Source organism: Vigna radiata, chromosome 6, assembly GCF_000741045.1.
Source record: "Vigna radiata var. radiata cultivar VC1973A chromosome 6, Vradiata_ver6, whole genome shotgun sequence".
NCBI classification, from domain to species: Eukaryota; Viridiplantae; Streptophyta; class Magnoliopsida; order Fabales; family Fabaceae; genus Vigna; species Vigna radiata.
The window spans coordinates 5,473,936-5,546,024 of record NC_028356.1 but is presented as its reverse complement, the minus strand read 5'-3'; the positions used below and the strand labels follow the sequence as shown (position 1 = coordinate 5,546,024).

At 32.9% G+C, this 72,089-nt stretch overlaps 7 protein-coding genes across 7 annotated transcripts; 3 read left to right on the top strand and 4 right to left on the bottom strand.

Moving 5' to 3' along the window:
* Positions 1-8,739: 8,739 nt before the first annotated feature.
* Positions 8,740-10,296, bottom strand: LOC106764805 (probable aquaporin PIP-type 7a). Its single transcript, XM_014649205.2, has 4 exons — positions 9,892-10,296; positions 9,498-9,796; positions 9,266-9,406; positions 8,740-9,152 (listed from the first exon to the last, which is right to left on the bottom strand). The coding sequence occupies exons 1-4, from the start codon at positions 10,226-10,228 to the stop codon at positions 9,060-9,062; spliced, it is 870 nt and encodes a 289-aa protein (XP_014504691.1). The 5' UTR covers positions 10,229-10,296; the 3' UTR covers positions 8,740-9,059.
* An 8,046-nt stretch (positions 10,297-18,342) lies between these two features.
* On the top strand, positions 18,343-22,783 carry LOC106764016. The gene is made up of 2 exons (XM_014648213.2): positions 18,343-18,454; positions 21,790-22,783. Exon 2 carries the CDS (start codon positions 21,889-21,891, stop codon positions 22,489-22,491), a length of 603 nt encoding a protein of 200 aa, XP_014503699.1. The 5' UTR covers positions 18,343-18,454; positions 21,790-21,888; the 3' UTR covers positions 22,492-22,783.
* An 8,513-nt stretch (positions 22,784-31,296) lies between these two features.
* Positions 31,297-35,845, top strand: LOC106765199 (glycosyltransferase family 64 protein C4). Its single transcript, XM_014649731.2, has 5 exons — positions 31,297-32,067; positions 32,954-33,350; positions 34,011-34,174; positions 34,287-34,357; positions 35,438-35,845. The coding sequence occupies exons 1-5, from the start codon at positions 31,865-31,867 to the stop codon at positions 35,596-35,598; spliced, it is 996 nt and encodes a 331-aa protein (XP_014505217.1). The 5' UTR covers positions 31,297-31,864; the 3' UTR covers positions 35,599-35,845.
* Positions 35,846-36,142: 297 nt separating this feature from the next.
* LOC106762985 lies at positions 36,143-38,544 on the bottom strand. Its single transcript, XM_014647130.2, has 2 exons — positions 36,932-38,544; positions 36,143-36,584 (listed from the first exon to the last, which is right to left on the bottom strand). Exons 1-2 carry the CDS (start codon positions 38,116-38,118, stop codon positions 36,335-36,337), a joined length of 1,437 nt encoding a protein of 478 aa, XP_014502616.1. The 5' UTR covers positions 38,119-38,544; the 3' UTR covers positions 36,143-36,334.
* Positions 38,545-40,353: 1,809 nt separating this feature from the next.
* LOC106765357 (nematode resistance protein-like HSPRO2) lies at positions 40,354-42,036 on the bottom strand. Its single transcript, XM_014649939.2, has one exon. It carries the CDS (start codon positions 41,901-41,903, stop codon positions 40,539-40,541), a length of 1,365 nt encoding a protein of 454 aa, XP_014505425.1. The 5' UTR covers positions 41,904-42,036; the 3' UTR covers positions 40,354-40,538.
* Positions 42,037-53,671: 11,635 nt separating this feature from the next.
* On the bottom strand, positions 53,672-55,871 carry LOC106762978 (60S acidic ribosomal protein P0). The gene is made up of 5 exons (XM_014647122.2): positions 55,419-55,871; positions 55,219-55,287; positions 54,722-54,820; positions 54,066-54,458; positions 53,672-53,988 (listed from the first exon to the last, which is right to left on the bottom strand). Exons 1-5 carry the CDS (start codon positions 55,674-55,676, stop codon positions 53,845-53,847), a joined length of 963 nt encoding a protein of 320 aa, XP_014502608.1. The 5' UTR covers positions 55,677-55,871; the 3' UTR covers positions 53,672-53,844.
* A 7,614-nt stretch (positions 55,872-63,485) lies between these two features.
* On the top strand, positions 63,486-71,373 carry LOC106765226 (syntaxin-31). Its single transcript, XM_014649767.2, has 5 exons — positions 63,486-64,051; positions 67,451-67,599; positions 68,974-69,012; positions 70,382-70,579; positions 70,760-71,373. Exons 1-5 carry the CDS (start codon positions 63,587-63,589, stop codon positions 70,917-70,919), a joined length of 1,011 nt encoding a protein of 336 aa, XP_014505253.1. The 5' UTR covers positions 63,486-63,586; the 3' UTR covers positions 70,920-71,373.
* The last annotated feature ends 716 nt before the right edge of the window (positions 71,374-72,089 follow it).

Sequence of the window (72,089 nt, the reverse complement as noted above, 5' to 3'; positions counted from 1 at the left end):
AAACTTGTGAAGCCCTCAAACCATGCTATGTAAGCAAGTGTTCCATCTTAAGTTGCAACAGGACAATATTGATTATAAACATTAAGTTGGTATAGTTGGTTAATTAATTTTGTACCTCTTTATTAAAAAAATTTGTATTGAAAGGCGTTCAATATTATGTTATATTGTTCTTATATTATAATGAACCACATGGCTAATGATATTTATTTATTGGAGATGGTAATGTATGACTGGGTACCACATGACCGAAGATCCATAATTAATAGCATTTGATTTTCTGGACAAAAGTGGTACCATTGCCTAAATAAGTGGGTACACGGGGTAAGGTTTTTGTACATAAGGGTACTCTTTCAAAATGAAGGTAATGTAGGAGTGCGTAATTTAATTATTCAACCTTTCTTTACAATTGGAAGAAAATTGGAACATATATCCAAACAATTTNTTTACAATTGGAAGAAAATTGGAACATATATCCAAACAATTTATGATGAACCAAGTGAGCAAAGATCCATAATTAATAGGTTTTCAATTGCTGGAAACCAAGTGGTACCATAAGTTAAATAATTGGATATTTCTTGTGAGAGTTTTGTACGTATGAGAAGTGTGTCAAAATGATTGTAATGTAGGAGTGCGTAAATTTGTTTAGAACCTTTATTTACAGTTGNTTGAAATTTGGAACCTATATCCATACAATTTATGATGAACCACGTCAACAAAGATACATAATTATTAGAATTGTAATTGGTTTAATCGAAGTGGTACCATTGGATAAATATGTGGGTACATGAGGTCAGATTTGTGTACATAAGGGTACTCTTTCAGAATTAGGGTAATGCAGGAGTGTGTAATGTTATTTTCAACCTTTATTTACAATTGCAAGAAATTTGGAACCTATATGTCCACAATTTATGATGAACCACCTCACCAAAGATCCATAGGATTTCAATTGCTCGATTAGAAGTGCTACCATTAGTTAATTAAGTGGATAATTGTAGTGAGATTTTAGTACGCATGAGAAGTGTGTCAAAATGATGGTAATGTAGGATGTATGATGAACCACGTGACCACAAGATCCATTAATAATACAATTATAATTGATGGAAAAAATGTGGTACCATAGGCTTAGTAATTGGGTACTTCAGGTAAGGATTTCGTACACTGCATTTTGTACAATTGAAGAACTAAAACATGTCCACATTTGTTGTTTAACTTATATATTAGAAGAAAAATTCCACTTACATCCACAAATTAAACATAAAATTCCACTAACCCCTTCAGTAAGGTTCTTAATCCACAGTCCACAACAAAAACAAAACTAACTGTAGCATTCAATCTAGTTCAGTTTACTTCCTTCATGCAACATTTTGTGAAAGTTGTAAACAAACACCAAATGACAATATGACCAAAATATTTACAAGATGCCTAGATTTTTCAAGACTTGCTTCCTTCGGACGTTGGCATCATCCAAAATCCATTGACATACATATTGCTCCCTTATATACTGGAGTTCATCCTGCAAAAAGAAAAAAGGAACAACATTTGAATAAGATGCAACATTTACATCAAAGGTCCTAAAGAATCAAATTTTTTCAACTTACATTTGTATAAGTGGGCATTGTGTTTCTATCGTATTTCTGAATTCCATCCCACAACTCCATCATTTTTAAAACAATTATTCCACAATCATATCTACAACAAATCAAAATAACTAAGTAATGATGTTTATCAAAACAAGATAACAATAAAATATTATATTAACAACAATGTAAATAACATACTTACATGTTTGGTTGACTTGGAGTTTGCAAGTGTTGTACCTGGAATGACAGTTTGTTATGTTGGGAAAAATTCAACAAATTTCCAAAAAGCAATGACAAATTTTCTGCCTGCAAAACAACATAGTCCACATTTAAATTATATTTTACAAAGTACACATTAAATACTACACATACACATAGAATGGCTAAGTCAATTTTTTTGCGTTCTTTTCTGTTATGCCCAAGAGAGTCCAGTGCAAACAATTGCAGTGATGAAATCTTCACAACGTAGCACCACCAATGGCCGTCATTAATAATTGGGAGAAACAACTACAAAAAATAAAACTAGTGAATAAATGTAGAAATAATCATTAACAAATCCTCAATATACATCTTATCAAATATAATTGCACTAACAAATTCGCCATTAACAATGTCATCAAAGCCAACAATATCAGACTGGAAGTAAGTTGAGTAGTCATTCAATGTCCAAAGTTTTCGATTAGCCTTTCTCTTTTTTGTTTCATTAACAACATGGGTCCTTTTGCTTCTTTTTTTAATTTCAATTCCCTACTCACCCGAAATATGTTTCACTGTTAAATGCTTTTTCAACATTTATTCCCAACAACTTCAATCAAACCCCAACATTCACGAAACAGAGAAGACAAAAAACATGAAAACAAAATTTTTGCACATTAAGCACATGCCTCAAAAAACATTAAGCACAACTCAAAAAACCAACTCCACAAACTCAAAATGGAACCGAACCAACTCAACAGGATTAGGGTTTAGGGGATTGACCGTCGAGCAAATGGAACCGAAGCTTCCCGGCGGTGATGCGGACGGTGTCNGACCACCGGAGTGCGNCGGCAGTCTTTCCGGTGAGCANGAGATGGTCAGCCGGCGGGGTTCGAAATGGGTCAGAGGTTGGTGACGAAATGGGAGGGGTTCNAAAATGGNTCAGAGGTTGGTGACGAAATGGGAGGGGTTCGAAAATGGGATTCCCAAATTTGAAACGAAACCCTTCTGAAATTCAAATTTCAGATTGAAATTCAATTTCCTCTCTCTGCCACGCGTCAAGATCTGAAGCAATCTTCAAAAAGTAACAAATTTCTCTCTCTTTGCCACGTGGACCAATGATTGTGTGACACCTGTACCGTGTCTAAATGTTGTTTAAATCTGTTGTCTACATATCATTTTCCTATTTTTTCTGTTCATTCCATTTGAAACTTTCCTTTTCCAGTTGTGAGTGTTTTACTGTAACTTGGAGTGGTGCTTCGGAGTGGTGTGGTGGTGCATTCCTGGTGCGGTTGGAATGCTTCGTGGTGGTGCTTGGGGTGCTTCTTCTTGCTGTTGTTGGTAGTTGCATTGGATTGGTTGGTGGGAGATTATTGTTGCATTGCTTCAAACAAGGTTAGGATTTTAAGTGTTAATCTGCTTTCATGAAATACACAACATATAATTCGAAAATGAGTTTATTGACTATTGTAATCCGATGTGTGCCAGATCGTATATGGACATCTGATGGAGCATTTTTCAACTTTCCAATTTTGATAAATATTTAATGGGTTAAATATGTTTTTAGTCCCTATACTTTGAGGCGATTTTGATTTTAGTCCCTCTTTCAAACTATAGTACAATTTAGTCCTTCAACTTTAGAAAACTCTGGTTTTAGTCCTTTTTACCAAATTTTTTAAACTTTATTTGTTGTTTCAAGCACGTTACATTATAGCATTTGGATTGTTTACACTGTTTGACACATTTTTGCTCCAATGTTAACTGAGAAACGCGTTTGAAACAGTAAATAAAGTTAAAAAATTTTGGTAAAAAGGACTAAAACCAAAGTTTTCTAAAGTTGAAGGACTAAATTGTACTATAGTTTGAAAGAGGGACTAAAACTAAAATCGCCCCAAAATATAGGGACTAAAAACATATTTAATCCATATTTAATATATAGGTTTAAATTATATTCATTGTATATTTAATTATTATTATATTAATTTATAATTATTTATAAATTTATAATGTAAATATATAATTTTTAATTAATATAAATTTAATTGTATAAATATATTAAAATTAATAAAAGTAATTTAAAATAAATAAAAAAATTGATTTTGTGCCCATCGGCTGTGGATATCCAATGCCATGATTCTCGGATATCCACATCCGATTTATATTTAATATTTTACATAAAAATTTTATTACATTATATTACTTTTATAATTAATTTATTAGTTTATAGTTATGTTTAAAATTATAAATTATTTTTTATGAATTTAGAATTTAATTAGATAATATATAATTTTTAAAAAATAATTTTTATGAATTTTTGAAATTTAATATAAATATTTTAGAAAAATTAAAGTTGTGAAGATTATAAATTCGAGAATGGTATTGTCCGATGTCAATGCGTTTGCTTTTTTTTTCTCTTTTTCCATTAACGTTTACTGCAAAAGTATTGATTTATAAATGCTCCAGCATAAAGAACTTTTCATAACGTCTTTAGTAAATTCTTATGTTTAGTGGTTGAGTTATTTGTTTTAAAATATTCGAGAATCACTTACAACTGTTGTTGCTGCTATAATAAAAAGAATATCTTTGACCAAACTTAATATTTTGATTTTTAAAATATTAAAAGCATTTTAATTACAGGGTAATATGAGAATTTTTTAAAAGTTTGGAGGTGTAGGATGAAGTGCTTGAAGATATAGAATAAAACACCCCTTGCTGCAAGAATATTTTCGATGTCATGTATGGGTCTTGTCTGTGGTGATAGTCCCACCTTTAGTAATTGGAGCAGGGGAGTTGTTTCTTCCACCTTCCCATTTTCTCCTTTCACCTCCTCAACTTTTTCTAATTTTTTTTCATTTATAAAAATATCTTTTTGTTTTACCTTTTTAACCTTCTTACATTTTTATTTTTAACGTTATTTACCAAATCTTAAATATTCATTTTTATTCTGCTCACAGCTTAAACCCCCCCCCCCTCCCCCCGGTCCAAAACATCCATTTGTTCCTCTTACTTTTGTCACTTTGTTCTTTCTTCTTCCTTCCTCTCACTCTAATAATACTCCTACACCTTCTTATTATTACTTTTTATTCTAAAAATATTCTACTTTAATTTAATTTTTATGATTTAATTTTATTTACTTTCTTTTAAAATCCTAAATTTTCCTAAACCCCTACACCTCCACCCTACATCATTAGAAGAAAAGTGAATTGAAAAAGTATCCTGAATCATTGAAAGAAAAATGAATTAAAAAACTGTGATAGACACACCTCCCTGCATCTTTAATGGTTATACAAAAGAAGATGAAGAAAGCGTCAATAAAATATAGACATTATACATTCCAAATTCTCCATTTCAGGATCGTTCTTTCTTCGAGACTCTTGTTTTCTCTTTCCTCATTCCAGATTCTTTCTCTACTTTGCTCTTTCTTATTGTTTGCTTTTTCTGAATAACTAAAAATTAAAAATAATAGTAAAAGAACAACAACAAAAATGAATTCCTTTAAAGGCAATCCATCAAATTGACTTCTAAACGAAATGAGAATTCATTTAAGATTAATTGAAAATGGACTGCATAGCCTGCAAACATATTATAAAAATGGGAATCCATTTTCATACTGTGCATTTTAAGATGTTGACATCCATTTTATTTTAAACGGATGTTGGCATCCGGTAACGGAAGTCTATGTTCGTTTAAAGGTGTAAAGGTTTTCACGTTGTATGTGGGAGTGAGCGCGAATGAATATAAATCCTAAAAATGAAAAAGGATAAATTAGAAATAAAAGAATAGAGTAAAAGGTAAATGAGGAAGGGGGAGGTGGAGGGAGAAAATGAGGAGGTGTAGGGAGTAACGCCCTTGAAGCAGATATCTTTGGGCTAGTATTTACTGGGCTGATTTGCTGTCAATATTATCTATTGGGCTATTTTTTCTTGCAAACCACAACTTTTTGACACCTCCTTTTTATTTCAGAGCAAACTTTTCAAAGTCTTTTTTTATCCAGAAAATCTCGTCTTAAATGAATAGAAGGGCACAAAAATTTACAAGATGTGCATAGAAAAAAAAAAAAACCCCATATAGCTGAAATTCCTTTTTCTGATTAAATGAAAATCCCGTAACATTTTAATAGTTAATTCACGAAGATGTACTGAGCATTTAAATCAAAGGAAACAAATTTATCCTAATAATTTTATAATTTTTGAACTTGAAAATAACATACCATATTGACACATACTAATATCATACTTTTATTTTATTTAAATCTTAAATAGTATTATGGGTGTTATTTAATAACAATAACATATAATAAAACCACATAAAAACAAATGTATAGAAAAACACCTTTACCATAATCTCCAATAAGATTAAAATTTTTATCTTGAATAAGAATTTTTGTTTTATAGAACAAGACAGTGTCATATGATCTTATTAAAAACAAAAATCACTATCATTTGTTCATCACATGTGATCATCACTATCATGTTCTTAAAATAAATTAAGAGTAATATATATTCAAATAAACATTTTTGAAACCAAGTTGCGAATAAGTTTCAACACTAGCAGCATAGTGGTTATACCTTATTCGTTCTTTAAACAAAGCTTTCAATTATAATAATTGATCAGCTCATTGGAATGTAAAAATCAACCACTTTCTATATATAATATATAAAAACAAGTTGTTAGTACTTCTTCCAATTTTTAGGTTATGCTAAAAAAATGTCAATTGAGCATCTTGGTTACTTTAGTGGTTAAATTCATTCTTACCTTAACCTTTTGGAATACACATAAACAGAGTAATGAAAGCAGGTAGATTAACTATAAATACTAAAGAGTTATTTTTAATGGATATTTGTAAAAAAAATAAGTATTTAATTAACCGTTAATGACGAATATAAATATTACAGTATTTGTCGATACAACAAATAATTATTAATAAAATTTGAGTTTTTTAATTTAAGTTTAACTTACCAAATTAAAACTATTAGTTAGTGAAAAAAATATTAATCATGATAAATTTACTTAAATAATTTACATGTTAAATTATTAATAAAAAATAAAAGGTAAAATATTTATTTTTAATTTGTTTATATTTAATTATGTCTGTTTGATTCTAGACGACCAATCATCCATTTAAAAGATCTAATTCTATTATCGATCACCATTTGAACGATTAATCTAAGTGGATTTTTTTTGGTAGACTATTTTGAATCAATCACTTTAGCCCGATTTTCCTTTATTAACCACTTTAGATCGATCACATTTGATTCTTCATTTTTGGGTCATTTTTTTATACAAATAACCTATTGCTGACTATTCTAAATAAATGCGTGATTGACTATTTGTATAATCATCAATTTAATATAATAATAATCACAAATCAATCTGTTAATATTAATTAAAATATAATTGAATTATCATTAATTAGAATATAATTAAATCATAATTAAGACGAAGATAAAAATATATATATAACTATTATAAAACTCTCAAATATAACTTTAAAACATATGATAAATTGGTTTTCTAATGATTTTAACATTAAAATACTTTTCTACATATACTGACTAAAGGACTCAATTTAACTACCCGTTTGAGTACATAGTTCGACTAACACATCCCAAAACATTTGTTTTATATTTTAAACTATTTAATTATTAAAATAGGTAAATTTTGTTTTAAAAAATATAAATACAAAGGTATATGTGCTGTAGAGACCAGACGATTGAATTATACTGCTAGCCCGATCGGATAACAAGCCAGAAAAGTCAGACAAAAAGGCATTCAAGGAGCAGGTCCCTATCTGATCGACCAATAATCGACGTCAACAAAAGCTCAATCGCCAAAGACAAGAACCTATCACGAATCGGTCGGTCAGGAAGAAAGAAATACTAAGGCTGAATTAAGGTAAAACGAGATTAGAAGTATTGGGCCAGTAATTGGGTCGTGATTAAGACTTTGCTAACCATAGACCCACGATGAAAACTATAAATAGAAGTCAAAGATAAAATGTAGTCGATTACATTGAATACACATTTATTCTTAGTATTTTACTTTCTCTTTTTATCTTTACTCTTTGATCATCCATTGACTTAAACGTCAGAATACAGGTATTCGACTGGACGTGATTAAAAAAAGTTTTAAACGAATAAAGAAAGAAACGAAAGACATGACTAGGAGGAGCCTACAAATGTGATCGGACGTCCGAAAGAATTTGTATAAGTGGAATTTGACGATAGCACAACTATAATATGTAGTATATATGAGGTAAAACTTATACAAAGAAAAAACAATGGAAGGAATTGGGTAGGTAAAATGTTAGATAAGAGTCATATCATTGATAAAAGTGGGCGGAGGGCAAAATGAATTGAGTACCAAGAGTTTGGAATTATTTCCCGCCATTATATTTAATCCTACAGTCTTATTTGGATTACTAAATGAATGTTTGAAGTAGCAAAACTGGATCTCTGCTAAAGTGAAAAACACCAAGTTAAACTTAAAAAAAAAAAAAACCACAAATAAACAAAAAACAATGATACACGTGTCAAATTATTAACACTTTCTTCTAAGTTCTCTTCACGCGTGCCACGTTTTGTTCCATGGAAGTAACCAGAAGAAAATACCGTGCCGTTGGAAAGATGAAGCTTATCCTAAGTTTATTTAATAAGGAAAAAGAATATGTACATTATTATTTTTTTTTCTCTGTGCTATGATCAGAAATCATTATTCAATAGACAACACTACCAAATGAGCATTATTGACGAGGAAAGTGGTCCCAGCTTAGGCAATAGACAGCATCACCCACCCACACCTACTTGCCAACCCCACTCTTTTCTTAACTTCACTCCATGCATTTCTTTTATCCCTAGCTACTCATAACGCCCACTGCCATCGATAAAGAAACCCAACCTTCACGTACATTTCAGGGAAGAGGACAAAAATTACAGACTATGCTCTACGCAAAATAAAAATAATATTATAAAACATGCATAAATGACTCTGCTGTTATTTTTCATTTTGCATAATAATACACAATCACAGCCGTACATCACACATGAGCTGGGCCTCTTCCAACTTAAAAGCTGAGGATAACTCTGGCCCATTACGCGACACATGCACCACCTAATAATCATAAGTTTACATCTTTACATACAAAATACAACACTTTAAATTAAAAGAAGAAATAAAAAAAGGATAAAACAGATCATTTGATAAATGAAACCGAAAACCCCACAAACATTGCTTGATTTTTTTTTCCCCCAACTTGATTGGTTAACCATGAACCGTTTGATTCGATCACTTCGACTTGAAGGGAATGGCGCGGATTACGACCTGGTGGTAGAGGGCAGCGAGAGCCGCACCGATGAATGGTCCCACCCAGAAGATCCACTGCACAAAAAAGACAATCATTTAGCGTCAGAGATCGGACGGTCCAGATTGGTTTTCCAGAAAACCCTAGAATTGGCCGAATAGAAAAGAAAGAATGAAATTAAATAGCTCACGTGATCGTCCCAGCCAAGGTCTTTGTTGAAGATGATGGCAGCGCCGAGACTACGAGCAGGGTTGATACCGGTTCCGGTGATCGGGATGGTGGCCAAGTGAACCAAGAACACGGCGAACCCAATTGGTAAAGGTGCCAGAATCTAGTTATGTATTCAACCAAAACCACACAATTAGTTCCACCAAACTTGTGTACTTCTATTAATTAAGAGGAAGAAAGAGGGAGACGCTTACGGGGACGTGAGAGTCTCTGGCGCTACGTTTGGCATCGGTGGCTGAGAAAACGGTGTAAACAAGGACAAAGGTGCCAACGATTTCAGCACCGAGTCCGTCACCTTTTGTGTAACCTGGGTTAACAAAGTTGGCACCACCGTTCAATGCACCGTATCTGGTTTTTCCCTCGAAACCCTTCACCACTCCGGCTCCAGCGATAGCACCCAACACTTGCATCACGATGTAGAACAACGCTCTGGTCAACGACAATTTCCTTGCCAAGAACAGCCCAAAGGTAACCGCAGGGTTTATGTGACCCCCTGCACCACAAACACAAACAAGCAACGTTGTTTATCTTAAACAACTGAAAAAAACATAAAATTCCTAGAGTTGATGAGGAAAAAAAAAAGTGAACCTGAGATTCCGGCGGTGCAGTAAACGAGGGCGAAGATCATGCCACCGAAGGCCCAAGCGATTCCTTGAATACCAACGGATTGGCACTTGGTGGGAGACCTAAGGACACCGAAGACTGTTAAGATGGTGATGTAGAGAAACAGAAAAGTCGCTACAAACTCTGCTATCCCTGCTCTGTAGAACGACCATGACGTAAGCTCTGAGGGCTCAAAAAGCGGCGCTGGCGGTGGCTCCTGGTAGTCCTTGCCGTCGTCTTGGCTCTGCGCCGCCGTACCAATCGGTTGTCTCTCTGGGAACTTGTTCGCTCCCAACGAAACATCCTGCTCCTTCCCCTCCATGTTTTTTTTTTCTGTTCTTGCCTCGGATTCCTGTGAGTTGTGAGCGAGTGAGTGTGATCGGCTAAGGAGGAAGGTGCGGATTTATAATCCTAATGAGTTAGAGTTAATAGAACCGAGGGTGAGGGTAGTGGGAGTGGGTCCCGCAAGCGTAATATGTTGAATTTTTTATTGTTTTGTTTGATAGAGACCAATGATTGATGGGGTTTGTCCTAGCTGGCGTGATTCCAACCACTGCTAGAAAGACCGACCATGTTCCGCGCAGCACTGGAACGTGGACGTGGATTACTGTGGTTTGAAATAACGGAACTTGGAAAAAAGTTAACAGAAGAAGGGTAAAAGGTTTCGTTTTGACGGATACAATTGCAGGGACCGAATTCTACGTGGTCCTTCACTGCGCTCGCTCATGGGCGGTGCTGTTGTCGAGACTCGACAAATAATCACGTTGAACTCGCGCCTGCAAAAGACACGTGTCACCACGTCATGCATTGGCACGGTGCATTCGAGAATTTGAAACCGACACGCAAATACTCCCCCTACTGTTGGTTCGCTGTTACTGCTGTCAGGTGTCTACAGTTTCTTTCTCTTTTTGTTTCGAGTTTTACTTTGTTAGGATTTGGCTCCATTGAACCACACGTAAACCTACACATCAAATAACCATGCAAGCAATTATACTTTTCAGTTTTCATTATTTTTAATGTATAATTTACTGCCTCAGGTATTATCTTCTCTCTTAAATAAATAAATAAATAACAGTACATAATTAAGACACCGACTGGTATTTTAAGAAAGAAAATTTACGGTTTGTTTTTACCTTTAAAATACAATTTAATATAATAATATGAATTCAAGTTTTCTATATATGCATTGATTATTGTGGAATATTAATTCTAAACCAAGAAACAAGTACACACAACAATTAATGTAATAAATAGGAAGATGCCGTTGCTATTAGAAACAAATGTTTGGTTGTTCGTGTTCGCAAATCCATCTCATCATTTCGATAAATAAATAGTTGTTTATATAGTAGTAATTACCAACGTTATTATGAAAACACGAAATCCACTTCAGACGATATGGTAGGGAGTTGCAGGGAAATTAGAAATATTCATCAATGATTAGATGAACAGGGTTTTTCAGAAAACAAAAAGAATAGAACGATAATGATGAACACAGAAGGTTTTTTGTCCGTAAATTATTATATACAAACATTTCTTCCTTTTCCATTTCTAAAACATGGTCGGCACATGGATGTCAGTGATTAACTTATCTCACGTCCATTATTAAATAATGTTAATTCTACATTAAAATTATAATTGAGCCCTTTAACATATTTTGTTTCTTTCTCGTGGATGAGACAATGATGATATATATATATATATATATATATATATATATATATATATATATATATATATATATATATATATATATATATATATATATGTTAATATAGGACATGTCATTAACAGTAGCTTTCAATTTTTTTGGTGGATAATAATAAGAATTGCAGCTTTTCCTCTGGTAATACGTAGAGATATACAAAAGTCGTGAAAATAAAGAATTTGAATATGGTTGGAGCGTTGTTGTTTATAAGTATTAGTTAGCTAATATGCATTAGTTTAGTGGGTTGATTAGTGTGAGTGACTTGTAAGGATAAGATTAATAAAAGGAAGGGTTGTTGATGATATTGAGTTTTGAATTGTGAGCAAAAACATAGGAATCTTTTGGAAAATTTATTAGTGGGTGATTCTACTCTGGCAAAAGGCACAAGGTTAGGGATGCATCAGCTCCAGGCAGATTTCGGGTGGCAGGGTCCTACCTCTTCTTTATATTTTTTGTCTCGTGGCTTCTAATTGAGAAACACACACAAAATAGCTAGGCATTTTCTGAACCCCTTTTAGCAATTTGCATTATGCTTTCTGTTTGAGTGAGGGATCACAACTCCACTTAGATTCTTCACTTCCCTATCAAATTTTGGTTTCTCTGTCTATTTTGTTTTCAGAAAATTTATGAACACAATGAAATATCTCTATTTGTTCCAATAAATAAAACATCATTCATATACGGAGAAAAATAAAACATTAAACTAAATAAAAGCATCTTAAAAAAAAATATCAAACTTGTTTCGGTGGGATAGGTTTGAGGGTAGGTTGACCTTTCTTCTATGCTCCCTTTGAGTTGTTTTAATCTTTTCTGAAAACACAATCCTCCGATGGGAAGTGTACCTGTAAAAGACATTCTGACGCTCAAGTCATATATGTTGTATATAAAGGTCTATATTTTATTTAGGATGGCTCAAACTTATTTTATCTTGAAGGTGAATAATATATTTTTTAAGGTTTGTGGCAGCGAAACACATAGATTAATCATTAAATCAGAAAATCAAATTCAATAATACTTGTTAGTTGTCCATTAATACTTTCTTGTGCAATATGACCTGTCAATCACTTATAAATAGTGTATATTCACATTTAATATGACCATTAAACATATTAATTGGTCATTAATGATTTTTACTTTTCCGTGTTTATCTGATCACAGTTATTTGTTTTGATTCCAGATTCTTCTTGGCCGATCTATCATCAAGATATAATACGAAACTATTAGGTGATTATATATTATCTTAATTATATAAAGTTTGATATCAAGTTACATGCCAAAGTAAGAGCAAGTATTTACTTGGATTTTAAGGGGTACAAGTACAGTATTTTCTTAATGTCTACATATAAATTGTTTATATTTAGATGTTTGTACAACAATACGAAATCTTATACAGGCATAATTTGTGGTCCTTATAACTTCATTATTTTAGTTATGTGATACCTAACACTTATTCAATTATATTAGAAAATAGCAAGCCGCCAATTAATATAATTATCAATTTAATTGTAATTACAACTTTCAATTTTCTCTAACCCAAGATGGGGAAAAACAAAACCTGGGAACCTATCGTAGCTAGGGATATAATTAATATACAATAAATAGAAAGATTTACCATAATATATATTTTAAATTTGAAACCTTAGAAACTTCTCGTATAAAGTGGTTCTTGTGTCACTGTTTTGACAATAATTTATTGTTCTCGAAATGATGGCTTTCTGTGGTCACCATTAGCAGTCCTTTTCATGTTAAGAGAAACAGACCATATATTTGAATAAATGTGTGGATAAAACTTTACAAAGTGGGTGATTATTTCTCTTGCGAAGCATTGTTTTTTCTAATATTATTCTTATCCTCAAAGTACAGCCACTAATGACACAATACCATATGTTAAATTATATAATAAATTAATCATTCGAGACCGTCTGCCAAATTAGGGCCACAGGTTTGTGTTGATAAGCCACAGACTCAAATGTCATGCCATAATTTTTTAATATGCTTATGGAACTAATTTGCATTTCAAGTTTACAAAATTGCTGATAAAGAAAAAATAAATTAATGGTTCTTTCTTGTTAATTACACTTTTGTTCAGGTCTATCTATTTGGAGGGAAGGATTAGGTTCATTAATACTGCCATAATTAATTGTTTCAATCATTATACCTTTAAGTGAAAGCAAAAGAAAAAGAATTTCCTTGCAGTCGTCAGCATATTATTATTTTCTTGTTACTTCAGCAATAGATATTCTACATTTTGCATTAACATTTTTCCTAGCCTTGATCATTTAGTGCTTCGTTTACCCGTTATTTGAGGGTTACTCTTTTGCTTGAAAAATACTTAAAACTTGTCTTTTCTTGAAATTTATTTATTTATTAAAGTGTTGAAATTTTCATCGACTAGAGATAAAACCAATTCATAATATAGAAATTGTTATAAATTTCATTTTATAAATCTATTTTGTAAAAATTGAATTAGCTTTAAAACTCACTTCTAATATGATATTAGGACCACCGTTAAAACATGTCTATTATTCTATAGAAATATTAAAATTACATAATTAGGATTAGGATTGATAGAACATTATGGCATTAGTCTTTCTTAATATATTAATGCTAAAAGGCTAAAGTCTCCTATGGAAAATCAACTAGTCCAATGATAACTACGAGATATTCATGAAGACACTTTTATGGGATAAAAACAATATAAATATATTCAAAAGGCAATCTCTAAACTTCAACATTATTTGTTTTGTTTACCATTTGAGTTATAATATTTCATGTAACGTATGAGATATAAAAGAAAGTTAGATGATATATTTTTTAGTCATTATTAATACAATCGTATCGTTGCTATTATCCACATTAATGTGTATGCTTATCTTAAAGGAAAGTTATTATTAATACTATCGTTTTTATTAATCATTTAAACTAAATTATTTAATGACAAGTAATTTACAAACATTTAATATAAAATTATAAATTTAAATAGTTTAATTATCATAAAATATACATAATATGATTATAAAAATCTAATAAATTATGATTTTTCGTGAATTATAAAAACCTAATCAAGATATATTTTTTTTTCTTGCTCTAATTAGTTCACCGAAGTATTAAATCTAGCAATTACACCCTCAAAAGAATTAATCGCATTTCTTGCTCTAATTAGTTCACTTGAATTACATAATACAATTTGTTATTATTAAAAGGATAAAATGGAAAAAAGAAAAAGAAAGGTTCGAAAGTGTAGAAAAAGAAAATATTAGAGGACATTTCATCTGCACCTCCAAAGAGTTCAACATGCATTTCCAAATTTTTTTAAAAAATTCTCATTAAGCTCTGTAATTAAAATGTTAATAAATTAGAGGACATTCATGAAAATTAAAGATATAGAGTGAAATGGTTGGAAACACAGGATGAAACACCCAACCTTAAGCACTTAGTACTAAAAGGGTCAAATTAGAAAGAAAAGTAAAATTGGAAGCACCCAACTTCTTAACATGTTATTCTCGTATTACGCTTTTAGTTCAAGGCTCAATATGAAATAATACTGTTTACCTAACCAAATAAAAGGCTTTTATTTCTGCACCCCACAACTTCTTTGCATATCCCACTATATTTCTTGAAATGACTATTTTACCATATTTTAGAAACTTTCTGAAATTTTTAAAAGAAAATATTTGAAATAGAATTTCTGAAATCAGATTTTCATATCAGAATTTCTGGAATAAGATGAAATACATTATGGAAAAGGATTTTCTATAATGTAGTTTGGTTCACGTAAAATCAATGAGGTTTAACTTTGATTTTTATATAAAAAAATATCTTCCATTCCTTCAAATTTCAAAAAAATTGCTTTTAGTTTTTGTTATATTTTATATTTCTCCTAATTTATATTCCCTCATATTTTAAATCATTCTTTAAATAGCTGATATTGAATTTAAGATAGAGAAGTATAATTTATTTTAGAAATTTGTAATAGTCTTTTTAAAGTATAGCATGTTAAGATTATAGCATAAAACTATTATGTTACATAAGATCATAAGTTTAATTTGAATATTATAATACGTAATCTAAGATAAATTTTACTTAAAATAATGTAACGGTGGTTAATTAGCATGATTTAATTATTCCATTTAAAAACTAAAAATATCATGTCGGAACCCAACCAATGAAAAATAAATAAAAATAAAAATAAACATAAATAAACTAATAATCTCTCTTTTACTTGGGTGTTACTTCCTCCGTCACTCCAAGTGTTCCTGCATCTTCCTAAGTATTTCTGCACTTCTTCACTATTTTCCTTTATTCCAAAAATATTCTATACCTTCTCACTATTTTCTTTTATTACAAAAATACGGTAAATCTCCTCATGATTCTTAACCATCTTTCTCTTTATCTCTTCACATTAATAGAGCATTCATATGGCTCAGATTTAAACATGTGAAGAATAACTTGAATAAAGTATTTAATTTATTAGATAAATAATATAAAAATATTATTAAATACTTAAAATATAAAAGAAAAGTTATTTGTTAAAGATTTGAAATTTATTTAGTTCTTTTGACATTATAAAATTAGTATATAATAATAATAATATATTANTATTATTTACTATTAATATTATTATGTTTATTATTTTGTATTTGCATCTAACTTTTAAGTTTATAAAATGGAAATGGTAGAAGCATTGATATTGAATTTTCCTTTCAATTTTATATTTTGCAATATATCACAAGTTCAAATCTAAGCCATGTGGATGCTCCATTAATGAAGAGAGAGAAAAAGAAAGATTGTTGAGAATTATGTGGAAGTGATAAATGTTTCATTAATGCAAAGAAAGAAAAAGAAAGATTACTAAGGATAACAAGAAAGTGTAGGATATTTTTAGAATAAAAGAAAACAATGAGAGATGTATAATATTTTTGGAATAAAAGAAAATAATGGGGAGGTGATGAGCACTTGGGGTGATGGAGGGAACAACACCCCTTTTACTTTCACACGTCGGACCCAACAATTTGTGACTGAGACAAAGGCACACAAGGACAAGGCCCAAAAGATCAATATGTTATAACATTAAACTTTCACTTTCACATGTCAGACCCAATCCATGTTTGGATAGAAACAAAGTCTCACATCGAATAAATGAAGGGTCGGACATGAGTTTATATACACAATACATACCTCCATTAATAAGAGATTTTTTAGAGTAGTACTAAAAGCAAACCCATAATAACTCACTCCTTCGACCAAATGATTAAGATTGTTTCATTTTTAGCAACGAATTTTCCTTCTTTTTTTTTTCGGAAAAGTTTTTTTTCTCGGGGACTTCCATACGTGTGTTGGCTTCTCAAATTCGGTTTTGTTTGAATTCGTTGTTTTCCTATTTCCTGCATTTTGCGTAAAAAATAAAATAAAAAAGAAAGAGATATATGTACGTGTATAGATTTTGTTGCGAGGTTAATTTTGGAAATAAATTAGGAGGGTGAAGCAATCGTGGCTTTGGATGCAAGCTATTTAAATGATCGGTGTTGTTCTGAAAGAATTTTTTCAATGTTAGAAGGATTAATGGTTTTTTTTGGTCTCGGGATCTTTGAAGTTGATGTTTGGGAAATCTGTTCTTGGTGTCACTATTACTATTTCTATCCTTTAGACTTTATTCATTGCCTGTGTTTTGTTGTCAAGCTATAAGATATTAGATATTGAATGGAGTTTAGGTTAAGAACCATGTACTTATGGTTTATATGAGGAGGTTCGTCATTCTTTTATGAGTTTTTTAACTCACCAAACAATATTGAACTGAAAATCGAGTGAATGTAATAGAATTTGGGGTTTGATAGTTTAGAAGATCATCCATTAAAGAGAAGACTCAATTTTATATATCTAAGACATAAACTGTTAAGTTTCTGAATTAGAACCTTAACTTTTCTCGCAATACTCACTCACGCCAGTATATAATCGCTGTAACTATAAACAAAAACAATAACAACAGAGGTCTATCCTCTCTTCTTACCAATGGTCCAAAACTTTACAAAATAATACTCAAAAACTACTCAGATAACTTAATAGAATACTATTTATACAATACCTCCTTCTTTTGTCCTAAACTCATTACCCATCATACCTTGTTTATTTTATTGTATTCTATTTTTCTTTATTTTGTTTTATATTATTTTTATTCTAATTTTATTTTAAGTTATTTTATTCTGTTATTGAATTATTGTATTTTATTCTATTATTCTGTTTCATTTTTAATTTTTGTTATTTTACTTTTATTTTGTTATTTTAATTTTCTGTTTATTTAGAGAGTTTATTTTATTCTATTTGTACCTTAGTTTTTTATTATTTATCTTCTTTTACTTAATTTATTTATTAAACATTCTAGAAAAGAAAAAAAAACAAACAAAAAAAAAACAAAAATGGAACAATTACAAAAAGAAAGGTCAACTCTGCCTTCCTTTTCTTTTTGCATGCTATCACCCTTTTTGGGTGCAAATGTTACTGTGCTTTTAATGGGATTAGCCTGTAAAAGGGAAAAAAGAGAGAGAGAGAGAGAGAGAGAGAGAGCGGAAGAAACAAAAGAGATCTTCAAGTTATGGCAGGCGTCATTCATCCCAGGGGACACTACTCTCAACTCCTCTAGTCAGTCAACAGAGAACTTCTCAGCAATTTTCCCATCAGACAAAACCCATCCCAACATCCTAACCTGAATCACGGTTCCCTTTCACTCTCAATTCTTCACCTCCAACACCAACCATTATCTGGCATCATTTGCCCGGATTCATCACTGGCAACATAGCGAAAGCACAATGTGAGAGAGCTAAGAAGAAAATTTCTTGAGCTACGACGGTAAGTCTTCCTATCTTAGTTTCCTAGTCTCACTTGCCTTTATCTGCGTATGTGAATCAATATCATCACTTCTCTCCATTACATCCTATTATATCTGTCCTTACTCAAAATTCAGTTCAAGAAGAATAACAACCACTAGTTAGTAGAAACATAAACTACAAATGAGGAAAAATGGGTATGTACCCAAACACAGATTCATTGTCCTAAACACAGTTGGTGTTCTTTTCATCCTCAACCCAATCTCTTCGATTCGAACTCCAATCTGGCCACACCAAAACATTGCGATTCGCTATCTTCAACTCGGAAAGTTTGCAGTGGAGGAGCTGGAGGGTTTCTCTCTAACGCAGAAAGGAAGAGGAGGACTTTGACGTTGCGGCCGGCGGCGCTCTGGCCTGCGACTCGCGGCGGCCAGTTCCGGAAGAGGCGGCGGCTGGTCTCGCCAGTGACGAGGAGTACGCGTCCCAGGGAGTCATTTTCCCTCGCGCGAAGAGAAGGAGAAGAGAGAATTTTGAGCGGTGGACAGCGGCTTGTGGCGGTTGATACGGTGGCAGCCAGGTGACGATAGCTCCGGCGGCGCGCGTCGTTGCTGGCTAAGCCGTGAACTGCGGCTCGCGGCGGCCGGTTGATAGAAGAAGGCGAAGTGCAAGTGGGTGCTTCTAGGTTTTTTCGCTCGGAGGAAGAGGCTATCCTCTAGGTCAGTCTTTGTGTGTGAGGTTCTGAATGGTGGAATATGTGAGAACCCCTAAGGGTTTCCTGAGCTTAGGAGCGAAAAAGGCCTTGGGCCTAAGTTTCTGATCCGTTTTATTGTTTTTAAAAAAACTAAGAAGCAAAAACTCTCTTCTTCTGCGCACCCACTTCCCATTCACACCCCCGTTTCTCATACGTGCACCACAATCCCTTTTCCTTTAGCTTGGGCTCAAGCCTATTTCGTTTCTGCAAAAAAAATGGGTTGGGCATCCCTGTTTTCCATCCTGGCACCCCCATTTTCTCCTTTTTCTTTTTTTCCTTTTCTTAGTCGAGTCTCGAGCCCATTGGCAACTTTGGTTCTGTTTTTGTTTTTGTCTTTTTCTTTTTCTCTATGCAGCCTTTTTTTTAACCTCTCCAATAACATTTTGGGCCTTTTCTTAATTTTCAATCATCTTTTTATTTTAAATGTTTACATTTTTAGGAATATATAATAACACATGGAAAATACATAGAAACTACAAAATAAAAATACAAAAATATGTTTTAAAAGTTAAACAAGGTCAGTTCTTAATTTAAACAAACAAACAATTTTTTCTGCTAAAACTATGTGATCGTTGATTCTCCACCTAGAGTGGAGATATGTAAGAGTAAGGTCAGTCCTTGTTATGTTTACTTCCTAAAAACCCAAACAAATTTCCAATCAATTTTCAAAAATAATTTTTTCAAACAATTATTCAAACATAATTTCAAAAGAACTACGTAATCCTGATTTCTCATTCTGAATGAGAATATGTAGGCTAAACAATATCGTTTGTTTCCTTAGAGTGTTTTTTTTTGGATAGTTAAACATTTTGAAAACTACATCACATTCACGTATTTAATTAAAGGTACTGTCTTCGGACAAGATGTTAATACTTTCCCTACGCGTAACCGACTCCTGAACCTAGAATCTGGTTTTCGTAGACCGTTTTCTTTATGGTTTTTCCGTAGTTTTCCCTAATAAATTATGATAACGACTCCAAATCTCTTTTCCAAACTTGTCCGTTTTTTGGATTATCGTCCCGTCACGATTTGACATAAATGCTATAATTTCATTATTGCTTATTCCGTATTTATGTGATCTCCCACGCGGTCAAGAATATGCTAGTGGGAAATGGGTCTAACACGGTATAGCCCCAAAGTTAAAATTGTTCATACTATAAAACTAGATAAAGATAAGACTAGATAAAAGTCTGAAAGAACATTTTTCCAGTTGATAAGATATCTTTATAATTAAAAATCTTTCGTAAAGATAAATACTTGTCATAATTAATAAGATATTTGTAATTAAAAACCTTTCATAAAACTAGAAAAAATACTTGTCATTATTTCGAATAAGTGATTACATTGTTATCAGACCACTTTCTACAAATATGAACCGATAGATAGACTTAGTATTTAAGAGAGAAGACTTGCTTTAAAGTTGGTAATTCGAAATCATATTTCTTACCATACAATCTCTCGAGCAATAAAACTAATCTTTAATATATGTTAGAATTTTGTCTGTCATTATATTTTCTTAAACAAATAATTGATTTCTTTCCTACTATTACTCGATGAGAAAGCTCTCATTAGCTTAGTGAGAGAGCTCTCACAATGATTCCAGAAAGAGTTCTCACAATGGTTGGTTGTCTCATTAGACATATATCCTAAGTTCTTAGAATGGTTTCTCCGTGATAACTCTTACGCATGGCTTCCAAGTAAAAATTAGAGAGACATGATGTATGCATAAAAAATATGCACATAACACAAATTACAAAATTTACTTTATATCATCTTTTATTAACCAATCTTGTACTACAAAGGAATTGAAAATGTGATTTTGTCATTACCTAATGTTGGAGTAGGATTTCCTTGAAAAAAATTGGCATGAGAAAAGGTTTCACTAAATCCCACGATGGTGTCAAAGTGTTATAGTCAAGAAGTATGAAAACTTTTAATTAGAGCACTCTGTCTCTCTTTTTTTATTATATATCCCTTTCTATCCCATTAATGAACTCCACACCACATGTTCGGTTTTACTAAGGTGGAACTAAATTGAGAATAAGCAAAAATAGTGAGACGAAACTCAAAAATTGACCGTTCGAGTGAAAAATGTAAGGAAGGTTATTTTTTTGCATTTAATCTAGGCATTCAGATCCTGTTTTATTTGTATTTGTCATTTTCCAATTTCATGTTTCCTACATATATGTGGAAAATAACATAAAGAAAAGGATGTGTGTGTAGGTTCTATTTGCTAGATTAATTTTGGAAAGAGCATAGGGGGGGTGAACCTGAGGGTTAGCTATCGTTTTTCTGAAAGCAAGCTATTTAAGTGATCCGTGTTTTCTCGAAGGAATATTTGCATAAACAGTTTAGTTAAAGTAAAAGTAAAAGAAGAAAATGAAATAATGAAAGAAGAAACAGCTCGTAATGCCTAATACTCCTAAAAGTATATATAAATTACCCTTTAAAAGACTTTAATTTCAAATTATCAATTGATCATTTGACTTCAATTGAGTTCCCAGTAGTTTTTAATCCCTTAAAGATTCACTTATTAATGGATATTGTACTTTGTTTAGTTTCGTTTATTATGACCCTTCAACATTGACTCTCCTTTTCTTGTTTAGATACTCAGGTGCTGGATTTTGTTGATCAAGTTCAAAAGTTAAGATCTTGATTTTCAGAATAGCAACTATTCAACTATTGGGATCTTGAGTTTTATCAAAATGAGGAGGCGTCAAGCTTTGAAACATTCAATTGCTCTTGTAAGCATGTTGGTGTGTGTCTGTTGTTTTTTAATCGTGACCATGATTGTTCTCAAGCTTCCAGACGCCCCAACAAAGGAAAGTGCAATGGGGTTTTACCCAATAACGAGATCCAGAAAAGTTTCCCTTCAAGATGGCAACTTGGGCAAGTTTGGAGAAATGATGATTGACATATTGCCTCAAGATCTTGTTTTTATTGTGTTTGTTCCGTCCGAGGAAGCGTTTAAGCGAGATCTGTGTCTGTTAGTGAACGATTCTTTGAAATCGGACAGGTTTAATGATACTTATGCGATTTTGACTCGTATATTGGGATTTTCAACTGTCCCTCGTGCACTTCTTTCCTCTAATGTGAAATTGGGTGAGCTTGTGAACTATGATTCGTTATCCGGGTTTCCCTTGTACATTTCAAAAGACATCGACGAAATGCTTGTTGTTAACAGGATTCGATCAGAAATAGTAGATGTTAGAAAAAAAGAGATTGTTGTGCATCTTATGGATGGGATTATTATGGATGCTGAATTTGAGCAATCGGTTCTATCTGACAATGATACAAATGAGGATTGAATGTATATGGGAGATGCTTAATTAGTTATTGTTGGAAATAACAGTGTCCCTGGAACTCCAAGAAGCACAACCTTGGCTGAACTTGTATTACCAGCATCATTCGTAAGGATCAATACACTCTAAAATGATTATTAGCAATGTGAAGGATACAGAACTATAGCAGAAAGGCCTTCTGGCTTTTCTTAGTGTTGTTCCTCATTCATATAAAATGTCAGCGCCATTCTTCCCTCAAAATAAACGGTCAATTCCAATGTTGGTTTAGTTTAAAGCGAATCACTTCCTTTTGACTTCACCATGCAGATTTGGATTTCTTTATTCTTCTTTTCAAATACCATGTTGATCAATGCGATTCCACCATATGCATAATATTTTTTTAAGGAATCTTTATAATAGTTAACTAGATGTTTGGATTCATGATTTTATAAAAAAAAAAAAGTTGTACTTAGGTCTTTTTATTTTATAAAATGACATGCTTTTAAGTTTAAAAGAATTTAAAAACTGATGGATCGATTTCTGTCAGTAAAATGCATGGATCATTACCATTTGCTTGTATACATTCTCTTAAGTTCCCCATTTTCTTATTTGCTTTTTTAGTTTTCTCGGCTTCAAAATTATTTGGTGGATCTTAGTCACAAGTAATATGGAAATATACTAGATGGTAATAAGCATTGGATTTTTAGTTAAGTAATAAGTAAATATACTAGATGGTAATAAGCATTGGATTTTTAGTTAAGTAATAAGTAGGGACTAATTTTATTTACATAATGTACAATATTTTCACATGTTTGTAAATCATTTTTTAACATGCATATAAGTATTACAAACTTAAATAACTTGCATTTTGTCTTTTTCTTCAAGTTTGTCTCAACTTCTACTTTTCTTCATTTTTGTGATGCAGTGAAATTAAGTTCAACTTGTAAAAAATTGGATGACAAGAGTGAGCTTCATCAATCATGTAGTGGTTGGACGATGATGGGTGTCGCCGCCCAATCAAATTTGATGTGCATTTAAAGTGCAGTATAAACTAGGGAGTGACCCCTAGGTCGTCTCTCAAGGACCAACTGCAGTTCAGGAATCGAGTCTAACACAGTGGGGGGGTTTTGAAATGTTGTTTGTGGATGCAGAAAAATTAAAATGAAATTAAAACAGTAAAAACGAAATTTCACGCTGGGACTAGGCAGCTCTGACCTTTGCTCAATGTTTTAACCATAACTTTTTCTACAGAGCTCTAAATGAGATGAGGTTTTTTTTCCTGGAAAGTAGACTCAATTATCTTTCATTTGATATATAAAACGTAGAATTTGGAGCTCTGGTCTGGTTGCAGTTATTTTTTTAAAAACGAGTCCAGAGAGTGAAAATGCTAAACCAAATACTAGAACAAACAATTATCTAAACACAGTTAAATTAAATGCAAAACTAAATTAAAGAAATTAAAAACAACTAATCCTACAATGCAAACTAATTTAAAGCTAAAGAAATTAAACGACATATATTTTTTTTCCAACTCACTTGACCTCACTTACCTCTACTAAGAAATTGAAATTGCAATTGGCCCAAAAAATCAACCTCTGGCCGTGACACACTATGGTTCAATTCCATCTCATTTACTCCAAGTAAGAATCCCAATTAACAAAGTTAAATTGCTTCCAACAAAGGCAATTATCCCACACGTGGATGCACCCTTACCGAGACTTCCAATTCTTGGAAAGAAGTGTGTTTCTCCAATTAAACATTAAAGAAAAATTTGAGCTTCATCAAAGACACCTCTGCTGCAATAACCGTGTACCCCACCAACAAGAATTTTGCTTCCAAAAGTCACCTCACAAAGGACACCAAGCTACCTAACTCTACCTACTCTCCTTGCTAGAAAGCTGCCGGACCTCTCTCCCCAATTTTTGTGAAACGCTGCACCCAAGGTTGCTGTACCACTTCATTCATTCCTTAATTAATTGAATTGCTTCTTCAAAAATTCTGGAATGCCGTGGCAACAGAAGCTGGCAGCCATGCCTTTTCCAATTAAAATAAATGCTTCCATAAACCTAACTAATTCCTTGCAGCATGCGTGGCTTCCTAAGATGTTACAATTGCAATGCTTACTCCAATTTTAAGCTCCCAAGAAATAAAGCTCTGGACCCACTTCACTTCCAAATAATCAAATAGAATTGAATGCAAGCAAGCTTAATCCACGTGAACAGTGCCCCCTATTCCAGCAGCAACGTCCCATCTCCAAAAGTTTCATCTACTCCACTTTTCACTTAATAAAAACTGAAGAATTCCCCACATTTAATCACCATACAGCACAACTAGCTTCAGTCACGTAAAATTATTTCCAGCCTTCACTATTACAATTTCTCACCTAATAAACGTGTGACAAGTAGAGTAAAGAGACCTTGGCAATTGATTGTACCGTGCCATTCAATAATAACCTCAAAATAAAAGCTTCAGCCCTTGCACACAGTGAAAAGTAAAGGGAAAAAAAATGTGCTTTTCTCATTCAACTACCTAAAGAACCGTGAGCTCATTCTCATTGCCTCCCATCAATCAACATCGGAACAGTGATAAACTCAATAGAAAATATGCTTCATCTTTTCACATGTATATCACCAGCAAAAGAATGTGTGCCCAATGAAAATACCGAGACCCCCTTCAAATTGCAAAGTGACGGCTTCCCTTTCCAATCCTATTCAAACAATGTTCCAGTAGCAAACAAAAATATTCAACTTCATTCAACATAGATAATGACACTTGCAAGAAAAAGAAAGGGAAACCAAAGTATGCTCATCATTATCCATGAAACCAAAAACTGTGAACCTTCACCATTTCCAGAAAACGTTCATAAGCATAAAACAAGAAGAAAAACGAACTTCTTTTTCCAGTCCCGTCAGTGACGGCTCAGATCCCTAGGGCCATGTATGTGTCACCAAAAATTTAGGGTGGGGTCCACCCAAACCCTAAAGACAAGTCATCTCTTTTTTTTTTTTCTATTGGGCTTTTGGCTATTCTACAAAATTAGCCCAATTATTACAAAACTTCATTAACAAAATCTAAATCACTAAGCTAAGCTAGATTAAATCTAATTTGTCTTGTGGAAATTCTTTAATTGCTTGGTGCTCTTCCAAAAGTCCCAAAGTATAGTTCCAAAATTGCCCTGAAAATAGAAATAGGAATAATTAAGCTCAAATAATTCAAATTAACTAAAATGTGAATTATTGGTCTAATTAAGCCCAAATGGTGAAAATGACACAATAACTAAGAATTAAGCGCAAATCATCAACACAATTCGGCGCGAAAAACTAAGTTAATGGTGTAAAATATTGACTCATCAGACGACATGTGATCCAAATCCAGTCATTGTTGCACCTAGATCCTGTGAAGATAAAGGTGAAGGCGTAGACATAATCGAGAGGGAGAAATGGTAAAGCACACATTTCACAATGTTTTTTGAACAATAATTAACTTGTTGGATCCTTGAGTGCAATGATTAGTCAAGGTAAGACACAAGACATTAAGATAGATTATTTTTATAACTTTACTTTTTATTTATAAAATATTTTCTCTTAGGTTTCTCTGGCCTAGAAGGCACTTACCTGCCAACTAAGCATGAATCTTCCACTCAGATGCTTTGCACTTGCCACACTTGGTCTTAAAGGAGTGCCAATTTACTAAGAGAAAATTCTAACTTTATTTTTTATTTTTTATTTAACTGACAGATAATTCTCCAGTAACCTAATGCTTTGCACTTGGTCTCAAATGAGTGTCTCTCTTCCAGTAACATATAGTCTCAAAGGGGTGTCAATTTTTTATTTTTTATTTTTTGCAATTGACAAACAATTCTCCAATAACCAAATGCAGTGAATGTCACCATAGAAACATAACAGAAAATATTTCATTTCTTATTTAAGTATATTAGCTAAAAAAACTATCTTCCTTAAGTGTCATGGTGTCAAAACTACATGTGTAGTGTGTGAAGTTTCCCAACAAATAATCATGGTCACGAAACAAATATCAACAACGTGCTAAGAAAATATCAGTGACAAACTTGGAACTTAGAGTTAAGATGATGAATTTCCAATTAAACAAGTGTTATGAAAAAAAATGCAATGGATAAACTATGTAACTGTACTAATGATGTGAGATGTCAGACAAGATGGCATGCATAAGAATGAAGAACGCAATGTACTTTGGTAACAAAAGAAAGCTTCACGTTTGAGGAATATAGAAAACATCTTAATTTGATGTGTCACCTTAGGTAACTCATTCCATTTCCATATCTTAAGCAAACCAGTCCCATCTCCAGTGAAGAAGAGTCCTCCATCAGTGCCTAATTCAAATGATTCAATATTTTTCTTAGCAAATAAACGACCTCTCTCTGAAAATCTATATAGGAAAAGGGCATGGTTAAGATATGTAGTAATATTCAACAAGTAAAATGTAGTAGTATAAAAATATATATGACTCAAGTTTACTAACGATAGTAATTCGTACATGCAAACTAAATTGTCTGTACAAGAGGAAAACAATATTGGCTTGCCATTTGCATCATGCATCCCAAATAGTGATATAATACCCTGTATAATAACAATATGAATTTTGAGAATTGACCAACTTCTTCAAGACTATTGTTAGATTGTTTTATAAGAAAAATACAAACAAATGATTAGACATCTTACACTTTTCTCCTTGTGTGTATATACCAGAGTCAAATTAGTTCCCACTTCCTTGTATTCCCAGATTTTAATTGTGCCGTCAGATGAACTTGAGAACGAATAATACTCCCAACAAAGAAGGAATGTGACTACACCAGTATGCTCATTGAGTGTCATTATACATTGTAATGTATCCATGTCCCAAGCCTGAAGAAAGAAGGGTAACAAGATTTGGGCAGTGAATGACAATTGAATTGATCACTTTATAATTCAAGGAAAGTTGACATGATATAAGGGAAAAAAATAATATTTCAAAATCAACTCACTATAGACATACCTTTATGCTTTGGTCCATGGATCCTGAGTACAACATATTACGTCCAACACTTAGGCAAACCACGGATTTAGTATGACCGATCAGTGATTCAACCAATTCAAAAGGAGACTTAGCTTTAGTGCTTTCTCTCCATGCAGTAATGACACCATCCTGAAGTTTTTAATAATTACACAATACATAAATTAATGGACACTAGAAACAAATGCTTAAAAATGAGAATTCTTAACCTAATCAAAGAAAAAAAAATGGTAGTGTAAGTAATTACGATGAAATAATAGGTAAGGAAAAAGGAATAAGATGTTTAGATAATTCAAAAAATCTTAATGTAATAAAGCGTAAAACTCATTCAATTAACTAATTTCATTAACAAAAAATGAAAATTTAACATAGATAACATTTAACGTCTATATGGATTATTACCTCTGCCCCAGCAAAAAGGATGTTTGATTTTTTCTACATGTAACGAATATTGAATTGAACAAAATTAACAAAAATTGAGACTGAATTAAATAAAAGATCCTAACAATGGCAGTAATACTCACTTGACACATGGCACTAACACGGTCTTGACATGAGCACTAACATTGGCACGTGACACTATATTTACTTGACATGTAGACAACTTTTTATTAAATTAAGAAAAAATGTTAAAAAAGTAAAATTTAAAATTTAAAAAATAACAAAGTGACACGTGACACACATTGTTGTCATCCTTGATGTTGATGTTATATGTATAATCTCTCTGCTTCTGAATTTCTTCATGCTTAAGAATTGAATTTGACTCTAGGAACTCGTAAAGTTTGATATCGAACTATGATAGAATCCATTATACGGTAACATTAACAAAATTCATTGTGCAATAAAAGTACATATCAATTTTTCTGCAATAAGATAATTTAGAAAACCTGTTTTATTGTAGTTTTACAAATCAGTTTTAAAGGATTTCAAATTAATTGCTTAAATGTAGAAAATCTATTTGGAGATTTGTATATGTAGCAAATAAGAAAAGTAATTTAGACATAATGTAAACCTTTAAAAGTAGATGTGTATCATGTTTTAAACACTCCAAATTTTATGTAAAATCATATCTAATTCAGTTTACAAAAGTTAAAACTACTTGATGCAATCTTAAAACTATTTAGATGAGATTCTTAACGTTTGAATTTTGTAAAGTTAAATTTCTTTAAGAATATATTAAAAATAAATTAAAACAATCCTAAAAGATAGGTCGTGTTTCAATTAATGAGTATTTAACATTATTGTAGAAAAGGTTTTTAACATATGTTAATTTGGGCTTTTGCCGTCTAATCTCTCACTTACGTCATATTGGGTGACGTTAATTGGACGTCGGGTCCTGCAAGGGACGTCAATAGACGTAAGATGTTACACCTTTGACATCATATGAGACATCGGTTCTACATACAGCAGACGTCATATGACACATCAGATGTTACCCTCACCGACGTCTATGGGTGTTGAGCGTCACTAACTGATGTTGAGCGCGAAAAACCACTAGAGGGGCTGACGTGTGTATGTATTTAGACATCGAGGCACCTCCATAGCCGATATCTAAATAGTTTTTTTTATTTACGAAACTGTCATTGATCATTTTTAACGTTGGACTTTCGGTGGTTGGACGATATACATGTGACGTTAAAGGCATTTTCTGCATGTAAACTTTTGTTGGTCTTAAATCCAAAGCATGTGAGACTATTGGGTGTCATCTTAGGATCTATGTTTCTCGTCTTGAGACGCAATCAGCCACCTCGCTCTCTTGGACTCTTCACTTCCACCGCATAAAGTTTGAGCTAAAAGAACTAGTGGTCTATACCTCAACTTAGCGACGAGACATACCATGTCATTCTTGTTCTCTCAGGCTCCTTATTTCCATCACTCATGCAAGTTTGAGTCTAAAGAACTAGTGGTATGTACCCCAGAATAAGGACAAAATAGATCATGTCATTTTACTTCTACACTTCAAAATAAGAGCGAGGAAAGTTGTTATTGTCGTCTACTTTGTTGGAGTACAAACAAAGTTCCACATCGGATAAAAAAAGAGACAAATATAAGTTTATATACACATAGATACCTCAATTAGTAAGAAACCTTTTAAAATTGTACCAACAGCAAATAAATATTTACTTGAATTACTCACTATACTTTAAAAAAAGTCCTCTTTTTATAAAGAGATGTCCCAAAAAAAAAAAAAACTTAATATTGAAAACTAAAAACTTAAGTGATAGAATGGAAATAAATAAGTGTTGTGAGGAAGAGGTTTAATCAACATAAACAAGAACTGGTCCACAAAACAGAACTATCTTACTATCTTAAATGAATAATGACATAAACAAATTTATTGAGAAAATAACTTTTGTTAAATATATGATTTTTAAAAGAAATGGGATGATTATCAATCGTTGTCTGGAGCAGCTTACATTATCATCCACATGTCCAAACTTCAATAATTGCCAAACTTTTATTTACATTAAAATCAAGAGATGAAGTGAAGCAATTATGGACATCCAACTTTTCGAAGCACGTAATAATTAACTATTTACCGTATTTGTATTTCTTTATCATATCACACATCTTATTAGTACTATTTGTGTTTGTCAAAGAAAATTTTAATCGTCTAAAATTAATTTATAAAATCACAAAATTATGGAATATTCTTTAAACGAGCAATCATAGAGAAAAAGTAAAACGAAGAAGTTCCTCTTTTCAAATTTTCTCTAAAGGGAAAAGTCAATTCAGATATATTTATATTAATTATTGCAAAATATTTAGAAAAAAAAACAAGACCAAGGGGTTATTTTCATGGCTATACGCAATATAATTGACAAAAATGGTCAAATGCAAATTATGATACATTAATCCAATCGAATAATAGGTATAGGGTACGGTAATCAAACCAAATTTGTTATAAATGATCATCTGAAAATATTATTATAAATGGTCCATCTGAAATCTAAAGATATTATATTATACAAATGGTAATGGTGCCACCAACCCTAGTAGCATCCAATGAAGCTTCTTCTTTTGTTTTTCTTTTTGAACTCCGTGTTTCCATTTTATTTATATCCATTCCTCCAACTTTGAATTTTCTTCCACCAATCCTTCAAACAACACTAAGTTCGTCTGCCTTCTATTAATAACATAACAAATAAACAAACTCTACTTCAAACCAAAACGTTGACCCAAATGAGTCATTATTTAATCCTTACTAACACTTGCCATAAATACTCATAAAAACGGAAAACATTACGATAGGATCATCATGTAATTTAAGATAAATTTCGTGAATTTGGAAGAGAGTAATTGAAACTATTTAAAAGTAATTTTTTTTATTGTTTATTTGAATAGATTTGAAGGTAAGTGAGAGTGAATTTGAAGGTAAATTTTTTAATCTGTCACGTAAATTAAATCTTATACTGATTCTTACTAATTTTACTTCAAAATTTACTCTTACTTACTTCCAAATCTATTCAAATAAACAACAAAAGTAAATTATTTTCAAAACCTTCAAATTCTCTCAATTACTCTTCCTAAATCGATTCTCAAGTGAACAAAACATTAAACTTCTATTAATTATCCTCTCTAAATCCATTCAAGTTATCAAGACCTTAAACTGATGTAACACTGGTTGATTATTATGATTTAATTATTTAGCTTAATTATACCATTCAAGAGCTAAAATTGAATTTAATAAGTAGGAAACAAAATAGGTAGTTAGTAACGATGAACAGAATCGCAGTTATATAAGTCAAATGAAGAATTTCCAAAGCCACCGCAACGAAGTTTTGTTGGACACGTTTATTCAACTCAATCACATGCCGTTATCATCATCATCATCCATCTTGCGCGTGTAAATCAATGTGTGAAGGGACGCAGAACCACCCCTCTCAGACGCCAGGAGATGGCGGTCCGATCAATCCACCGGTTAAGAAATGTCCACGTGGCACGCAGCACCTGACTAATGTTCGTGAGTGAAGCGATTGAAAATAAAAATACCATGTCGGAAGCCAACCAATGAGAATAATAAAAATAAAAATAAAGATAAAGAAAATAACGAATCTCTCTTTCTTTCTCTCTCCCATTTTCTCTCGTTATATTCTATTAAGCTTCTCTTCGTTTTATTTCTGGCATCAATTCCTGTCAATGTGATCTGCGACTGAGACAGAGGCACACAACGACAACGCCCAACGATCAGTAAGCTACAACATTAAGCTTTCACTTTCACACGTCGGAGCCAATCCGACCGCACGCATAACACTATCCGTTCAATTTTTTTCACTCCTTCGCTTCCGCCACCGGATGCCTCGCGGCTGAGCCGGGCCGCTGACTCTCCGAGAGATCTTCGCCTCGGCTGCACGCATTCCTTGCGGCGGTGATGAGAGGGAGCTGCTGCGGTTGGAACCGTCGGACAGAGCAGCGGTTCCGTCTACTCGCGATCTCCACTGTTAAATCAGTCAAGATCAAGCTTCTCCTCTGTTGCTGCGTCGCCCTCACGCTTCTTGCCTTCTCTACGAGCGCTTCTTCCTTCGTAGTATGGAACAACCAAACGCCTCTTCCCCCTCGCTCCTCCGATTCCAGGTTCTTATTCTTTCCTTCCTTTATCTCCTCCTCACTTCATTAATTTATTTCCAAAAAAAATCTTATTTCTTAATACGGAGAATTCCAGAAGTTAAATTAAACGATTAAGATCGCTTCGTTTTTGGCAACGGATTTTCTTTTTTTTTTTTCGGAAAAGTTTGTTTTCATTTCTTTGATTTCCATATACGTGTTGGCTTATCAGATTCCGTTGTATTTGTATTCGTCGTTTTCCTGTACCTGTATTTGTGGGAAAACAACATAAAGAAAGGGATACGAGTGTCTGTAGGTTTTATTTGGTAGGTTAATTTTGGAAAGAGCATAGGAGGGCGAAGCTATCGTCGTTTTGGATGCAAGCTATTAAAATGATTGGGTGTTCTTCTGAGGGAATTTTTGCAAATTAGAGAGATGAATATTTTTTGTGACTTGGGATCTTAGAAGTTGGTGTTTGGGAAATTTCTTCCTGATGTCACTACTACTATTAATATCGTTTACACTTTATTCATTTCTTGTGTTTTGTCGTCAAGTGATGAAGATATAGATATGTAATGGAATTTGGGTTGTTAACCATGTACTGTATGGGATTTTTTATATTACTAGGTTCATCACTTTTTTTATGAGTTTTTCTAAGCCACCAAATTATATTGAACTGAAAATCGAGTGAATGTAATAGGATTTGGGGTTTGGTGCTTTAGAATTTTTATTATTAACCTAGAACCTAGCTCAGGAGAACTCCAACCGCCTTAATCATATGTTTTTGATAAATATGTTCGTGAAATTTGGTCTGGGGATTGGTTTTTTCATACTAAATGTTGTTGTCTTAAGGCTGATGAGCTTATGTTGCTTGTGATATCATAGACTCATTGTCGTTTAATGTTTTTGTTCACAGGAGAGGGTATTCTATCGTGATGAACACGTGGAAGAGATATGATCTGCTAAAGCAGTCCATCAAGCATTATTCATCATGTCCGCGTCTTGAATCAGTACATATTGTGTGGAGTGAACCCAATCCTCCTTCGGATATTCTTTTAAAATTTCTGCACCACGTTGTAAAGTCCAAGCCTAAAGATGGACGACAAGTGAAATTGAGGTTTGACATCAACAAGGAAGACAGCTTGAACAATAGATTTAAAGAAATAAAGGATTTGGAGACAGATGCTGTCTTTTCTATTGATGACGATGTCATATTTCCTTGCTCTTCAGTGGAGTTTGCATTTGACGTTTGGCAAAGTGCGCCTGATACGATGGTTGGATTTGTACCTCGTGTCCATTGGATGGATTCATTGGTATGATTTTCTTTTCTTTTTATCGAATCATTGTTCACTATCCCTGTTAATTTTGCCCGCATAATATGTTTTTGGCCTTTGCTTTTGGTGCTCAAACATGAGAGGAGGTGTATGACTAATTTTGAATGGAGGCGTGGAGCAAGTCAACAATTTGTATTTTAACTTTCATGCTTAACTGCATTGATTACTCGTAACATTTATTTTCCAAAATGCTGTTTTGCAAAATATAGAAGGCACACCTTGGTGAAAATATGGTTTAGGGTTTAGAGTGTGAAGATCCATTTCAATTTTGAGAGGGACATCCCACTGACATTGAAACAGCAAAAAGAACACATTTTGGATATCTTGTGTAATTTACTTTCAAATAGGGATTTTTATTTTGAACTTTTGAGGCCTGTTATATTTGTCTTCATGAGTATCTAATTTAAACGGAAAGAAAGCTCAGTTTCTGTCATGTAAGAAGGAATTTCGTCTATTAATCTTTATCCATCCTTATAGTCTTTGTTTGATGCATCTTTAAAATTGAAGTGAACCTTATTGATTGCCGTAATGTTTGATCCTTAAACCTGCAAGATTCTAGTCACGACTTCAGTGCCGTGACTGGAAAAATATGAAAAAAATTCTCAGGGTAATGTTTCAAGTTATTCCATTTGCTCGCAGAAAGATGATGACAACAAATTTAGCTATGGTGGATGGTGGTCTGTGTGGTGGACGGGTACATATAGCATGGTGCTCTCCAAGGCAGCGTTCTTTCACAAAAAGTATTTCAACATTTATACAAACGAGATGCCATCATCAATTAGAGAATATGTAACCAAGAACAGGTTTTTCCCTGGATAAATAATTATTCGTCACCTTTTTAATCAGATTTCAATCTCTCAACCTTGGTTCCACCTTTTCTTAATTCTTTACTCAATAATTGAATTTATTTACCAGGAATTGTGAAGATATTGCAATGTCTTTTCTTGTTGCAAATGCTACTGGTGCACCTCCCGTCTGGGTTAAAGGTAATTGATTCATATCAAACAAATTGTTTGATTTTGAGTTTTTTTTCTTCTTCTTGTACTGATGAAGACACTTAAGAACTAAACTACTCTACATTCTATAACCATTGCATAGGAATCACATGGATTATTATTTTTCTATTTTGGTTGCTTAATTCAAAAGTTCGATAACTAGCTCAAAGTGCATAGTGCCCTTGTTTTCCCGCAAATGGTCCTTTTAGTGACGAACTTCCGTTGTATAGGGATTCATCCCCTTTCTGACATTTGTGTGATTAAGTTGAGGATGGGGAGCCAATAAATGATGCGCGCATATCTTTATTCTGCCAAAATTGCACAAGAAAAGAGTTTTTTGGCATTTTGCTACTTATTGATGCTAGAACTACTACTAGTGTTCTGTGTTGATTTAGAGGTATTTCCTCTTTCCTCTCTTTCTTGCATATGATGGTAACTGATATCTTGATAGCATACATAAAGAGGTATATCATTAGCAAAAGAGAACAGCCGTATTTAAGTCTTTTTTCTTTTTGTGAAATTAGTCCTTTACTCCGTGTCGCTTGTCCCTGTGCGAGTTATATGGTAGACAGTGGATTTACAGTGTACAATGCATACTGCATCTAAATACAGCAAGGTTAGCCCAGCTAGAATTGAGATGGAAACTATCTCCAACTTATTAGAACATTTATTATTTCAGTATGGAACCGAGAAGTTCAAGTATGGAATTTTAGGGCCTTCTATATCAGCGAAATTAAGCGGTGCAAGCTTAGATATTTAATTTCCCTCGGTGATCACTGAAACAGTTTGACGATTCATTCTTCGTTTGACACTTAAACTCGTGATGGTGCTTGTGTTTTGTGACATATTTTGTATTATTATCAAGCCACTGGCCAGTACACTGCTGTTTACGGGGTTAATAATAGGCACAGTCTTTAGTAGCTGATTGTAAAGTTTGATGCTAATAATTGGTTTTGTGCTGTGAAGTTCATTACGGTTAATATAAAATTGGAAAATGCACTCATTATGTTTAAACGACAGTTTTGACATATACAAATATTAGTTTGATCGATTTGTTAATTTTTGTAACAGGTAAAATATTTGAGATTGGATCGACTGGAATCAGTAGTTTGGGAGGTCACAGTGAAAGAAGAACAGAGTGCGTCAACAGATTTGCTACCGTGTATGGGCGGATGCCCTTGGTATCTACTTCAGTTAAGGCCGTCGATAGCCGCAATATCTGGTTTTGGTGACGCTGGAATTTTGATTTCTTTACGGTTTTTAGAAGTTCCACTTTCGTCAATTAGTTGCTAGTTGAGTTACTCCATTCTCGTTAGTCTCACAGATCTTGTATTATATTGGATCGTATACACAATTCACGTGTTTTGCCACGAATTGATCAAATTCCTTAGGTTAATTTCTTGTATTATTGTTAAGTAATACAAGGCAGCATCCTGTGGTGATTTTTTCTCATAATATTAAGAGTTTGATTCTACAACATTATTAAGGTTTATTGCAACCGGTTGATGAAGCTGTATCTAAGATACAGATTTTAACGTGAGCGGTGGGAAGTAGCTAGGTTCAGAGAAGAGATTTTGAATTTATATTAATAGTCAAGTTGCCCAATTGATAACGTTATTGTGTTGGAAGAATATTGGAAAATGGGATTCATAATTAACCGTAATTATTAATTAACACCATATTACTTTTCGCATTTATTAATATAATTCCATCTCAAATTATAGAATTACTAAATAATTCCCACAAACGAATATAAAATCACTACAAACAAGAAAGTTGAAATTGTGATGGAGAAATTGTTGTTCAAGTTCTCGAGTTCTCAAACATCATAACAGTATTTTACAACAGCGGAAAAGAAAAAAAAAAAAAACCGCATTAACAACAATCATTCTAGCAAAAAGTACCACTACTCAGCCATGATGAATCATATGAACAACGTCATAGCTGTAATGAATCGTATGAACACTGTCATAGCTGTAAGTTGTCCAATTCTTCTATAGGAAAACTATTAGTATCTTGTCCACCGGTGTTCCAAAGGAAATTGGCGTACTTTGATAAATAGTAACTGTTGCCAGGATCTGCTTCCAATGCTTGCAGATATCTCAGTTCTGCTGCCCAAACATCCTTTCTTATCATCAACAAGAAATCAGCATACCGAATGAATGCCTCGGCCTCCGGTGTTTCGACCAACACCGAACGCTTGTAGTACTCTTCTGCCCTGAAAATCAATTAAAAATGTATTCAAAATAATAATAATAATAATATAGATCAAAAATAGAAATAAAATAGCCTAAGAGAGAAACTTCAAGATACATTTGTCATTTTTATGTCAATACTGCAAAATGTCACTTCAATCCATTCTAAACCAAAATAAATCTTCATAAAGACTCAAATGAGTTCACTTAAACCATAAATTAAGCACTCTTCTCTGCATAGAGAATAAACAAGCAACAAGATTTGATTTTCCTCTTATTCTCTTTCTCTTTCCCACTCATGAAAATGATAGCTAAAGAATGCAGCATCGTCAAGTAACAAACAGATTTGATCACAAAGTTGAGAACTCACCTATCAATGTCATGAAGAACAAGTAATAGAAAGTGTGCATAGTTAGACAGCAGAAGGGAACAGTGAGGTGTCCGGAGCAAATGCATTTTGTAATAAAGCTCAGTTTTGATATATTCCTCATAATGATCTCCTTCAAGCTCCACGGACACTGGGGCCACAAACTGCTCCCTTGTCTCGTGGTCCAAAACCTCACTCCTCAGTTCCTTTTGCAAAATTGCAGCTTCCTCTTGCAAGGAATTCCACAGCATTTCCTCCTCCTCTGACAACTCTTGCTTCACATGCTCACCTTCATCATCATCAGTACTGTCTAGTAAACGTTGTACTTTACTCTCGTTGTTTGTCAAGGATACAGCCTCTGTGATCATGGAAGGAATGATTGCTTTGACAGTGTCTTCATTCATTGAGAACACCAAGAAGTTAGCTAAGAGGACCATCAAATCGACGACCAGATTTGGAGTCTTCCAGAAAACCTGTTGGAAGAGCCAAACAAACGAAGCATCCATTTCTCTCCCTAGCTTGGCCATGACACTTTCTAAGTCTTCACCACACAGAGTCTCCCTTGTTTGCAAGGCCTGACTTTGAAGCTCATGCATGATAAACATCATAGAGGAGAATGCCTTTTTCATACAACAGTTAGGTAATTCAGTCAACTCACCAGCTTCTTTGAAACCCTCCTCCAATTGTAGCTTCTTCTTGATCATCCTAATGGACAAAGGAATTTCCACACTGTTCACTTTCCTCTCAAAGCTCAGTCTCAAAATCTCATCCCTCTCCGGCCAGCTAGGTGGCTCAGGCTGGATTCCCAAAAGAGAAGGCTCCAAAACTTCAGGCTCCATTGTCCTAAACTCCTCAGAAGAACCTCTGCCCGAGACATTTTTGAGTTGTTTGTTTGGGGCAATATCAGAGACAGCACAAGCAATTTCATTACCATTTTCATCACAACAACCAATCTGAACCAGATTCACCATTTCCTCTTGGTGAAAGTCATCAAAAAGTGCAGAGAAAACCGGTTTCCCTCTTTGCACCCTCGATTTCCTTGACCTATAGACCAACCCACATGGCATAACATTGTTCCTCTCGGTGACACGCCTCAGTGGCGTAGAAGAAGAAGGCGTCTTCCATGAATCACAATAATAAGGAGTCCTGAAGTGCCAACATTTCAGATTGGAAGAGACTCTAGAAGCCATGCTCGATCACCAAGTTCTTCCAAGGATCACACAAACAATGAATAACAGGAAAAAAAAAACACCTAAAAGACAATCATAATTGAATAAACCCAAATAGAATCAATCAAAACCACCCCAAAAAGTTTCTTGTTTTCTGTATCGACAACACAATCAGATCACAAAAATCATTGTAAAACTGAAACGGGTAAAAATAATAATGATCAAATAAAAAAGGGTGGGTATGCAATTCAGAGAGGAGTAATTAAGGAGAAAAATGAAAGAAATTGAATCATGGGAGTTGGAGAATCGAGTGTTGTATATGAAAAACCAACAGAGAAGAGAACAGATGTCAACAGAAGAGGAACTAAATTTACTGAAAAAGTTAAGAGTTTGATAGGGGGGCTTCATGATGAATGCTGAAGAAAAAAGAAAGAAGTGGATAACACGTGGGGCCTGATTAACGTGGCAAAGAGATAAAGTTTCAAGATATTTTTCTTTGTTTTTTAAATATTATTTTTCAACGGATTTTGTAGGATATTTATTGATTGGTGGATTATGGTCTTTCTGCTTGAATGGTTCGTTTTGTGACCCAAATTGCTATGCGAGTCATACGCAATGGATCACTTTTGGCACCACTAAAAAGTGCTTTTGGATCACCGATTGCTCATGTTTAGGCGTTATATAATTTGATAGATTAATCATGAAGATATTTTTATATTCATTTGACACAGAGTAAAAAGATGAAATGATCATAAAAATATAAAATTTTGTATTTTTTCAAAAAAAAAGAGTAAAAAATAAGAAAGAGCAGTGTCAAATGAATATAAAAAAGTTAAGTGTGTCAAAGCATTATTTTTCTTAAATTTTTTATGTTTTTTAAATTTTCAAACTTTTTTCTAAATCTCATAGAATTATTTTAATTTAATCAATAATTTTAAATTAACATTTTAACTATATAAGCAATTAAATATTTAGTCTAAGTTTTTGCTAATTTTGAATAAAATTTATGTTAGAGATATTATGCAACAAAAAGAAAATCTTCACACAGTATCCTTTCTATTAAAGGATCGTGTATGGTGTTTAATCATGTGAAGCCTTTTAATAATGCCAAAAACTTAAAAGAAAAAAAAAAAAGATACTTCTATACGTTACTTTTGATGTTGAAAAGTTTAGTCACTAATTAATTAAGTGAATTATTGATCAAACATTAAACAATAAAAAACATGTTACTTAAAATTTCATCAAGCAGTTTTATTTTATTATAAATTTTTAATTATTTGATCAAATGTTGTTTGTTAAAGTTAAGAAAATAAATCTTATAATGGATTTTTTTTTAATTTAGGAGTTTTGATAGAAATGATTTTTTTTTTCAATTATGAAAATTCTAAATTCTTAAAATTATTATTCCTACGAATGGTTGAAAATTTTTAATCGATCATAAATATGTTTACAGATATTTATACAATCTTTTTGAGAGTCAAATAGTAATATAGTATATTTAAAAGATTGATTATTTGTCACATTAAATAATGTTAATAGAAACGTAAATTTTTACTGCAGTGTATATATATTTTAAACTCAGATTCCCACATCTCTTAACAAAGTAATTTATGAAATAAAGTATGAGGACTAATTACATAGTTCTATTATGGTATAACAGGCATAGTTGCTTGTTCTACCATCTTTATTATATTCGTAACAGAGAAAGAAAGAAAAAAACAAAATAAATGGATATTTGAAAAATGGTTTTGTCCAAAGGATAAATGAATGAGAGGTTTGAAAACAAAATAAAAATCGTTGACCTCTTCTCATTGATTTACTTTCTTCGTACATGTTTGACCTTTTTTACAGACATTGGAATAGAATTCCAGACCTATTTTTCGTTTTGGGTGTCTTTTTAATAAAATCATTACTAAGTATTTGGAATGGTCAAATGAAATTATTTTGGAAGAAGTCCTTCCAATCAAATCCTATATTAAGGTCAAATTAAAGTGAAAATATTTTGTAATTCATTCTTTTGTCGGCATTGAACATAAGTTATAATCTTGTTAACCTTCTTATACGATGTTATTAGTATCATCGACACGAATATTTCAAGTCAAAGAGAAGAATTTTTCCAAGACCTAGTTTGCTACGTTGTATACAAAATTTAGTATATTGTCTCGTATTAGACCAGTATCTGTACCCTCAGATTCTTCTGCTTTCTCCCAAGTAAGAGTGGATAATAGAAAGCATGCAGAGTTTTTGAATGAAATCTAAAACAAACAGAAGAAACACGAACTACTTTGTTTTGTTGTAATGCATCTATTTGCTCAACCGTAAGGTAACAGCTTACAGCAGAGAAAAGAATATGATTAAAAAAATTGAGAAATAATATTTTACAGAAGCATGTGTTTAAAAAATTAAATTTTTGGTGTGGGTAGGTTTAACTATGAAATTAATTAATTAACTAATTTAACTACCAAATTTTGAGTTTGATTATTGGCGTTATTTTCCCAGTAATAACTGAGGAATGTCTTGGCAGCATCCAAGCTAGGGAAATAGGTGGGTTGAAGGAATATCTGAGTTAACCCATCGGCCTCGGAGCTTCCCATCAGAAGCGACGCAACCTGCTTGTAAGCGAAGAAGAATCTCTTCATCGCCACCTCAATCGCTTGCATACCCTGCAAAACAACAACCTTTTCCAACCCCTTCTTCGTTTTCTCCGCGTACACCTTCATCGCCGCCTCCATCATCCCTGGCCCACCCTTCGGGTCAACCTCCACCTCCAATATCTCCGGCACCTTCTGCCTCAGATCCCTACACACCCTCGCCAACTCCACAACTTCCTTAGACCTAAAGCAAAACGCCACCGTTTCGCCTTGCCTTCCCATCCCCAATTCCTTCTTCAGCCGAAGAAAATCCTCCGGATCCATCATCACATGCACGTCCTCAACCTCCGCCAGAAGCTTCCAGATCCGTTCCACCGCGTGGCACTCACTCGCCGCCTTCTCCAACTCTCTCCTCTCCACCGACTCCACCAATCTCTCCACCAACCTCCTCCCAGCACGCGTCCAGCACTCCACGATCTGCTGCGCCGCGTGCACCGTCCTATTCTCGTAGTTCTCCACGTGATCGTACGGCGTGGTCTCCAGGGATCGGATCTCGGTCGGCCTGCAAACGTCGTCGTAATGGAGAACCTTTTTTCCCGCGAGATTGGCCTCACCCAGACCCAGCGTGTACGTGCACCTCATCATCTCGCATTCCACGGTGGCGAGGATCCTCCTCGCCACGTCCCTGGATCTGTGCCACGTGGCGAGACGTGGGAGCAAGCTCTCCTCGCTGTAGCTTCTTCTTTGACCCGTGAGGAAGTCGTTGACGTCACTGACGGGTGCCTTGCCACGTGTCTGGGGGTTTTGCTCCTCGTCTTCGCAGAGCACGGCAATGATCTGGACCTGCGCCGCGGCGAGAGACTCGAGGCGTCGGGTCCACTCGCGCTTGTTAACGTAAGGCCTGGGGTCTGATAAAACGGTTGCGAGAAAGCGGAAGGTGATTTCGAGGGCGTGTAAGGCGGGCTTTATGATGGGCTCGTTGGGCCAATCGGGGAAGTTGTTGGAGGCCCAAAGATTTCTTAGGTCGGGGAGGCGAAGGTAGTTGTCGTAGGCAGCACAAAGCGGGGAGGAGGCTGGCGTGATGTCGTTTTGAGGAAGGGGGATTTGCAAAGTAGGGATTGGGATTGGGATGTTGTTTTCTAAGAGAGAGAGTTTGGGTGAGTTGGGAGGCATGTTGGAACAAACCATCTTTGTTTGCCAATCTAGATCAACCATGTTTGGAAAGTGATAGATGGATAAGAAGATGTAGTTTTGTGATATTTGAAGAGGAGGAGGAAGATACAAGTGTATTTATATGGAGATGGGGTTGGAGAGAGAGAAAGAGAGAGTAGAAATTTGAAAGAGAAGAGAGAGAAAGACGTGTGGACCGGGGACAGAGGGCATGCACACACATGAAGAACATGGAATTTGAAAGTCGCAATTGAGTGGAATGATTTTCTGAAAAGTATTTTTGTAATATAAATAATAATAATAATAATAATAATAATAATAAATAAATATGTGATGGAGGAAAAAGAGGAGCAGATGGAGCTTATCCGTAACAAACTCTATAGTAAAAGGACAAGAAAGGAAGTTGAAGGAGAAAAGCGTTTGTTTTGTGTGTTGTTTGGAGTGGTTGAAGTTGGACCTTCTAATTCTAATACTCTCACGCGTTGAACTCAATGGCTTCAGATATTCAGTACTTTCATAAACAAAATAGGGTACATCTCATTCATGTTTATTTAATAAATTTTTAACAATATATTATCCTAGTCTATTAACCAATTAAAATATTTTTTAATAAAGTTTATCAGAATATCTTATAATTTATTTGAACATTGAAGGTCAATTTATGATATTAAAGTGTATTCTGATTTAGTTTATTTGATAAAAAAAAACAATAATAATCATAGATTAACAGCTTTATGTGTACTCTATATTCAACCAACAATTTCAAGTATTATTCCTATTTCTCAATCAATAAATGTTTTTGTTAATTTTTTATAATACTCTCCTTTCTTCCCAAACCTTTTAAATCAACCTTATATCTTCTTAATGGTAAAATTAAACTTATAACTTCTCTTACCCAACTTTTCAACTTTTTTAACTACTAGATCAACCTTATATCTCATACTTTTATAAAATAATAACTTCATAATTAATAAATTTAAATCTTAATTCATTATTTTTCTTAAATTGCACCAAAGATATTTTGGTAAATAACATAACCTAATTAGTTTTAATTTTTTTTTCATATTAATCAAATCTATTTATCAAATTTTATCCCAAAATTCTAATTCATTATTAATATGAACTCTTTATTTCACAACACATCATGGAGAAAAAAAAAAGTGATATTAGAATTTAGACCACATCATATCCACTTTTTTTTTTTTCAAAAAGAATTTTTTTCTTCTATCACGATATTTGTTTTCATTTTCACCATTAAATATTTATCAAGGAAGGCTTTAAGTATTAATAAGTTAGGATTAATTCAAACAAAATGTACCAACTTTATTAGTGCAATGATAAATAAAAGATTATACCAACTTTCCTGTTTAAGACTTTTATGCATAAATGTGTTAACTTCTCTCTTTAATTTAATTGAGGCACAACTGAATAAATGATGGGATAAATAAATGATAATATACTATCATTTTTTTCTATATGTTGAAAAAATAAATACACTAGTTCTTCCGAAACTAGTCAAAGTCTAAATATTAAATTACAACATCAGCAACAATTCACCGTTCAACAGTGCGTCACTCTTAGGAGGATATGTCACAGCTAATTAATTAGCTTCCAAAATTCACAGAATTTCTGAATTCAAAGTTATGTAAGGATGGGAATGATGTGATAATAAATGGGATAAAAGTAAGAAGTAAATTCTTAGATGATTGGTTGAGGTGGTATAGAGGATATTTAGAAGAATTTTCACATAAATTTTATTTTAAATTTTCTTAATAGATTCAAATTAACTTATCTATAACTTGGAAATACAGTTTTAAAAAATTAATATATAAAAGTTCACACTTGCTCTTCCTAAATCTTTTTAAATTAAACTTAATTATGCATACTTTTAATAAGTGATAGTTTGTGATTATAATAAGGTGAGGTATTCTTGTTTTACTTAAAAACAAATATATATATTCATTAAAAATTAAATAAACAAATTATGAAAATTTAAAACTCAAGTTCTAAAATATACATACTAATTTAATAAATTTAAATCAAACACATAAATTTATTTAAATAATATTTTCTTAAAAATATAATTTTTATTTTCATTGTACGATTTATCAATTAAATCGTATGATTGTATAGTTATAAGGTGTAACTAATTGATAAACTTGAATATTTTTAATTGAATTATTATTATTATTTTTAATTTATTGAGTACTTAAAAGTTTTATATTTTTCAATTGACTTTTTATTATTTAAATTTTTTTTTTGTTAATTAAGTTATGTGACTGTTATTATTTTTTATTAATTTTATATTTTATCGTCACTTGTTTAGTGGTTTCATCATATTATTTTAATATTAATCACCTGGTTTTATATTTAACATAACATATGACTTTTATTAAAATTAGATTCAACAAGAGATTTTTAAATTAAATTAAATTAAATGTTATTTTATTAAGTATGTATGAGGGGTGAATATATACGAATATAAAAAAAAATACTCATCTATTTAAAAATTGAAAAGATGGAAATATCTTTTTATTTAAAAAAAAAAAATAAAGTATGTGAATATTTATTTAAAAATTTAAAAAGGCTTGAGTGGTTTGTATAAGATAAAATAAAAAGAGGTAAATGAAATATTTTTAAAAAAAAAAATAGTTGAAACAATTGTTGTAATATATAAAGTAGAGAAAGGGGAATCTAGTTTCACAATATTCTTCTTTCTTGCCCACCGACTCCTCATCATTCAACAAATAACCTAAGCAAATAAATAAAACACAATTAATTAAGAATTAGGGCATCATTAGTCGGCTAAACCAATTTTAAAAAACTACCTAAACCCTTCGTTCCAACTTGACTTCATTCATCAAAACTTTCTTTTCAATCTTCTCAGGGCCACCCACCCACACACTATTCTATTTTATTAATTATTATGTTATTTGCTAATCTTCTACTAATTCTAATGTCTTCATCTCATCATCGTCCATCGAAGTACGTGAGAATTATAGTTTTTAATTATTATTTTTCCTCTGTCCCATTCCTACTCTGTTTCTCCAATGGAAATTATATATTCGATATATATTTTTTGATAATCTTTTTACAATAAAATATCTCTCATCATTTTATTGATCTATTTAAATTTATGTTTAAAAAATATTTAAAACAGACCAATCACAAAACATGTATATATTGTACAAAAATTGGGTTTAATAGGTTCGGAGGTCCCTATATTTGGGGGTTTGTTTCAATTGGGTCCTCCAATTTTGAAAGTGATCAATTAGGTCCCTAATTTTGTCAATTTGAATCAATAAAAGTCTTTCCGCTAAATTCAGTTAACGCCATGAAGTTTTTGAACATGTGACACGTTGACGCTTCCAGGTGGCACCGTTTCAAGTGCATAGGTGGATTATAAAAAGATGAAATCCCTAAATTAAAAGGTTGTATTTTGGGATTTCATCCTTTTATAATCCACCTATACACTTGAAACGGTGCCATCTGGAAGCGTCAGTGTGTCACATGTTCAAAAACTTCATGGCGTTAACTGCGGAAAGACTTTTATTGATTCAAATTGACAAAATTAGGGACCTAATTGATTACCTTTCAAAATTGAAGGATCCAATTGAAACAAACCCCCAAATATAGTAACCTCCGAACCTATTAAACCAAAAAATTGTTAAAAAACTTTTTTCCTTCTCTTATACAACTCAGCGCTGCTTTTCTGGCATCTGTTTCCTCCCATGCATGGAGCGTGGCCTCCACGTGACTGCATCCGTTGTAAAGTATCACACAGTAAGATCACATTTATTTATATATTATAAAAATAAAATTATATAATAAAAAATAAACTTTTATATCTTTAAAAAAAGTAAAATAAATAAATAATAACAAAATCTATATATTACTTAGTATTATATTAAAAGCAGAACACAAATTATGAAATGTTCGTAAACAGTTAAGGATAATGGGAAGTTGAAGATGTACCAAAACATGGGGTGGGTATTTGTTTGACTTAAAAAGTCAATGCTGGCCTATGTCTGTGTCCACATAATTTAAACCAACCTAAACAACCAGCTATTGTGGAATAAGTTCAAACTTACCATAAGGTCACTTCTCTCATTCATTAATTATACATATATATAATTATATTATTTTTTTCATAATTATCTTTCAAGATTGTTAGAATTCCTATATATATATAGTTATATATTAAATAATAAGGTTTTTATTATTAAAAAATCAAATTATTTATTAACAAACTAACATGTCAACGTTAATTAACAGTATTTTTTTTTTAAGAAAATTTTGTACTGGCTGACTTATTTAAATAAAAGAATCGATTTTAAAAGTCAAAACCTACATGTAGTCTTTTTCTTTCTTTGTTTTTTTTTTTCTTTTTCAAATAAGCCTACTTGACTAAACTTAAAGGGTTCATGATGGAGGCCTATAATGGATGAATGGTGTATCCTATTTTCCATAATAATGATAATTTTTGACTGAGTTATCGAATATAATTTGTGATATAAAATTGGAAGAAAGAAAAAGTGAATTTTGATTGCAATAGAGATAAGATGAAAGCATATTAGGGATAGTGAATTAGTTATTGTGATGATCTATGAAAGGAAAAAGAGAAAGAGATAAGGTAGAATCTTGAAGGTTAGGAAGAGAATGCATGCAAGAGAAGATGAATTGAAAAGACAAGAAGATAGTGGCATGCACTTCTTCCATTCCATTACCACTTTTTATGGCTATTGGATTCTATGCTGCCAAAAACACACCTTTCCATTATCATCCCCTAATATAAATAAATAAATACTTTATTTTATACTTTAGAAAACTCAAATTCTATGGATTATTAGTACATTTAATCAAATTATACTACATAAATTAATAGAAACCATGAAACTTAGTTAGAACTTATCTTTTAAAATTTTTCATATTCATATCACCAATAAAAAAAAAGTGTTCTAATTGTTTTAAACCAATTAACAAATGTTGATAGTGAATAATTTAATTTAAAGTTAATAATTTTTAAAATTAGAAAATTATTGGGTGTTGCCCTTTTCATGTATAAATATTTTAGATACAAATTAATTATTTTTAACATAAAATATAAATTATTTTATCTTTTGTTAAAATATTTAATTGTTAAATAAATCGAAACTTTACCTAAGCTTAATTTTGAATTTATAGATTTTGTTGTATCTTAGTTCAAAGTTGATATCTTACATCTATGAGTCGACGACTTTTGAATGTTGTATCCAAGTTCTAGTATCTAACGGATATAGAATATGAATGTCTTATTACCAAATTAGACCAATTTTTATATTATAAATTTGATTTTTTTTTTTAGATTGTGATAATTACTTAAATCAAATACTTATTAAATAAATGATTTAATTTTCGGCATGGCGTGCGATATAAAAAGAAATAAGAATATTTGTTTGGAGTGATCTTTGATGCAAATGTCGTCTACGGATGCATGATGCATCAGCAAAGCATCTCGTATTAGCAACAATCCTTTTCGTATATTCATTTGGAATTGGATAACCGAAGCGTTAAGTTTTGAACTTTGAACCCTAAGAGTTATTTCTTTTAAATTTTCTAATTTTTGTCTTTAGCAAGTAACTTTTTCTTGACGTGTGCCTTGACAAAGATAAGATATTATTTACCACAAAAATACTTTTGCATTTAATTAAAAATAGTATCATTTAAGTAATGGTTAGAAGAGTATACAATTTGTATGGTGTAAATTAAACCTTTTCAAAGTATTCAAACTTCTCACTTGTCAGCAGCCGTTGCCAACTTTAATAGGAAGATATTAAGGGTTTTTTTTTATATTAAATTACGGTTGATTATTGAATATATATATATATATATATATATATATATATATATATATATATATATATATATATATATAAAATGCTTTAATAGGTTCTTATTTTTGTCCATAATCTTAAATGGGTTTTTTTTCTTTTTCGACTTCTCAATCCAGTCTTTATTTTCTTAAAATTGAATCAAATAGAACCTTTCCGTCAAATTGAGATGACGCCATTGAGAAGGATACGTCGTGTAGTTTTTTATTACGTGACATTGAAAATGTGACTGAATTGTATTTTTTTAATTTTTGAATTAAAAAATGAAGTATACTCTTCATTTTTTAATTTAGAAATTAAAAAAATACAATTCAGTCACGTTTTTAATACCACATAATAAAGGGTGTTGCTCCCTACACCTCCCCAAGTGGGACCTGTACCTCCCCATTAATTTAATTTATTTCAAAAATATTCTACAGCTCCCCACTATTTTCTTTTATTCCAAAAATACCCTACATCTCCCCACTATGCTTAACAATCTTCCTCTTTCTCTCTCTACATTAATGGAACATTTACATGACTCATTAATGGAGCATTTACATGACTTAAATTTGAATATATTTTCTTAAATAAGTTTGATTCGATCTTATTTTCGTTGTTGAATATATTTTTTTCTTTTCAAATTACTTAATAAATGGTAAAATTTTGTTCTAAATTTTTAGAAAAATGTTTATATACATGTATCTTTTTTTTACATATAATATCTATAATTTTTAAGATTATACTATGTTTTAACTCACCGAAATGTTTGATTCAAATAACTTGAATAAAATATTTAATTTATTAGATAAATAATATAAAAATATTATTAAATACTTAATATAAAAAAAAATTTTATTTGTTAAAGATTTAGAATTTATTTAGTTCTTTCGTCATTATAAAGTTAGTATATAATAATAATAATAATAATAATAATAATATATCATTATTTACTATTAATATTATTATGTTTATTATTTTGTATTTGTATCTAACTTTTATAATTTATGTAGAGAGAGAAAGAGAAAGATGGTTAAGGATAGTGGGGAGATGTAGGGTATTTTTGGAATAAAGAAAATAGTGGGGAGGCGTAGAATATTTTTGAAATAAATTAAATTAATGGGGAGGTACAGGTCCTACTTGGGGAGGTGTAGGGAGCAACACCCCATAATAAAAAGTTACACTGTCAACATACCCTTCCTAACACCGTCATCTGAATTTGACAGAAATGCCCTACTTGATTCAATTTTACAAAAATAAGGACTCAATTGAGACGCAGAAAAAGAAAATGACCTATTTAAAATTCTAAACAAAAATAGAAACTTATTGAAACATTAAACATATATATATATATATATATATATATATATATTAAATGACAATAATCTTTTCGAAAAAATAATAATTATTTGACATACTTAAATTTTTATACTCATATAATATTAATTTTACCTATTTTTTATTTTTTTTTCTTAAAAAATATAAAATTTTATATTTTTATAATTATTTATTTTTTTATTTTATATGAAATGAATGTAAAATATGTTCTCCTACCATTACCAAGAAAATTAAAATGTTTTCAATACTCATATGAGACTTCTTGAGAGAATTGTTAATGATGTAAATGTCACTGTCCCTTTTAGAATTTAACTTATTTTTCTCACAAAACTGGGTACAAATCCTTCTGATATTAATAACTTTTGTCATACAGTAGGGAGATAAATGGTAGAGAAATTAAAAAAAATAAAAACATGTACTTGAAGTGTTTTCTTTTTAGCAGAATAGCTAACTATGGTACCAAAAAGAATTAATATAGTGCTTCCTTTTTGTTGGAAAAAAAATAGGAAGGATAATGACAATAAATGGTTGAAAGTTTATTTGTTTTTTTAGGGTGACATGAGGAAGCAAGTAAATAAATAAAATATGTGGAGTCTATTTATGTGGTGTTAGGCTTAATTTTAATTAGGTCATTAGGTTCATTTCTTTATTATTATAATAAAGAATTTTTATCAAGTCTTTGAGACTAAGGTTGGTGGGATTATGTGGTGTTATTAGGTGTTTTCCTCCATCCAATTAGTCTTTACCTAATCGTTTTTTGTTTATTTGACTATGTACATTTAATGGACAAATTATGATATTAGCATTAATTTAAACTACTTTTAATGATATTAAAGAGCATCACTACTTATAAATACAACGAATCTATTTATAATTACAAATACAATGAACCTATATAATAAAGTGGAAATATTTATATGAGAATAATATAATAAATAAAGGTGACAATAAGAAAAAAATTAGATATATTCATTTGTTTAACTTAGGGTTTCCATATTTCTTGCTTGGAGAACAATTTACAAATTTTTTCATTTTGAAAAGAAAATGAGAAAAATATTTATAAGTTTCATAGACAAAGAGTAAACAAATATATTTAAAGATATTATCATATCTTGGATAATCAATTATTATATTATAATATTTTAAAAATATAATAAAATATTATATTATAATATTTAAAAAATTGTTGAAACTTTGTATGATGTATTCATTTCATAATTAATTGATAAATTGGTCGAATTTCAAATTAATTTGAGCATCGAAATATCTTTAGCAGGTATATTTAATTGGTTGGAGTATTCAAACAATAAAGAAGGAAGTTGAAGAGTGAGGAAGAACACTTTAATTAGTGAACACTCGACTTCATACATCAGAAATATTTTAGCGTCCATCGTGAAGTCGAACGAAAACTTTTAAGACTATATGATGACCAAAAGGAATATGGTAAGCAACCAAGTACACGACGAAACCGCCAACAATCAGATGAACCCGATGAAGATGACAAAGAGGATGCAGAGGTAGATGGATGAGATTGCCTAGTCCAAGGCCTTCTGGAAGCTGACTTCATGTTCAACCATTATTTAAGTTATGTTTCCTCTAATTAGTAACCAAGGACTTGTGTTTCTTTTCAATTTCCTTCTTCCTCCTAGTCTCCTCCTCCCGATCGATGGGAGCAACACACATAGTGGTGATGGAAGAAATGTTGAGGACTTGAACAAGGAAACCAACGTTGCATCAGTAGGGTCGATCGACCCTTTCTCCTTAAGCCTTGTTCGAAGGGCCCTTGCCAAGATTAGCTCAAACACTACCCATTCCTATTTGACATTTATCCAATAACTTTTTGAAATCGTTGAGGTTACATGTGTTGGTATGAGCCACGATATCTGTAATAAGAAAGAAGACTTAACCAAGTTAAAAATCGATCAAAAAATAAATCAAACAAGAAAATATAGTTTACTATAAACATCCTACCTGGGATTCTAAGAATGGGAACAATTCAAAAGATCTATGGTAGGCAGCTTATGAGACAATTGCTCCAAAATTTCAAGAGCAATGATATCCTCAGGGGTCATCGTGGAGGACTCCAAAGGTCGGTCCAAAAAGGATTTTGTGTCCAATACAAAGGAAACTTAGGTCTATTGTCCTCATCAAAGAATAAGTTGCGCCCTAAACGAACACATCCTTAAAGCCTTTCTAGGAGGTCGTGAAGAGATGGAGTAGTTTCCGATTATTGTCACTTATCAATGACACTCATTCTTTTTAGCATTCAGATGGGTGTGATGGTGGTAGAGGAACAAGGTAGGGGTAGGACTGACACCCAAAGCCTTACGCAAGACGTTGAACGCCTATATAGTTGCCCAAGAGTTCAGGTGTAGTTGTGTGGAAGTAACATGTAACTCCTATATGACTACAGCTTGTGAGGAGGCGCACATACAAGTATGTGAGGAGGCAAGAATAAACAAAGATGAAATCCAATTTTAAATTCCCCTTATCATGGCATACCCGATCATTGCCTTAGTAGACACAGAGATGCACTGAGTTGTCCACCACGTCGTCCTTTAAAATGTAGGTCTGACCAGTAAGCTCCATCAAATAATTATCGCACCTGAAGCAGATGAAATACTCATGCACCTTGTGTGCGACCCATGTGTACCAAGGGACTTCAGACAGGTTTTGTTCATCCCTTTCAATAGTTGTATCCACTTGGATTTCTCCAACGATGACATCACTCCTCTCTTTCGAAACCTCCTCTCTCGGACCTTGTTCTCCAAGTTTGGACCCTTTTCCCCAACCAAACCTTTATTAGTAAGTTTAATGAGTATTGTAATATATTCATAGATGAGGGAATTCTCTTAGATGACCCCTGATCACTCGATGACGAATTGAGTGACGACGAAGACGCAAACACATCATTAGCATACCAATTGTCCTCCAACTAGAAAATCCTTTTGAAGAAATTTCGATGCCAAACATTATTACCTATAGAAGAAAGAATTGGATATCGAATGATGCATAGATGAACGTTGGAGCAAAAATGATGAAAATGACATGACTACCTCACCCTTATTCATAGAAATTCTCAAGGATTCGTTGCGCTCTTACAACCGTTGGATCTTCAATATCCATCGGTAAAGGACAAAGATGCTTCACATTCAGTGTCAAAGCAAAAAACTTGTTTAACGAGGCAAAAACCCTTCATCCCTAATGGTTATATCTCTAACTTAATCGTCATATTTTTAAAGACGAACTGAATGAATATAACAATTGAATGAGGATCTGCACAATTCGCGGAGCAGCATAATCTCCCATCACCGACAATCATATTAACAATCCATTTTCACTTATTGAATTAGTCCAAACTTAATGCTTAAGAAGCCTGTGTGCTGTATATGCATCGGTCAATAAATTTCAACCGAAATATCCCAAATAAATCATATGAGGTAGGAGGAAACCAATCGATACCAATAAAAATCAACTAATAAGTCAATTAAGCTAAAACAAATTAGTAATCAAGTTTAACAAAATTAGAACATAATTAAGTCGACCATAATAAAAAAATTCATGAAAAAATTTATAAATATAAGTGAAAGGTTATTGAAACTTTTTATAACACATTTATTATAACATTAATTGTTAAATTAATTAAATACCTAATTAACTTAAATATTAAAATATCTTGATTTAAGAATTAAATTGCAAATCACATATTGAAATAGTTTTTAATAACTAGTGAAAATTTTTAGGAGTTTATATCTCTTAATATGAAACAATATCTTCTAATTGAAAGGAGTGTATTCTCTTAAAATTTATTCTCCAGTTAAAGAAGGTAAAAGAAAGAGTCATAAAAGTGAAATGTTACTTTATTTCTACTCTAACAAAATTAAAAAGAACCCAATAATTTTACTCTGGAATTTCATCTATTGTTTGTAAAAATAATTTATTTCAAGACTTTATTTGAGTTTTTAATATGCAATTCTTACAAAATCATTTTAACTAACCTACATAATGCTTTTAAATGACGTAATAATTCCTTTAAACATGTTCTACTTTGGTTTTGGATAGAAAAACTTCAACAATTTAAAGATATTGAAATGCAAGATAGTAAACATCAGCACGGTTCTCCATTAAATTGGCATTGTATGACTAGAAGATTAAAAAATGATTTAAATCTTGAGTTACTGGTTAAAGTTTCAACAACCAAAATAAGTTAGGGTAAGGCTTTTTAGAAAAGTTCGTAATATAAAATTATATAAAATGGCAAAAAATATATTCAAATAAATGAACTATAATATAGATTAAATTGTTTATCGTGATATGAAACGTTGGTCCACAAATAATTCAACAATCATCATCATTTAACTTCGACACATATCACACTTATATTATCTTTGTTCAAATTCACAATCATCTTGTCCGTTTGGCTAGGAATAAGAGGCGTAACTTCCTAATTTTATAAAAGAACAGCGACTTATGAAATTTATCAGTCATGGAATTATAGCGTTAAATCATTCGATATGAAATTTATCGGTCAGTGACTTGTGAAAACTAAATATCCCAACTATAAATTGCATTTTCTAAAGTTAACTATTTGCAGTTAACTATTTGCATAGCAAATGAATACTGATGTTTAAGTATTATAATTTGGAAAATTTAAATTAAAAAACTAGTCAGGATATAACGTGAATAGGATAAACAGCAAACGATACAACACCTAAAACCAAAAACCAAAAACAGGTTTCATCAATTCAAACATCAAAAAAGAAAAAACTTGAAAAGCAACCTCAATAAGAATTTATAATTTAGTCAAACAAACTGAAACCCATGTCATCATCAGATTCTTCAGCTGGCTCTTCCTTCTTTTCCTCTTCCTTTGCTGCAGCAGCTGGAGCACCAGAATCAGCAGCAGGAGCAGCAACAGCAGCTACTGCAAATTTGCTTGGGTCCTGCATTTACAATAAAAACTCGTAAATAAATAAGATGGGGAGACATAACCTACACAGTCAAAACGTAAAAATATTACCTTGAGATACTCCTTGACCTTGTCTGCCTCAGGGAAAGAGTAATCTGTCTCAACAGCAACAGATAGAACATTCTTGTAGGCGTTCACAAACATATGTGGTGCAGCTGCAAGGGTTGGGAATGAGATAGCCAATGAAAGAGAAGTGGCGATCGAAACACCAGCAACAAACTTTTCAATGAGGTCATCCTCGGTAAGATCAAGGACCTCAGGGCTAAACACTGAGCCATTATCATAAACAGAAAGGACCACAAGCCCATATGAGAAGGGCCTTATGCCAAGCTTGGCAAGCAATGCAGCTTCGGAAGATCCAACCTTTTCTCCCTTCCTAATGAGTTCCACAGGGGTAATGATTTCCACAGTACCCTTGTTAATCTTGGTCGGAATGTTAAGGACCTAAATAGAACACACGCAAACATACAATCCAAATAAATAATAATAATAATAACAACAATAATAATTTAAGAACTACTTAATATGTTTCAGAAAACAGAAATTTATAATTTATTAGAGCAGTTTTTAAAAACTCTTTAAAATGGTATTATTTCTCAGTTTCTAAATAAAGAGCATCCTAAAAATTTGGTTTATTACTACTAGATTTTTAACACTTTCGGCCCTCATTTTTCACTATAGAGATTAGTTTTTAAGAAATATCTAACCTGGAAGAAAGAGGTCTGAGATGGATCGAGACCAGTGTTGCCAGGAGGAACAACGACATCAATTGGTGCAACCAAACCAACACGAGCAGGTGCTCCAACCTGTTGAAAGAACAATGTTTGAACAAACATTCAATTAAAATAAACCAGCAAAAATAGAAAATTGAAACTAATACTTGTAAAACAAGAAACCAGCAAAAATGTAACTCCCCTATTCTTAACAACTCGGACAATGTGTTTTAAACAAAACTTCACAAATAAAACCATGGAACAAATTGTTCAAAATTACACTTATTATTAGCACTTTACTATGACGAAGTAATCCAGATCGTGGTACTATAACAATAGAAACAACTACTAAAGAGATACATTTACTAAAATGAGTAGCAACACATACCAGCAGCAATAGTAAAGAAGCAACATTACCCAATATACAAAATGTAAAAAAAATAAATAAAATATGAATATAAAATAAAAGAGGATGAAAAATATCACTTTACCTTGTACTTGGCAACCTCTTCACTGACCTCCTTCAAGTCGCCCTTGGTGAAAATCAAACCCACATTGCCCTAATACAACGCAAAACAAGTTCTGTCAACCAAGCAGTTAAAACACCAAGACTCATTGCAATTAATTGAACAAAACAAGCATAATCAAAACAATGAAAGCTTAAACAGATTAAGGAGAAAGGGAAACTCACGACAAGGAGAGGGATGAGGCTGAGATACACGTTGTTGCCGGTTTTCTCAGCGTGAATTCTGACGGAGCGCTTCATCATGGTGTTCTTCCCCATGAGGACGACGGAGTCTCCGCGGAGACCCTTCCGAATGTTCTGGAGCTGGTTTGACCCCACGTTGTCGGCGTTGACCACGAGGATTTGACCGTATTCTTCGAGAAGCTGGCACAGCTTCCCATCGTAAGCTATCTTCTTCTCTGCCTTTGTTTGTTTTGGTGCCATTGTTGTTGATGATGACGACGGGGTTGTCTGTGAACGTGAGTTTTGCACGGCAAAATCGAGGGCCAAGACGAAGCTCTGGCTCGGTCAAGGCGGACAGCAAACGCGCCGTCTCTTTAACCTCTTCTTCGTTGAAGTGTGGTGCGGAAGACTGTGAGGGTAGGGAGCGGAACGGAAGCGAGAAAAAGAAAACTGTCGCATGGGGAGGTTATAAGTAAAGAATTTGGGTTTTTGAGAAACCTAAATCCCACGGTTGTGATTCATTTCATGTAACCAATCGGACGGCATGAGTTTACAGAGGCCCAATGGGCTTCTAACACAACATTTTTCTTGGGGCAGTTTTCAATGGAAAAATATATATAAAAAAAATCAAATAATAATAAGTAACATCTGAAATGCATATTTTAAAGCGTCCCGATATTTTGACACCAAAATTCCAACACCATTTTGACATTGTCAAGTGTCGGCAGGGGATTGGCTCGTTTTTATTTTTTTTTTTAAATTGAATTTGTGACGTCATTGCAGAGGTTCAGACTTGAATTTTTGATTTTCCGTTTTGTCCTTGTCTGGTTTCATAGGATTGGAACGTTCTCTTTCATCTCATTTCTCCATCTCACTGTCGCTGCATTCGTTCTTCCAATCTTTCGATTTCTCCATCTCATTTGTTCTGATTTTGGTGTCTCATCTCTTTGTTCGTTACATCGTTCTTCGTCGTTGGTGTGGGCGTGTCATCTCTTTGATCTTGGTGTGGTTGTGTCAATATAGTGCATCGCAACGTGGTGATGGTGTTTCCGGCTGAAATTGGACCACCTACGATTGAACTAGTCAAACAAACACCAAAACCTGTTATTCGACTGCCTATGTGGGCAGAAAACAACAGGCATGTCAATGAAATCCTCAAGAAATTCATTCCACCACCATCTGACCAACCATCATCGTCCAAAGAACCAAACAACAACTAGTCTAATTAAGATATATTTTGTTCAATGTTTTGTTATGCAGCTGAACTTTTAATTTCTATGGATAAGTGTAAGATGTTATTATGACAACTTCAAAAACTTAGTCACGATTACTTGTATGTTTCAGCTGCCTTGATGTTTATCATTAAGATGTTATTCTGTAATATTATTCATTAAGGTAAACTAAATCCAATGTTGGACATTGCTTTCTGCCATAAATGATGTGAAAAAATCACAATAAACATATTTGGTCCCCTACGTTATAAAAACTGGCTCCCTCTGAAGAACTTTCTGTACATTTTCACAAATACTCTCGTGTAAACGTTTACACTGCCCTGTAAACGTTTACAATGGCCTGTTTTCACTTAAGTTGCAGAAGTGACTAACATGGACAAATTCCAAGAACCTAGGTTGCCCAACGATGACCTCCAACACTCCTAACACACTTTGCCAACCATTCCCAATAACAAGCAATGTCCTCATGTGAAAAAATCACAAAAAACATACTTGGTCCCCTGTGTTATAAAAACTGGCTCCCTGTGAAGAACTTTCTGTACATTTTCACAAAAACTCTCGTGTAAACATTTACAATGCCCTGTAAACATTTACAATGGCCTTTTTTCACTTAAGTTGCTCAAGTGACTAACATAGACAAATTCCATGAACCTAGGGTGCCCAACCATGACCTCCAACACTCCTAACACACTTTACCAACCATTCCCAATAACACACAATGTCCTCATGTGAAAAAATCACAAAAAACATACTTGGTCCCCTGTGTTATAAAAACTGGCTCCCTGTGAAGAACTTTTTGTACATTTTCACAAATACTCTCGTGTAAACGTTTACACTGCCCTGTAAACGTTTACAATGGCCTGTTTTCACTTTTTGGCAAACTTTGGATTGGTTTTTGATGTTTTTGGTTTTAAGTTGTGTGTTGGGGGTGGAGAATTGATTTTGGAGACCCCAAATTCCTTTGAGGAAGGTCTTGTGTTCACNAAAAGTAGTTGAATGAAATCCTTAGTCAAGTGCATTGAAAAAGGGTGTTGTAATCATTTACAAATTGGTGGTAAACGTTTACGCGAATGTTTTCTTGAATTTGTACAAAAAGTTCTTCTAAAGGAACCACTTTTTTGTACACAGGGGACCACGATGTAAAATTTTCACTTTTTGGCAAACTTTTAATTGGTTTTTGATGTTTTTGGTTTGAAGTTTTGTGTTGCGGGTGAAGACTTGATTTTGGAGACCCCAAATTCCATTGAGGAAGGTCTTGTGTTCACTAAAAGTAGTTGGATGAAATCCTGAGTCAAGTGCATTGAAAAAGGGTGTTGTAATCGTTTACAAATTGGTGGTAAACGTTTACGTGAATGTTTTCTTGAATTTGTACAGAAAGTTCTTCTAAAGGAACAACTTTTTTGTACACAGGGGACCACGATGTAAAATTTTCACTTTTTGGCAAACTTTGGATTGGGTTTTAATGATTTTGGTTTTAAGTTGTGTGTTGGGGGTGGAGACTTGATTTTGGGCACCCCAAATTCCATTGAGGAAGGTCTTGTGTTGACTAAAAGTAGTTGGATGATATCCTAAGTCAATATGATCAATATACAAACAATAATTCACATTCGTATACATTTGAAATAAATAGATACACATTGTACATAACAGTGGTTGAATATAAATCATATGGGATTCAAATTCAACTTTCTGTACATATATCATTGTCTGTAACAATCATTACTTTTTGCAATTGAAGATGAACAATTGAAGATGAATACATATATCACTGTTCGTCTAAATACATATGAAATGAATACACTAATCATTTGTACATATCCATCAAAATCTTACAACAACCCATATTGATTTAACGCATCAAATAGTCGAATGTTGTCGTTGTCTAGGATCCAATATTTCACATAGTTCTTCCTAATTTGACTCAACTCCTCCTGAAAAAAATTAGTTGTAAACTTTAGATATAATTAACAAAATCATCAAACAATGCTAACAATGAAATTCATACTTACATTTGTGTACTCCGGCATGCTTTTCCCGTTGTATCTATCCTCTTCATCCCACATTTCCATGGCTTTTAACATGATAACTCCACAATCATATCTTAAATAATACAACCATTTATCAGTTATTACAACAAACGATAATAAAGTATCCAAATATTTCATTACAATTAATAAAACAACTTACAAGTTCGGTTGGGATGGGATATTTGCTTGTTTAACGGACAGTGGACCTATACTCCCTTCGGGTCTATTGTACAACATGCAAAAGAATTTGGTCATGTTTTCACCCTACCACAGAAATTCATTAACAGTTTCATTAACACATCATTAAATCACATCAATAAAATTGATCCAGAAAATGAATTATCGTATCATACCACAAATTTGTCAGTTCGTTTGTTACATTGTCTAGTCTTCGTTTATGCTACTCAAATCCAAGACCAACTGTTCTTGCAAAGGATGAATAAGCACCGACCTAAAATTGATATAAATCCTTAATCAGAAAAAAAAAAAAAAAACTAAAATCAGGAACCACCATTTTGGGGAAAATACATAATATATAAGCAATTCTTCAATACATTACCAGTGGCAACTGTTGAACCAAGTTGCTGTGAGGACGCAATATATTAAGTGGGTCAACAGTTAAATCAGGATGGGATGGGTCTACCTTTCCTATTGCAAGAAGTGCATGAGGAGCACTACAAAAAAATAAGAATATAACCTTAAGAAACAAATTATTGAGACTAATAAAAGATCCTTGCAGAAGAAACAAATAATATAACCAGAAAGTAATCAGACCTTCTTGGAACTGAATTAAAGTCCCCAGAAACCAACATTGGAATGTTTGCACTAGCAGTAATTTTCTCCAATCCTTTAAAAAGAGTGTGCACCTAAAAATAAGAGGAAATTCATAACAGTCATGTTCCAGATAAGTACATTATTCAATATGATGAAGCAAAAGAATTTACTTACCTGCCAAAGTTTAACATCCAATAAATCTTGATGAACATTTACATCTGTACTTGCCTAAAATCCACAAGCAATATATGACTAAGTAATAGAGATTGTGTTACTAAAAAGGTAATTTAATCCAAACTCACACAAAAGGACGAATGAAATATTCCATATCTTTATAAGAAATAAAGAAATAGATTCAATGATGATTTAAAAAAAAACACAAAACTATGCAGCAGATTACAATCGAAAAAAAAGACATCTCCAGACTCATAATACCATTAAAACAGAACCACAATAAGTGAATTAATCTATGCAACCCCAATAGGTGATTCGACAATGAAAGTTCCCCATTATGCACTTTCAATCACTAGCTTTTTGAAGCCTCTTATTTGTTGCAGTAGTGGTCTTTTCGTAGAAGGAATTAAGATTTCCAAAATTTGGTAAGATAGGATTATCAACTATTGATAAATTTACCCTTTATATTATTATCATTTTTCTTTGGTGGTTCTTGAAAATATGCTTGATGTTACGAGTTATAGGCTTTCCATGTATGCATAGGTCATTCCATCATTCTTATCTTTTATATTATTAGAAACACTTCATAATATTAAAATTATCTGCCTAACTAAAATAGGATGTGAAATTCTTTCAATTATCAATAATATAGACGTCCTCCAACATTATCTTAAAAAAAATGAAAATATGATAGAATGTGTATAAATAAAGATTTACATGGAAGCTAAAATCAACGTTCTTAACATGCTCTACCCATTCCAAAAACTAAGAATCACATAATCAGAAAGCCAAAATGTCATTTCAATAAAAAAAAGTGACTTTATTCAATCTTAATAGCAACCATCATTTCAATTTGACCAAACTTTGCAAGCTAAACAATATTGTACTGAAACTAGATTTTTCATTAATAAGACTATGAGAAATTACAAACCTAGCAGATTGATTGCCTTCCCAGTACATACAATCAATTTTCAATCCAGTAATTCAACAATTATAACTAAACATGTCATTAAATTTCAATCAAACGCATATTATAGGCACAACAGGAGTTCAAAAACCAGACAATTGAATATAAGCATCCTAGTCTCACATCAATAAAAAGAGAAAAAAAAATATAAAGTGACCCAGCGTATGAACTTGGTGCCATTCCAGCAGTACCATAGTCCAGATTATGGTTGCTTACTTGATGTGATAATCACCAATTATTTGTAACAATCACGAGCCAAACACCAAGCTGCACACAAGTTAAGTAAAACATTACAAAAGTTAAACTTATTTCTCGGTTTTCATTCTCTCTATTCTTCTTTCCAAAACCCTCTATATTTCTCTTCAAAATAAAACACAAATAAGAACACAGAACAACCCTTTCAGAGATGCGACTTAGGGCTTCAAATTTTGAACACCGAATGAGCAAAGCAAAAGAAAATATCAAACAAAAACAATGGTACCTCAGATACAAACGTGAATGATTCCTCTCTACCTTTGAGTGGGAGCTTCGCCATCTGCTGGTCCACACAACCGCCGCTGTAGCTTCGTCTGCCCATGGTTCTACGACCCAATCTGAAAAAGAAATGGAAAATGAACAATAGAAAGGGGAAATGAAAGAAATGAATGAGAAGAGAAAATGAAAAAAGAAAGAAAGAAAGAAGACGANCGAGGAGGACGATAANAGCCACCAAAGGGAGAANGAGCAAATGCAATGNCTTNAACGGAGAGAANGAAGGAGANNGTGAAGGAGANAGCACCAAAGGGAGAACAAAAGAGAGATGAACGAAAGAGTTACCAAAAAATGAAAAGAAACCGCCAAACTTTAATTTGGGTTTTTTCATTCCAAATTTACCCTTCAATTTGAGTTCCATCAGCTTTTTTTTTTAATTTCAAAACACCCAACCACATTTTGACACGTGGCTAGTGTCAAAATGTGGTGTTGAAATATCATTTTGCTATTTTAAATAACGATCTTATATGAGTAAAATAGAACCAGAACAAAAGTCGGTTCAATCGTATAAATAAGAAAAGTCGGTTTAATCGTATAAATATACCCTAACTGCAGTTACTGCTTACCCTCGTTGCAGAGAAAGAAGAAGAAGAAGAACAGTAAAGTGCTGAAGAGGAAAAGGAGAAAAATGTAAAAAAAAGCTCGAAAAATTCTTTCCGCATTTTTCGGAAAGTTTAGAATATATTTTAGGTTTAATACCTATTTTGGTCCCTCTTTTGGGAGGGTTTGTTCAAAGTGGTCCTCCCTTTTTTTAAAAGTTCACTTAAGTCCCAGCTTTTACAAAAACTGTGCAAATAGGTCCTTTTTGGTAACGGCGTTAACTTTGTTAACAACAAAACTGCTAGGTGGCTAATATCTGATTATGTGGCATTGTTATGTGTTTTAAAAAAATAAAAAAATTGTGACGTGTTAATTAAAATAATTAAGGCTAAATTAAAAAAGGAATTTGGGGGTAATTATACGTGTTGAAATCCCTAACCTCACCAGAGCGCGACTACAGGTATCACCGGAGCCATGGCCAACCACGGCGTCGTCGCTGCCTTCGCTCTTCTGGCGCAAGAGATTGTCCTCTTCATGAATCGCTCCCTTTCATATCAATTCCATTACTGCATTCCTTCCTTTTACCCAACCAGATTTCACTCTGTACCTACCTTCTCTTTCCTCTTCATCATTCTGTTACCCCCTCCCTATAAACTACACACAATTTCTGGATTTAACAAATTAAACACAGTGTTGGAAGAAATTTCTCATAATATATCATTAGGTTATGGGAATTCAAGTACAATGAGAGAGTTCCATTTAAGACAACAATGGCCTTCTACAGAAATGGAAATGAATGCAAACAAATCCAAATTTGAGAAAATAAGAGGTCTCCCCAATTGTTGTGATGTAATTGATGCTACTCACATCACAATGTGTTTACCTGCATCTGAACCTTCCTGTAATGTGTGGCTTGATCACAAAAAGAATCATAGCATAGTCTTGCAAGCAATAGTAGATCCTGACATGAAGTTCAGGGACATAGTCACTGGCTGGCCTGGTAAAATGGAGGACAATCTTGTGGTCATCTTCATGTCTGCAACACTGGCTCTGCCTCCGCACCGGGAGCAGATTCCGGCCACCGGCTTGCTCCGCTGCATCTCCCGCCGCTGGTCCACCAAAAAGCAGAAGCACACCATCTCTGCTGGTTGTTTTGGTGAGGAAATGAACAGGACAATCTCTTGCGCCAGAAGAGCGAGAGGCAGCGACGACGCCGTGGCCGGCCATGGTTTCGGTGATATGTCGCGCTGGTGAGGTTAGGGATTTCAAAACGTATAATTACCCCCAAATTCCTTTTTTAATTTAACCCTAATTATTTTAATTTACACGTCACAATTTTTTATTTTTTTAAAACACATAACAATGCCACGTAATCAGATATTAGCCACCTGGCAGTTCTGCCTTTAACAAAGTTAACGCCGTTACCAAAAAGGACCTATTTGCACAGTTTTTGCAAAAGTTAGGACTTAAGTGAACTTTTAAAAAAAGAGAGGACCACTTTGAACAAACCCTACCAAAAGAGGGACCAAAATAGGTATTAAACCTATATTTTATCTAAGAATATTTCAAAAAATTGGTATTATATGCATTTAGAAAAAAATGTTTTAGAAATTCTATTATAAAAAACCTTTTTCAAAATATACTTCATTCTTTTTAGAAATTGAATTCCTAAAATTCTGTTCTAAAAATTTTAATTCAGAAATTTTAATTATTTTAAAAATTTTGAGAAATATTTTTCGAAAAGTTTTCAAAATATATATTTCAAAAATCACCTTTTTAGAGAGTTAAAATGTAATTTTAAGTATTTGTGGGCTGCGGGAAGAAATTGTGGGGTGCAGAAAGTAAAAATCTCGAGTTAGTTGGGGCGTCCCCTGAAATGAAATCCTTCATGAGATCTTGGAATTGGAACGAACGGACGTGTCTCCGATGGCTTCCTCTTACCGTGACCGCACCTCGGAGTTCCGGTTACTGTCGGAGACTCTGAAGAAGATCGAAGGAGGGACCTCACCTTCGGTTCAACCCGAGATTGCTTCTTCCACCTCTCACGATTCCTATTCAAGATCTGAATTCAACCGAAAGGCCTCACGAATCGGGTTGGGGATCAATGAAACCTCACAGAAGGTGGCGAGGCTGGCGCAGCTGGCGAGGAGGTCGTCCATGTTCAACGATCCGGCCGTGGAGATTCAGGAGCTGACTGTGCTGATTAAGAACGAGATCACGGCGCTGAATTCGGCTCTCTCCGATTTGCAAGCCATTCAGAACATGGACATGGCTGATGGAAGTTACTCGCAGGATAGGATTGTGCATTCAACCGCGGTTTGTGATGACTTGAAGAGCAAACTAATGGGAGCCACGAAGCATCTTCAAGATGTCTTAACTGCTAGGACAGAGGTTAGTCAATTCACACTTTTGATTTTTGTTTATTTTTATAAATGCATACTGAACGTTTGCTCAATGAAAAATTAGTTTTAGAACTGACGGAATTGGTAATAAACAGTTCTTGTGTTTAGAGGAAAATGATATGATATGATGTGATGCCACTGCTAGTCTCTTAATCGAATATTGTAAGTGTATAGAGAGGTTATTATACTCACAGCAGCAGAATGATAGTTTAATCCTTTTGGGATTGGAAAATGTTAGGTTGAACTAGAATGGGGAAGGTGCTGATTGTGTAGGCTAAGTTGGCAACTGAGTTTCGTTTTATCCATGGTCAGTATGAAACACCCTGTTATATCCTTACCGCAGCAGCGGTTGCTACCTACTTGGGTAGTCCAGCACTCAAGTTAGTAAGCTTCCGACAAAGTATTGGCAGAAAGTCTCTTCTGCATTTGAGCTATTTAAAAGCATTGGGGAAAAATTAGACGAGGCTGGGTCAGTTGATGTTATCAACCACCTACGCTTGTGATCTCCTTACTGTTTTATAGTCACGCCTTGCATTTATTGAAATAGCGGCAAGAAATGTGGTTCTCTTATAAGAGTCAGGCTGTAAGTCGCCTAACCTTGGTAGAATTAACCTTTCACATGGGCATTTCCTGCCTTGTGTGAATGTAGAGCAATTTGGCACCCCAGGACGCGTGGCACTTGACAGTGACTGACATCCAGCAAGGGTTCTGTGGCCACTTACATCCAGGTATCACATTTCAAGTTCTTAAGTTTGCTGTTCCTTGGTTGAGCCAAAGTTAGGTTCGTCTTGTATTAGTCAGAGTGGTGCATGGATTCGTTGGACTTTCAATGGATTAATGGTTTGTCTAGAATAAAAAGTTTTAAGACTGGAGCAACATTACAACCTGCAAAGGGATATATTTCCTCAGTTTCTTTGTGCTTATCATCTTTGAACTCTCGCTATTCGAAAAGTGCAAAAATAATTGTGTCCAACATGTATCGATATGTGTATGATACATTTTGATAATGATACGGTGAGTATTTGATACTGATACGATGAGTATTTGTTATTATTATTCTTTTTAAAAGAGAATAAGAGATTACTCCGTATAGCTGTACAACTCAGGATATTGGCTTCATTTAGAGAATTTGGTAAACTTTTGTGCAGCTTAGTTCTTAATGCTGTAAGAGGAATTGGAGTACCTATTCTTTTATTCATTCTCTGAAGAGAAACAAAATGGACTCCTTTAGGCCACAGACTTTGGTTTATGTGCATTATGGTATACTACTAATGTTCAACTTTTATCTAGGAAAGATTTAAGAAGAGTAGAGGAGAGACAAGGTTGTGGAACATTAGTGGAGATGCAAATGGTCCACTTGATGATGCTGGACTTGAATTAGCTAAGTTGTATCTTGATGAACCAGAGTTGAAAGTTATGTTGTTCCGATGATGTGTTAGATGGTGAATTTTAGGCAATTCTATAGAACCACAACTATCTGGACATGACTAATGGGTCTTGTTTAAAAATCTAGGCAATTCTACAAATGACTAAATTCATCAATTTAAAAGTATATGAATCAAAATTCTATACATCCATACTGGGTGGTATACCGTACTGCCTATGTTAGAATTGTTACACAGCTGAATATTTGTGTTTGGACAAAATTGAGAAGGAATGAATTGGTTTTTTAATAAAAATTGTGCTTTAAAATTTTCTCTTAAAAATAAGAGTTCAATTAAAAAAAATACTTTCCTTTATTTCAATGATCACAATAAAATAAAGAGATCGGAAGAAAAAACTGTACAAGTTATTTTATAATGGTTCAGATAAAAAAATCCTATGTCCGGTTGTTAATCACTCTTAAATGAAGGATTAACTAAACACTAAAAATATATTGAAATTACAAACACTAATGGAATGAACAATTTAGGAAAGTTAACATGCCTCTCTTGAAGAACTACAAAAGATTAGGAACACCTTCCTTGAAACCACAAGGAATGAAACACTTCCTTTGAGTCATATAAAGGATGAAAAACTTCACTTAGCAATAGTAACAACACTCGGTTACTTAAAATCACACTTGATGAAAGTTACTTGTACTAGGTTTTCAAAGCTTTTCCCCTCATAGTTATAACCCAACTCTTGTATATTCGAATGAAAGCCTATAACTTTATTTATAGTTTATTTTTGAAATTAGGTTAAGAATATAAAATGTCCAGTACCCAACTCTTGTATATTCAAATGAAAGCCTATAACTTTATTTATAGAGTTTATTTTCGAAATTAGGTTAAGAATATAAAATGTCCAGTTGCAACTGTCCTTAATAGTCAATTATTACAAGCAACAATCGATTATTATTGTATTGCCTCTCAAAAGAATTTTTCTCTAAAGTTTCACTTTTTGTCAATAATCGATTATTATAAGTGATAATTAATTACTGTCGCAACGTTTCTCAAAAAGAATTTTTGTCAGCAATAATCGATTATCACAGTGGTTTTTCTCAAAAATTACTTTTCACTAAGATAATCAATTATCCTAAGTGATAATCAATTATTCTAGTGTGTTATTTCAAATATAAGATTCTCAAGATTTCAATGCTATGATGCTTGGGTTCCACCTTTTGACTTATGATTTTCTACATTTACTATCTTAAATGACATACATAGATTACATGGCTTCAACAACCAAAATTAAAATACTTTAAAATAACTCATGAATCCAACCATTTTTTAAGTCTTCAATACTTCTCCATGAATCATCATTAAGTCTTCCACACTTCTCCATAAGTCATGATTATCAAAACTCTTTATTGAAGCAAGATGTCCATCTTCTTTAGTCAAGAGCCTGTCTACTGCCTTGTGTCTTATTTGATTGCCTGTATTATGTGGTGTATTTGGGCTTCTTAAATTATCATATGACTTACTATATTTTTTTGTTCCTTGTAATTTAGTATTCTTAAACCCATGCCTATGCACGAGACCATGTTTACTTGTGGGCCTCTTAGGTTAGTAAATATATATTATATTAAAAGAAATTTAGATGTTGAAAAAAGAAATAATAAATATTTTTATGAATACAAATTACAAATGTTTGACACGGTAGAAAAATACAAATGTTAGACCATGCAGAAAAATGTAAAGAGTAAACTTTCTAAAAATACAAAAGATAGACAATGCATGAAAACGTAGAATAAACTCTATAAAAATGCAAAGATTAGACATGTAGAAAAATGTAGAACATCTAAAAATACAATGGATAGAATATGAAAAAAAATGTAGAGTTCACTAATAATACTTATTAGTCAAAATCATTTAACCTTGTTCATTCTGAAACTAATACTTAAGAAAAAACAATAAAAATTATTTAACCTTGTGATTAATATTGTGCATGTGCATGTATGCTCCAGAATATCAAGGCTCACGAGAGCAGGAAGCAGATTTTTTCCAAGAATGCATCAAGGGAGAACCCTTTCCAGCATCAACCAAAGCCAGCTACTGAGCCTCCTCCTTGGTCAAATTCATTGAATGCATATGACAATCTGCAACAAGAATCGGTGTGAGTAATTTTTCTTTCCTTAACAAGTTAAAGTTCAACATTTATCATTATGCAAGACATCAATAATTGTTCCCAACTTCCATAATTTAAAATAAAATTAGGGAATTTGGCTCATGTGGGAGCTACCGGTTATTGTGCTTCTGTAAAAGTTGGGAGTTGGCTGCTGCTGTATCCAAATTTCAAAATATTAAGAGTTTCTTACTCTTGAACAATCTTGTCATATTTTGCATGCTGATAGGTGCTGAGATGAGTCATGGATTTCTCAGTCTGATAATTTATTGTTTAATAATATTATACATTTTGAGATGGTTTATAATTTCATATTTCAGCTGAATTATCAATTTGTATAGCAATATTTATTTGCCAACTAAATCATGAAATTTTGTAGCAGAAAGAGAAAGTCTAACAACTTTGATACTGTTAGGAAAATGCTTCAGGACTGAAACATGTCTACATTCAGAATTTGTTATTTTTAGTTGTTCTTGCTTTCCTAGTTTTAGGGAGTCAATTTTAGTTGATTTGTTATCCCTACTTTCATGGCTTATTTCTAGAACCATGTTGTTAGTGGGAAGTTATTCTTAAGTTTTATAAATGGTAATGTTTCTGTTTAAATAAGATTATCAGATCTTCATCTGCTCTTCCTTAAGCAAATTCTGTTTTTATTAAATATTCCAACAGATACTTTTCTTGATTAGATAACTAATAGGAACAGTGATAGCTTGATTAGATAAGTAATAGGATCAGTGATAGCTGAGAGATGCAGAACAATATATTCCATATTTAAATAGGTGATTCCGGCTCCCTTTGCTGAGAAAATTGAAAGTCAGACTCGACATTTGAGTCCTAATAATGCAAGGCCAGGGCCAGGGTATTCTATTTAAAAATTCCAGTATGAACATGCTAATTGCATAAACCAAAAGTTCTGAACTGTGCTTTAAACAATTGGAGATAATTATATTCACTAGCCATTTTCTGAACTTCCTTTCAGTATGTTGCCTCAGTAAATATAAGCCAAACCTGTTGGAACATTCTTAAAGTATCTTAACTTCATAATTGTTTCCATTTCCCACTTAAAATGTTTTGGGGCATCATTGGAATGTAATTGTTACAAGTTTTGGCATTTTACATGTGTGGCCTAAAATGAGCTGTGGTATGATAAACACAATTTTCTGTTTAATGATGATACTTATAAATTATAGTGTCGTTGGACTGTGTAAGTTATATATTTATCTTTCAGAAGTCACTTCTGAAACCCGTCCCAATTTGGAAATAGTTAATACTGGGTGGGTTTGTATATATTTAATGAAAAAAAAATGATAGACCACTAAAAGTTTAATTCCTGAAATATAATATATATTTATATATCTTATGCAGATTACCATCAAATGGAGCTCCTGTTAGCAATCAACTAAGGTTTGTCTAAATTCCCTTTTAAAGCTATAAGATCAAATATCATCTTTTACATTTCTATATAGCATGGTTTTGTGTAAACTGAAGAATAGAAAAATGTCCTTAAACAATAACTTTTCATGTAAAAACAAGTGGCCGTCAATTGGTTGTCATGGATTATAAATCTCCAATTGTGTTTATTGTTGAATTCTTGGCGTATTTATGTGATGATGGGCATTGGGTCCAAGGCATTCACTAAGCTTTCCGCTACAAGCACCCCCAAGTACACTAGGGAATAACTTGCAACTTTGGTACACCATTTCACAGCTAACCTGATAATGCTCGTCGTTTGGGGATAACCATTTAGGTTCCCACGACAGGGGAGGCTCTGTCAAAGAGGCATGGAATGTATTTCTTTTCGGGTCCAAACTTGATTAAACACCCTTCTCTCTCTTGGTAGACTTGACAGGTCTTGTCTGTGCTGTATAAATAAATGAATTAAACTTCGATCTCAACAAGAATAATAATTTGTTTGGAAGTTACTTTTGTTAGTTTATTTTATTTTGTGGTTCATGTATTCGCAGTATTCAATTGTAAACTTAAAAATGCTTATTTTCTGTACACTGTCTCTTGAATCCACAACTCACCTGATTGATGATTGTGGTAAGTTTACCATTGAAGTCACTTAAATACAATGAGTATTTAAATGTCAGGGTTGTCTTTTGTTTTATGTTTTAGTTCTCAATGCAAGGTTTTTGTATCTTACATTGATTGAGTTTAATTTGACAGACATCTTGCCACCTGCTATGAGTAATTTACTTGCCAGCATTCCCTTATAGCTTTTCTAAACAAAGTATAATAACATCTGTTTAAAGCTTTGAATACCTTTGATGTTTTAATGTCGGCCATTTATAATTTGCTTTACATAGATTGAATGGGCATTTACCCAAACGCCACAGAGACGATCATTTGATGCGGCCATTCAATTTGGAACTTGTTACAACCTCAATTCTTCTCCTAGCACTAACCAAGCTTCCCACACCCTCCTTTCTTTTTTATCTCTTGGATTTTGGAAAAAAAATTGTTTCTATTTATCTATCAATTTCAGGAAAACAATAATTACTCCTTTGATAATTATACTCGTATTTTTCATCTTCATTTTAATTTATTGTGAAGTATAAGATATAAAAGCTTATTGTTATTTTATAAGGATAAAGAATATTTAATAAATTCATGGTTTCTATATAAAAATCTTAAAAGACAGACGAAAAGGACGGAAAAGAGAAATATTTGGTAAATTTTTACACTTTGGTTCTTTAGATATATCTATCATGCCTAGGATGTACTTATTTTCTAACTTAAGATACAAAATTTGGTTAAATTGCTGATACAGACGAAGGTTGGCAGTGGACAACACTCCAACTCAGCAAATGGAAATGTCTATGGTGCAGCAGGTTGTTCCTCGGCAAGAAAACTACACTCAAAGTAGGTCAACTGCTCTGCACAATGTGGAGTCTACCATCACAGAACTTAGTGGGATTTTCTCGCATTTGGCTACAATGGTTGCCCATCAAGGGGAGCTTGCTATCAGGTTTCCTCCTTTAACTTAAATATTTGACACCAAGGTTACTATAGTGCACTGATTTTTTCCATCCCCTTATGGTTTTGGCACGTGTTAAAAAATTAAATTACAATATAATTGTATGCAAAGCTGTTCATGTTCATGTTCTTTTAGCAATTAGCATTAAATCTGCCAAACTTGCACGGGCAGGATTGATGACAACATGGATGAGTCATTAGCGAATGTTGAAGGAGCTCACAGCTCTTTATTGAGGCATCTCAACCGAATATCATCAAATAGGTGGCTTCTAATAAAGATATTTGCCGTTCTGATACTTTTCCTCTTGATCTTCATATTCTTTGTGGCGTAATATACTTACGTGTGCTAATCATGGAAGTTTTACTTCACGGCTTGGATTTGTCTTCGTTCTTCCGTGGAGACAAAATAACAAGAGCAGCAAAGTGTGCGGATGTATTCTATTTGCATGTAAATAGAGCTCCGTTATCTGTAAACTTTTTTCATTCCCATATTCTTTGATGTTATTATAGGTGTTATTAAAATTTCGTTCCTAGTGGACGCCCCAAATTAAGCAGATTGAGTAAGAAATATACGAGTGTTTGGCAACTGATGTAAGATTCGCAATAATTTTTTTTTTTTTAAAGTGAGGGATTTTATAAGATGCAATTAAGAGGGAGAAAGAAAATATCCCGTTTCTAGATGCCGTAGTGGACGAGTTATGGTAGAATACCAGAAGTCTTTGTTCAGTTACCTGACAATGTAAGCCCTTTGATATTGTAATATAATAATTGATTTTGTTCTTAAAAGTTTTATGTGTCAGATAGAATTATATTTTATTAAACTTATTTTTTCATTATTCTTTGGCATATACCAAAGATTTGCAATATGTTTCAGGATAACTTTGATATTATTTGTGAAGTTTGCAGTTTTTGTTGTTGTATGTGCTAAATTTTTTGGTTTGCCTGTTTTGAATCCATTTCGGTACTTGCGGGTTAAAGACGGATTCTTTCTTCAACTATTTAATATTTCAAAGTGGTGTTCGTGTAATGTTTACTCTCTTGCTTTTTGTTATAGCAGTCTCTACTCTTCACGGATAATGCACTAATTTTCACATGAGGATGTTTTTCTTTACGTAGATATGGATGCAGCCAAACTCAAAAAGCAGGTTGTGTTTAATGTTGGGTGGGAATCCACTAACTCATTCTGCAGCTATTGCTAAGAATCTCCTTTTTCATGCCAGATTTTTAAGTGGGTTTAACTAGTTCCGTTGTTTGCCGCCACCTGTCTAGTCTGGTCAAAGATATTACGTGATAAAAAGGCAAAGAAAATAAGGATTTGAAAGTGTAGTCAGATTGAGGTGAGGTCCTGAGTTCTGACTGTTGATATTCAAAGAAAATTGAGTGGGTCACTGATTCGCACTCAAGCATCCTCGAGTAACAGTAAGCATGCAAAAGGCAAAAATTTGAAGTCAATCTTACCTAGCCCAAGTTGAAAAGATTTGGCAGACCATGAGAATCTCCCT

What these genes read in the sequence shown, in the direction of transcription:
- LOC106764805 (XM_014649205.2), bottom strand. Translation starts at nt 10,228, where the DNA reads ATGGAGGGGAAGGAGCAGGATGTTTCGTTGGGAGCGAACAAGTTCCCA. An exon ending in CTGCACCGCCGGAATCTCAG is followed by an intron (nt 9,797 to 9,891) that starts GTTCACTTTTTT and finishes TTTGTGGTGCAG; the next exon opens with GGGGTCACATAAACCCTGCG. An exon ending in ACCTTGGCTGGGACGATCAC is followed by an intron (nt 9,153 to 9,265) that starts GTGAGCTATTTA and finishes TTTTTTGTGCAG; the next exon opens with TGGATCTTCTGGGTGGGACC.
- LOC106764016 (XM_014648213.2), top strand. Translation starts at nt 21,889, where the DNA reads ATGAGGAGGCGTCAAGCTTTGAAACATTCAATTGCTCTTGTAAGCATG.
- LOC106765199 (XM_014649731.2), top strand. Translation starts at nt 31,865, where the DNA reads ATGAGAGGGAGCTGCTGCGGTTGGAACCGTCGGACAGAGCAGCGGTTC. An exon ending in GAATATGTAACCAAGAACAG is followed by an intron (nt 34,175 to 34,286) that starts GTTTTTCCCTGG and finishes TTTATTTACCAG; the next exon opens with GAATTGTGAAGATATTGCAA. An exon ending in ACCTCCCGTCTGGGTTAAAG is followed by an intron (nt 34,358 to 35,437) that starts GTAATTGATTCA and finishes TTTTTGTAACAG; the next exon opens with GTAAAATATTTGAGATTGGA.
- LOC106762985 (XM_014647130.2), bottom strand. Translation starts at nt 38,118, where the DNA reads ATGGCTTCTAGAGTCTCTTCCAATCTGAAATGTTGGCACTTCAGGACT. An exon ending in GTTCTTCATGACATTGATAG is followed by an intron (nt 36,585 to 36,931) that starts GTGAGTTCTCAA and finishes ATTGATTTTCAG; the next exon opens with GGCAGAAGAGTACTACAAGC.
- LOC106765357 (XM_014649939.2), bottom strand. Translation starts at nt 41,903, where the DNA reads ATGGTTGATCTAGATTGGCAAACAAAGATGGTTTGTTCCAACATGCCT.
- LOC106762978 (XM_014647122.2), bottom strand. Translation starts at nt 55,676, where the DNA reads ATGGCACCAAAACAAACAAAGGCAGAGAAGAAGATAGCTTACGATGGG. An exon ending in GCCTCATCCCTCTCCTTGTC is followed by an intron (nt 55,288 to 55,418) that starts GTGAGTTTCCCT and finishes GCGTTGTATTAG; the next exon opens with GGCAATGTGGGTTTGATTTT. An exon ending in AGGTCAAGGAGTATCTCAAG is followed by an intron (nt 53,989 to 54,065) that starts GTAATATTTTTA and finishes TTGTAAATGCAG; the next exon opens with GACCCAAGCAAATTTGCAGT.
- LOC106765226 (XM_014649767.2), top strand. Translation starts at nt 63,587, where the DNA reads ATGGCTTCCTCTTACCGTGACCGCACCTCGGAGTTCCGGTTACTGTCG. An exon ending in AATCTGCAACAAGAATCGGT is followed by an intron (nt 67,600 to 68,973) that starts GTGAGTAATTTT and finishes TATCTTATGCAG; the next exon opens with ATTACCATCAAATGGAGCTC. An exon ending in CAAGGGGAGCTTGCTATCAG is followed by an intron (nt 70,580 to 70,759) that starts GTTTCCTCCTTT and finishes TTGCACGGGCAG; the next exon opens with GATTGATGACAACATGGATG.